Here is a 55,906-nt window from a genome sequence, read left to right on the forward strand (position 1 = left end):
ACGGCGGCGCGCTGTGCCTGGCGTGTGTAAGAGAGAGAAAGAGGAAGGGATAGAGTCAGAGGGGCCAGGTAGGAGGGATGATGAGGCTCTTGCGCGTAGCCTGAGAGAAATTGTCAGAAGCGCCGTGTCACTTCTCCGCGGTGAGTCGGCCCGTCGTGACCTGTTCTCATGGACCTTGCGCGTTCTTCTCCTGATTCTCTCTCCCCCTCTCGACGTCTCGCGTGTCTCTCCTTAGCGTACTCGTGATTGTACGAATTACACGCTCGTGTCCTCTCTCTCTCTGTGTGCAACGACGGAGAGTTGTCCTCTGACACTTGGTTCCTTTTTCTTCTCTCCCTCTCGAGCGACACGGAGGATCGTTCGGTCCTTGGACCGGTAGTTAGTTCGGTGTGACGTCACGAGACATACAAGGGGCAAGTGTGCGGGGATTTTTGAAAGAGAGACTGAAAAACAGTATCCACGTACGTGAACCGGAAACTGAGACACGATGGTGGTGTGAGACTTGGTGGAGTGTGGTGCCGGATGGAGGAACGATAGCTAAGCCACGGAGGCTGACTGTGGAGGACCTTTTTCGTGACGTTTCCTCGTCTCGAACGAGATCGATAACAACGGAGGAGGAACAATTTACTTTTCGCTCCTTTTTTTTTTCCTTTCCTTTCTTTTTCTCGTTCGATCGAGATTTGAAACGTGGATCAGCTTGGAAGTATTGTTTTGGTGACTGTAAAAAAGGAAAAGGAGTTTCACGGGATTCGCGTGTGTGGCCCCATGGCGGAGCAGCCGCGTGTTAAGTGCAACGTACAACGTTTGTTTGGATGTTAAGTGCCGGGACCGACCTTGGGACTCCATGAGTCGACCGCGACGCTGACGCTGAGGGAAGCATGGATTACTCGACGAAAGGTACGTCTCTTTAGCCCATCTTCCTCATTGCCCACGATCATGCTCTCGACGATAAGGGATTTTCTTACTTCCTCGTTTATCTCGAATCGCCTTGGATCTCCCTTTCGTACACTTAGCAAAGAGGGCAATCTTTATCATCTAGAGATTGCAAGACGCTTACCACACACGATTCCTCTGAATTCTGAAATATTATATAGATCGAACGTGTTCTATGTTAGAAAGGTTAAAAGAAAGAAGCAATAGTAGTAGAAGAATTTGGATTTTCTTCGATGGCGGCTCCAGCTAGAGGCGTCTATTGTTTTTTTGGCTCGAGCTAACGCGGCGTTAGCGGCGATTTATCAGAGGCCTGGGAATATTTCGGCTGAAAAGGCAACAGGATGCGGGGAAACGACCGAAATTCGATGGCTAATGAGCGAGCTGAGTGTACAACAAAAGAAGAGGAGCAATAGAGAGGGGGATATTATCGTTCGTGACCGTTGTCTCGCGCCTATCTCTCTCTCTCTCTTTCTCGCTCGCTCTATTCTCGATTAACACAGAAAATATCGATGCCTATCGGTGTCTCCATTAAGTCTGCGTGTAATGGGATTTTCGTTTCAAGAACGCGGCGCACGTTCTCCATTGAAATTCGCGTGTCAATGTTACCGGGGACTGCGTTTCGTCGCGAGTTGAAAATGGCTGATGCGGATGGTGGAGGAGAGCAGTGTTCCAATTCAGATTTCAGATGGTACTTCTCCTATTTTTCATCGATTCTCGCAATTCTTCTTCTAATAATCGTAATTCTAGTTAACAACGTCGCAGACTTAATCCGGTCTGGTCGATACGTGTCAGGCAGAGAAATGTTGTAAAGTTGTATTGTAATACATTGGACTAGATTGACTAATTGGTGCATCGTTAAGAATTCCATGCAAGTATTTTCAAAAGAAGGATTAGACTAATGACTTGGAAATTTCTAAGCTGGAATCTGTAAATTGAAGAGTTCTAGGACTCTCCCTTGGAGAAAACGCGACCCTTGGTTGTGTGTTGTATCATTCAACATCAAAAATGTTGCTTGCTCCACTTACCTCTATCTGAATCTCTGCTCACGTACGTATGCTAATTCTGATCTCTTCCAATCCGCATAGACCACTGCAATAACTCTCCAATCACAGAAATTCTGCGTCTAAATCTTCTCCGTGCGACTCGAGAATTATTCGAGGCTCTCTCGGTGTATTTATACTTTTCGGTAATAATAGTGATCGCAACGAGTGTAGAATAATCTCCGTTAACGTGAAAACAATCGTTGTTATTATTGCTGAAATTATTGTTTCGTCACAGAGGGAGTCTGGAATAATCCTTCAGTGCTCTGATTTAAAAAGAAACTTACTATTATCGAAAAATATACAGAGAGGCAGAGAAAACCTGAAGTAATCCTTCGGTATTCTAATTTTTTTCAAATTACTCTCGTTGTTGTTATTAAAAAATTAGATACACAGAGAGAATTTCAAGTCACTCTCGAGTATTCTAGTTTAAAGAGAAATTTTAGATACCTACACGGAGAGAATTTCAAATCAGTCTTGAGAGATCTAATTTTAAAAAATTATTACCATCAAAAACCATAGATACACAGAGGGAATCGGCGGTTCCAATTGGAGATAAAAAGAAAAGAAAATCATTCGTGGTCAGAAATCCCGTGTTTCCCGCGGCGTCCACGAAAGCAGAGTTCTAAAATTCGCGTCCGCGGAACGAAAGCTTACGAGATAACGAGATTACGCGGATCGCCGATGACGCAATCGCACCTTTGCCAGAACGACCAACGAGGTAAGCAAGCCCAGCCAGCCAGAGAGCAAGCCAGCCCAGTTTCCAGGAAGCTCGGTATCGATTTTTTTTCGGCGCCGCTCGATCTCCGCCGCGCGATTCGTCCGTGGAGAGAGGAGGAGACCAGAGGCGCGGAGGCGAATCTCGCGGCGACGCTGACGTGTCTGAATTCTCTAATCTATCGATGGCAGAGAGAGGAACGAAGCCAGTCCAAGTCCACTTAGATAAGGACCTCCTCAGACCGTTTTCTTATCTGAGAAATTATCTGTCGAACCGTTCCCATGGAAGGACTGACGATCTTCGAGGATCGGTTCGCCTAACCAGTCTACCTCGCCGAGCAATAAAATTGTCGTTTTTTTTTCTTATCCGGGAATTGAGGTATTCGACGACATAGAATGGAAGTACATATAGCGAACTCGTGAAAATGACCGATTTTGGTCCAAGTGGGATATAATAGCGACTTTTGCTGAAATAAAGATGTAATCCATTGATGTATAGGCTTGTCTAAATATAATTTGGCATGTTCGATTACGGTTGGTTCAGTGATACGCGCGATATGTTAGATGGAAATTTAGAGGTGTGTAGTTTAGACGAAGTGCGAGAAATCTATGCGGCGTGCAGTTTAGGAAGCAGTGAGATCGTAATTTGGGTGTTTTCGAGAAACTTGGCGATGATTCACAGCTGAACAAACTTTGAAGTTAGCGTAGTGTGAAATTTGGATTAGGTTCTGTCGTTTGATCCACATCGCTGCCTTCTTGGAATTGGAAGATTTTAGTTGAAGTTCTCTTTTTTATTTGTTCGCCATTTTTAATTTCAGACTGATTTTCGGGGGTTTCTTTCTTTGGCTTTGCATGAATTTTCTGCATTTCGTGAGCGATTAGTTCGTTGATTTATACTGAGACAGGAAGTGGAATGTTCTAGTTAGAATTCTCGTTAACGGAGATGTGAGAAAAGAAAGTGAAGGATTCTTGGAAAATTGATAAACATTTTTTCGCTAAATTAAGATCATCGTGCATCGGTATATCTGATAATTAACTGATTCGCAAATTAAATGAACTTGCAAATAGCTGAAAATCACGAAGACTGTAATTGGTCGGAGTAACGACACATTTTCTTAGCTCTGAAGATTTCGTTTAATCTCGATCAAGCGTCACTGATATGAAGAAAGTCCACCTGAGACACGAATCTTCTTTTTTTCGAGATAACTGTTGAACAATTGAATCGTACGATGTGATATTGGTACAGGTTCAAGGGTAGGACGCTGTTGGTGGGTAACAAGCGAGGAAAAGGACATTTTCACGGGGAAAGGGGAATTAGGGCGTGGCACGGAGAGCGAACCGCTCCCTTTTCTCACCCTCGAAAGCAAACGTTCCAATTAACGTTTCACGAGATGGTGGCCCCCCGGTCTGCCGCTTTACACACTTTACCAGCAACGAAATCACCGAATTTTACTTTTCTACGGAAGACTTGGATGCCGGAAGCTGGTTAACTCTGTTTTTGGCCATTTTTAAATTGCTGTTTACTGTTTAATGGCAGTAAGAGTTGAATACCAGAACTGTTATTGCATACGGCAAGAGAGAATTAATTTTCTAACTTTGGGAGAAGGCGTTTAGTTTACTTCTGTTGTGAGAAATTTGTGTTCCTGGAGATGACCGGTTTTTGCGTTGAAATCAGAGTGTCTATGGATCAATTTTCCATTTTTGCGGACGTTTCTTATTACATTTTTATTCTGGAAAATCTCGGTTTTGGGGGAAGTGTTTCTCATCTCCTAAAAATCTCCATTTCTGTAAATTACCAAATCTTCTATTATCCTAATATCTATGGATCAAATTTTTAGTGTAGTATTTCTCGTTTCATCTTTATTATAAAACGTCTCAATTTTTGGGCCAACATTTCTTATTCCATTTTTATTCCGAAAAGTCTCCATTTCTGTAAATTACCAAATCTCCCATTACCCATGAAAACAGTACTCCTCGTTTCCTTTTAATTACAAAACATCTGAATTTTTGGAAGAAGTGTCCCTTATTTCATTTTTATTCCGAAAAGTCTCCATTTCTGTAAATTACCAAATCTCCCATTACCCATGAAAACAGTACTCCTCGTTTCCTTTTAATTACAAAACATCTGAATTTTTGGAAGAAGTGTCCCTTATTTCATTTTTATTCCGAAAAGTCAGTAAATTACCAATTTCTCCATAAAAATCTCCCCTTACCCTTAACATCCATGGATCAAATTCCCGAGGTGACATTTCTCGCGTCGTTTTTTATCAGAGAACTCGTGATTTCTGGAGATGGCAATTCCCCGCGTGAAAATCTCGAGTTATTCGAGCTAGAAGAGAGTTGTCCATTGGTCACGTTGCTCGATCCCCGGTGCTCGAGTACATTTTCCCCCTGCGTTCTATGCTGTGTTCCGCTGGTAACGATCCATACACGCAGCGGGTTGTAGGTATGACAACCGCGTCTCTAGGTATATGCGGAAACACTCGGTTGGGCCACGTATACGAGGATTCTTTACGTGACATCCTTTGCGCTGGCTTACACACGTTGGTCAATATGATACGGTCGAGAAAAAGCACCCAATGGGTCGAACCGTTCACGTAGCCGTGTAATTTTCGTTCACGAACAACTCGAGGATCGATCATCCGACAATTTCCCTGAATTCGTGAGAAGATCGTTCTAGAGCAAGTGCCTCTAGAGATTTCTAGAAGTTGTTTGAAAATATTTTATTCACGGCTCTTATTCCCATTGATTCGAAAAATAATTTCAAGGGGCAATTTTTCTTCGCAATTTCATTTCTTTCGTTCTCTTATTTCGTCGATTTTTTTTCAATCACTTGTTTCTCTATTTTTCTGTAATCAGTCTTTTTACTTTTCTGTAATTATTAATTAGAGGGGATTTTTCCGTGAAATTCGATTAGAGAAGAATAATTTATAACAGTTCTTTAGATGGAAAGAATTTCACAGTTTTCTATATTTATCCCAGGCTTGGATTGTTAATAATTATTTCGATTGAAATACGAATATTTCGCGTTTGATCGTAGCTCGAAATCGTAAAAGTTTTTCGAAATTCCATCGACATGTGAGATTCGCGAAAGAGATTACCCGAGATCGAAGAAACTCGAGCGAGTCGCCGTCGCTGATAATGAATCATATTAAAACACGTGCTGTTTCCACGAAAAAAGTAATCTATCCGATACTGAACCGCGCGATTCCAGGAAGATCTAAAACTGTTGATTCAGTATCAAGATCAGAGATAATCTTTCTCAACCTGTATCGATAACTTTCCTCGCAATTTTCCACTCGCGAGATATTGAATTTTCCTTTGAAAAGCACGACCCAACGCGAAATCTTCCAGCTGATTTGTCGACAACGACCGCGTAAGAATTATCGTGTTAACAAACGCGTTGGGAATGGCTCGTTTAAGAGATTACGAAACGGGAAGAGCGCGAAAACAAATACAGAAGTATGGAAGAATTTTCCGATCGGTGAAAATGCTCTCGAAGAGTGGTAAGAGAAAGAGAGAGGGGGGGAAATTAGAATATCGCGATTAACGATTCGTTCTGGTTTCGCGTAGCCTGAGAAAAGAATTTTCCTCGCTTCGATCCATGCGTGAAACGTACGAAACGTCTGCCTTTCATTTTTCATGCGTTCGTTCCGCGATGGATCCGCACACGCGCCGCGTCGTCGCCTTGTTCCCAAGAAAATCCTGAAAACATCGTGAGAAACGTTTCTTCCCATTGCAAATCGCCGCGTTTTATTACTCTGTTAACATTTCGATCCGTGAAAATCGATCGATACGAAATTTTCTGGGAAAGTTCCCCTCGTTTGAGTAGTTTTCAAATTCCCGCCTTAAATTTTACCTGATTTCTGACGAATTGTGATCTATACGAAATCTGCAATTAGAAGATGTCTTAGGAAATTATTTTCCAAATTCCCGCCTTAAATTGTTCAGCGTAAACTTGGACGAACTGTGATTTACGTGAAATTTTCCCGCCTTAAATTATTTTACTTGATTTTTCACGAACTGTGATCTATACGAAATTTGTAATTAAACGGAGCCTTGGTACATTGTTTTCGAAATTCCCGCCTTAAATTATTTTACTTGATTTCTCACGAACTGTGATCTATACGAAATTTGCAATTGGAAGAAGTCTTGGTAAATTATCTTCGAAATTCCTGCTTTAAATTATTTTGCAATATCTGTGAGAAATCGTGATCCAGGAAAAATCGATCTGAAATTTCCAGCGTAAGAGCAGCTTGTGAATTATTCCGAAAGTTCGCGTTTTAAATTATTCAATGATCTGCACGGAGAGCTGTGATCTATGAAAATTCGATCGACGCGAAATTTACAATTGAAAGAAGCCTTGATGAATTATTTTAAAAATTTCCGCTTTAAATTATTCCACGTGCTCTGTGAAAATCGATCGGTGTGAAAATTTTCAATTGAAAGAAAGCATTCTACACGTTCTTCGACAACAGCGATCTATGAAAATCGATCGATCTGAGAATGCGGATTAAAATTCTGAATTATTTCCAAAATTCGCGCCGCAAATTATTCCACGCGCTCCATCGTAAACTGTGCTCCACAAAAGTCGACCAATCGAAAATCTCGAAATTAAACAAAGTCTTTACAAACAATTTTCAAAATTCCCGCCTTAATTCGTTGCAAACGAAACAGTAACAGCGAGACTTTAGCGGTGAAATAAAGTAACAGTATACTGAAATAAAAATGTGCTAAGAAGCATTAGGTACTGTTTCTCGGAAGTTAATCTGTCGGTGAAAGAAAAAGGAAACGTAAGAAACGTGTTGTGTAGGATACAAACAAACGATCCGCGTGGTGGTATATAGGTAGAGACGAGTTTTTCGTCTTCGAATTCTAAACGGATCCGAGCCTTGTTTGCTCCCGTGATCTAGAGGTCATTCCCGGTCTGTTTACACACCGACAGATCAGCGTTTTCGGAGAAAGCCTATCGATCATGCTCCGCGCGAGATAATGGCGCTCGCGCGTGTGTCGAAATCCTTGGACGGTTGGTGTTGTGCTACGGAGCTTGGTCTCGAAGGAGCCTCGTAGAATCGCGTATGATAATTACACAGACATCAAACTTGGATTCATGCGTGGTTATTCATCTTTTGTTCTCGCCGCTGGAAATTCGTCTGAATGTTAAATCAGCGTGGAATAGGAAATTCGATGGAATTATTGGTAATTGTAGGTTATACGTACACTGGTAAAGTAGGTTTGGAAGAATTGCACTTTTATCGTCGAGTACAGTGATAAATGATAGATAAAACACTGGGATAGTAATTTGGAAGAATTCTATTTCTCTTGGGAAATATAGCGATATAAATTCCGTAGAATTGGAGCGAAATTAATTCGAACGCTGGCGAAGTAATTTGGAAAAATCGCACTTTTCTTCTCGAGTGTAATAGTGAGAGGAAAATAGAGATTTAATGGAATTTTTGTGGAGTTATTTGTAAGGTGATTTTAGGTAACACCGTGAGAGGCAGAAGAGAATGTGAATTTAGCAGAATTTTTTGGTGAAATTATTCGAACATTGGCAAAGTAATTTGGAAAAATTGTAAAATGGTAAATGATAGATTGAATGAAATTGTAGGTACGATTTTGTAATGTTAGCATAGTAATTTCGACGAATTGTATTCTTCTTTGTAAAGGTAATGATAATTTTTGGAGGAGCAAGATACGAATCTCTGTGTTTGATACATGTATTAAGATTAATTGTGGAAACGGATGTCGGAGCTTATGATAAGTTGTAGCAGAGTGGTATCGATCTTTGCGAGTCGCGAAAATAAATCTTCCATTCGGTCGATAAAGAAGCGTTCTTCTTTCGCGGAGAATTATTATGTAACTTGAAACTTTTCTTTTTCTTGAAACAGGCGATAGCAATCTTCTCCAATATTCAATATCGCAATGAAGATGGATAGAATATATTCGAAAGATAGAAATCTTGTTCGGTAAAGCTGATCTTGCGATTCCTATTCAGACGATAGAAATTTTCTCCGGTATTCAATGTCACAGTTGAATAACAAAGTATCCGTGTCACATCTGATATTCAATATTTGTAATAATCTCTCTTTGGAAACTTCACGAAATTACAAAATCTAAAATGCGAAATAAATTCGGATCTTGTAGTTCCCACTTGGGAAAATTCCCTCTAAAATTCAATATCACCATAGTAAAAAAACACTTGAACAATAGAAATATCCATCTCGAACTTAATATTCAAGATGAAAATAATTTCTTTGTAAACTCCACAAAATTACAGACAAATTCGAATCATCTTGAAATCTTACAATTCCCACTTGGACCCCGAAAATTTGCCCTGATATTCAAATTAAGAACAATCTCTCCCTGAGAACTGCCCGAAATTACAAAATCTAAGATACTAAATAAATTCGAATCATCTAAATCTTACAAATCCCACTTGGACCCCGAAAATTTGCCCTGATATTCAAATTAACCCTTTAACCTACAATAACGCGTCAGACTCGTGGCAGAGATGCTGGTCAAGGTGTGACAAAAATGGATATATTAGTAAAAAAAATTCATTGTAATCCTAACTTTCGTTATAATTTGTAAAATGAAGGATTCCTAAATACAATTAACCTGCAACAGATTAGCATTTATTACTTGATACAGTATTAAAACATTAAATGGCTGACGCTTAGATGCATAGCCAGAAAAGAAATCATAGGTTAAGGGGTTAAGAACAGTCTCTCCCTGAGAACTGCCCAAAATTACAAAATCTGAGATACTAAATAAATTCGAATCATCTCCAAATCTTACAAATCCCACTTGGACCCCAAAAAGTTGCCCTGATGTCCAAATTAAGAACAGTCTCTCCCTGAGAACTGCCCAAAATTACAAAATCTGGGATACTAAATAAATTCGAATCATCTCCAAATCTTACAAATCCCACTTGGACCCCAAAAAGTTACCCTGATGTCCAAATTAAGAACAGTCTCTCCCTGAGAACTGCCCAAAATTACAAAATCTATGAAATACGAAATAAATTCAAGCGACATATTCCCCTCTCTCTCTCTCTCAGTGCACACCGGAAAGAGACTAAAAAAAAAAGAGGGAAAGGAAGGAGAGCGTGTGTCACCCAGGACACACCGTGAGTGTACAGAGGGTGGCAGGGTGTTACGGCTGGGTAAGTCCAAGGTTGTCAGGGCTACGACTCTCGAAACACACTAACCGACCGCCATCTTTGCTTCTCCTGCGTGCTGCGTGGGTGTATCCGAGCGTGGAGAGAGCGGGGCTGTGAGGTGGGGAGAGAAGGAAAGAGGAGAGATAGAGAAAGAGGGACCTGGACGACGACGACGACGACCACGGCGACGCGACGACGCGGTCGAAGAAACGAGACGAGAGGAGAGAGGATCGAGGGGAAGAGATGAGAGCACTGCGTGCTTGGGAAGAGGTGGAAATTGTGGATGAAACTGTGGTTCGATCGAAAGTTTTCGCGTTCTTTCTGCGATTCTGAGATAGACATTTTTTTTAACCCTTTGGAGTTCATGTTTAATCGCGCTCGTAATATGCACCATAACTGTGTACAAATTTTAATTGTATTTATGAGAGAAATGAAAATAATTTTTTTTTTCAAAATGACACTTTTGGGTTTGCAAAGTTTCATTAGAAAAGTGTGCTGGAGCTGCTCACTCCTGTTAAAAAATTCTCGAGTGTAAAGGGTTAGTGTTCTCCAAAATGGAGATTCTGGGAGTAATATAAAACGTCGTTTAGTTTGGTTTGGTCAAACTCCCTAATTTCGACTAAATTTTAAAACTACCCGAATAACACTCTAATTTTGGTACCAAGAAGCATTCACTTTGCATTAACAAGTAACCATAGAAAAACTAATAAGAAGAAAGGAAACTCTGGCGTTTATTGAAAAACTGAAGAAACCTGCAAAATCTCCATCTTTATTCTTTTACACAAATAATCCTCAGGAACACGGTATCTGTATCTCACGGAACATACCAAATCACACGATCAATATTCCCCTCTCGTTCAAACTCAAAAATTCCCGCCAAAACCAAAACTCGCCCCAAGTAAAACAAAAACCCTACACGTTAAAAAGCATTGAAAAATAAAGAAGTACCACAAAAACCACTCACACTTGTAAAGCTAACTACACGGAGTCGAGCGCGAGAAGAGGAGAGGCGGAGTAGGAGGCGAGGATCGAGCGCGACAGAGGAGTGGGGGTAGCGAGCGCGGCGAAGGAGGGGGAAACGAGATAAAAGCTCGGACAGATGAGAGGCGGCCAATGGCTGGCATCTCCCCCACCACTGGTTCAGCGCAGCATCCTATGATTCGTAGGAGGCGCCGGTTGGCGGAAGTGCGCATGTACGCCCTCGATGGACTGACACTGCTCCCTTTTCCGAGCGGCTCTCTGCGACACACCGACTCTCTCCCAGGGGTGCAATGCAGATACAGGGCGTGGCATTTGGCCCTTCGTCGTTTCTTCTCTCCGAGCCCTTTCTGCGCGAGAGTCACGCTCCTTACCGGAGATTTCCCGTCCGATGATGCGACGTGATTGGACGAAATTTTCTACGTCAGGGCTGGTTTATTTCGGGAATTTATGGTCGAAGGGTGGGTTATCCGGGGATCTTTCGTGCGCAGTGTGGTTCTTGCTGGATGTAATTAGTACGATTTTTCTTTCAGATTTTCTTGGTAAATTTTTCGGTTTTTCTTGCTTTTGTAGCTTTTTGGGAAATTTTTTGATTTTTCTTTACTTTGCATTCTTTTTGGAAATTTTTGGTAGAGTGAGTTTTACTTGTGGCTGATTTACAAGAGAATCTTTAGCGTGGAGTGTGTTCTGTTAGACACAGTTAGTATGATTTTTCTTTTATATTTTTTTGCAAGTTTTCCGATTTTTCTTTACTTTGCATTTTTTTGGAAATTTTTGGTAGAGCGAGTTTTATTTGTGGGTGAATGTTGGGGGATCTATTGTGTGGAGTGCGTTTGTTGGAAATAGTTAGTATGATTTTTCTTTTACATTTTTTTGCAAGTTTTCCGATTTTTCTTTCTTTCGCATTTTCTTTGGAAATTTTTGCTAGAGAGAGTTTTACTTGTGACTGGTTTACAAGAGAATCTTTAGCGTGGAGTGTGTTCTGTTGGAAATTTTCAATATTGATTTTACTTTGGGTTCTTTTTAGAAAGTTTTGGCAGAATGAGTCTCACTTGTGGAATTTATTTTCTTAATGGATTAAAGGGTGGTTTTCGTAGAATGTTTTATGTGCAGTGTTTTTTATTAGAAATTTTCCTTCCTTCAGATTTTTGTAGGTTTCATTGCAAATTCTGGGCAGAAAATGAGTTATACCTATTTGTGAAATTTATTTTCTTGATGAATTAAAGGATGGTTTCTCGTAGTGAAGCGATTTTTATTAACTGTTACAGTAAACTTCCACAGAAGACAGAATGATATTTCCTTTCGATTCGACAAATTACCAAAAGTCGCATCGATTGAATTTCACACGATTTGTGTACAATTGCCCGTTACTTCCGGTTTATCCTCGGATCGCGTTATCGAAGGCAGTTTTCGTGACCGATTGTCGATCATCGGTGAAAATTGTTAATGAAACGTGCTCAAGTATTCGTTACGTTCAGAAATCGGTTGAACAACATCAGTCAGCATTTTTCAGCCCACGCACGATTCCTCTTAGCGGAAAATGCGTGATCATTCGCGTGTTCTTAAAGAGAAACAATTTTTTCGAACCTCGAATTTCAAGCTTGAAAAGGAAGGAAAGGATTTCATCTTAAGAAAAAAAAACTTCAGTTTTTCTTTTTTTTTTTTAACTTATTTAATGGTAAATAAGATACATAGAGTGGTAGAATAAAAGATTGAAGTTGTAAGAATGAGTGTCTATGTTTTCGAAGAATCATGGAAAATAATGGAATCTTGGATGTGTGTAGAGAGAACTTTGCAGAAGTCTGGTTCGTGATAATCGTAGAAGCGTTGTCATCGTTTCTAACCGTGCTGTACGCTTCTCTGAACTCTGCTGAATCAACAATGGGAGTGTAATCGAAAAAATATTGTCATTCGATCGAAGCACAAGCGTAGAAGAGGAAATCGTATCGATCTTTCTCCCGCTTTTCTTCAAATTTTCTCTCCCACTTTTCTTCAATTCTTCTTTCTCACTTTTCTTCAAATTTTCTCTTTCAATTTTCTTCAAATTTTCTTTTCACTTGCTCTCATTTTTCTTCAAATTTTCCTTTCCCCCCTTCCACTTTTCTTCAGTTTTTCTCTCCCGCTTTTCTTCAAATTTTCTCTCCCACTTTTCTTCAATTCTTCTTTCTCACTTTTCTTCAAATTTTCTTTTCCCTTGCTCTCATTTTTCTTCAAATTTTCCTTTCCCCCCTTCCACTTTTCTTCAGTTTTTCTCTCCCGCTTTTCTTCAAATTTTCTCTCCCACTTTTCTTCAATTCTTCTTTCTCACTTTTCTTCAAATTTTCTTTTCCCTTGCTCCTCTCAAGTTGTTTCCTCCCTCTTCAAAAATTGACCAGCGTTCGTGATTATTCACCAAGTGAACCGAATCTTCTTCCCTTTCGATTAAACATATTTTCTTCAATTGCAAATCTTCTTTAACATTAATCGGTTTGTCACAGTCGAAAGTTCAGTGTGTTACAATGGAAGTCGAACGACGCTGGGCTGGAGAAAAAATAGAAATCGGTTTTCGTGGTTCACAGAGCCCCGTAACCATTGGTCTCCAGCGATCGGTGATCGTTAGAAATGGAAAGCAGCAGGATTTCCACTTGTCACGACAGAGGGATCTGTTCCGAATTTCACCGTAGTCGCTTGCTCCGAGTATCCTCGATTTCATGGCCGATATCGCTTCGACAATCGGCCATTTTAGTCGCAAAATTAAAATATCATTAATATCTTTAAAATCCAACTCGACGTTAAGTAATACAAAATTTCAGGCGAATTTTGTTATCCAAGAAAAGTGAAACTTCGTGATCTTTTCGTTTTCACTCAATTCTAAGCTTTAAATTTAGGTTCATGTGAGGATTTGATTACTTTAATGTTGAAATAATATTCAAATATTTGTCATTTCTTAAACTTCAACTCAATGCCAACTAATTCAGAGTTCTACAATCATTTTTTATCTCAGAAATCTCAAACTTCGTGAATGTTCAATATTCGATCAATTCCAAACTTTAAATTCTAATTTTTATGCAAATTTGATTACTTCAATTTTGAGATAATATCGAAATTTTGCGTTTAGAATATAAATCGACTTAGTTTGAAATTTTCAATTTAAGGATCCGTCATATTCAAATACCGAATGCTTTATATTTGCGCTTCGATCAATTGGATGCATCCTCATGATCAAGTCGATCGTACCATCTCAGATAATCTTTTAAAAACAAAATTTCTCGAATTCCAGATAAGCGGTTAGTCACGCTCGAGTGCAGATAAGTAGCTTTTTATCTGGTAACTAGATAAATGTTTATTTACCGTACGTTACGAAACTATCAGCCGGGGAACTTTAGCGAATTTCTCGGTATATTACTCGTTGAAGAGCTGTGCACCTAACGTCACCGGATAATCTCACTCGAACTTGAAATTCCTTTTAAATACAAACTTGGGACTGTGTCAAAATATAAAGTCAATTACAAATTCATATTAAAAAAATGCAAATTCACAATTCGACCATGAATTTAAATTTAAAAAATTCGTATTCACAATCGAACCACGAATGAAATTTAAAAAATCCATATTCAAATCTCAATCGCGAATTAAAATTGAAAAACACGAGCTCAAAATTTAACCATAAATTTAAATTTCAAAGTTCAGTCGTGAATTTACATTTAAACATTCACAATCCCAAAATTCTGCCATAAATTTAAATATAAAAATTCACTCGTGACTTTAAATTTGAAAAATTCAAACTCAACATCCAGCCATAAATTGAAATTAGAAAATTCACTCGTGAATTGAAATTTGAAAAATTCAAACTCAACATCCAGCCATAAATTGAAATTAGAAAATTCACTCGTGAGTTTAAATTTGAGAAATTCAAACTCAACATCCAGCCATAAATTGAAATTAGAAAATTCACTCGTGAATTGAAATTTGAAAAATTCAAACTCAACATCCAGCCATAAATTGAAATTAGAAAATTCACTCGTGAGTTTAAATTTGAGAAATACAAACTCAACATGCACCCATAAATTAAAATTTAAATATTGCAATTTAAAGTTCAGTCGCAAAGGTAAATTAAAAAATTCAGCCATAAATACAAATTGAAAATTGAATTTTAAAAATTCAAACGTACATTCATATCTCTACTTTCAAACTCAAACACCTGACACACAGAACAGCTCATCAACCTGTAATTCCTATCAAAACTTCAATCTCCAGGTAAAAACTTCAAACTCAGCGTTTCATTTCTCAAATGATCCTACCACCGCCACTATATACACGTATAATCGCGGGCCGTCAACCTTTCGTACACAAAACCCTCTCCGCCACTTGCCCGCTGAATTTCACGAAGCAAAGGTACCCCGGTTAGGAGCCACGTGACTCGTTAGTGTCACGAAGCGAAAAACGAGTCGAGGAGGAGGAGGAGGAGGAGGTCGGTCGGTGCGGTCGCGTTCGTAAATCATTCGTGTCGAATTTATTCGCGCGCTTAAGCGCGAACCGGCCACGCTAAACGTGGACGCAGACCGCAAGTTAAGTCGGAGTTAAACGGCCGAAAACCCGTTTCGTCCGCGTGATTTACGCGCATGAATCAAGTCACCTGGCTGGCGTTTGTCAGCGGCGAGCCACGCGTGAGACCGGCTTTTAATCGGCCTCGCACCTGTTCTCCTCTCATCTCTACCACACTCTCTACGCTTTCAACTTCGACGACCTGCCTTTATGCACGCAATTTGCCTCCTTCCTTCTCTTTTTGCTCTTTTGGGTTTGCTTTACACGTGTAAGATGGTTTTTCTTCATTTTATCGGGCGTGTGAGATTCTGGGAATTTTCTTTCCCACTTTTCACCGTTTTTCTCTATTTTCTATTTTGAATTTTCTCTTTCTTTTTGTCAGCACTTAATTTGTGTAAGATTTTGGGAATTTTCTTTCCCACTTTTCACCGTTTTTCTCTCTCTTCTTTTTCCCCCAATTTCTCATTTATCTTTTTGTCAATCTTTGGATTTTTATGTGCTTAATTTGTCTGTGATTTTGGGAATTTTCTTTTCGCTGTTTTTCTTCTCTTTTGAATCTTCTTTTTTCCAATTTCTCGTCTTTCTTTTTGTCAATCTTTGCGTTTATTTTACTTGCGAAATTTGCCGGAGATTTTGGGAATTTTCTTTCCCACTTTCCACTGTTTTTCTTCCTCCCTTTTTCACAATTTTCGTGACGAGAACGACGAGATCAGGCTTAATGGGATTTTATCGTTAAAAATTGTTATTACACGGTACGTTTTCGATGTCGTGTTTTCCCGATGATTTTTATCTTATCTACGTTCGTTTCATTCAGGAAAAAATTGAAGTTAAGATTGAACTTGGTATTTTTACCAGTGAATTTTTGAAGCTGCGACTCTTTTTTTCCACTGAATTCTTGGAACTGATATGAAATTCTGTCTCTCCTGATTTCTGTTCAATTGAATTTTTATCTTTTCTCAAATTTTCTTCCTCACTTCTTCCCAATTTGTATCTCTCATCTTTCACTCTTTTCTGTCTTTTCGAGTTCCCTTTGTTCTCCAATTTTGCTCCTTTCTTTTCCCTAATTTCTCATTTTTTAAATTTCTCTTCAATTTTCATCTCTTCTCAAATTTTCTTTCCCACTTTTCACACTCCATTTTGGTCACCTTCGTTCTCCAATATTTCTTCCCTCTTTTCCCTAATTTCTACGTTATCCCTTTCATCTCTCTCCAATTTTTAAAATTTCTCTTCAATTTTCATCTCTTCTCAAATTTTCTTTCCCACTTTTCACACTCCATTTTGGTCACCTTCGTTCTCCAATATTTCTTCCCTCTTGTCCCTAATTTCTACGTTGTCTCTTTCATCTCTCTCCAATTTTTACCTCTTCCCAAATTTTCTTTCTCCCTTTCCACTCTTTATCTCTCTCTGTTTTAACTCCCATTGTTCTTCCTCCTTACAAAAATCAACCAGAGGTCGTAGTCTCTTTCATCTCTCTCCAATTTTTACCTCTTCCCAAATTTTCTTTCTCCCTTTCCACTATTTATCTCTCTCTGTTTTAACTCCCATTGTTCTTCCTCCTTACAAAAATCAACCAGAGGTCGTAATTAAGGAGCGACACGAGGAAACGGCGTGGTTAAAAAAATGTTCGTTCGCGTGAGAGCTCCCGACAATGATCTTAAGGTCGACTGACCAGCGGATCGTCGATAACGGGCCAAGATGTTTTGTCTGCTTCCTGCTGCGCCTCGATAATGCGGATCGACGCAACCGCGACACTGTCAATACCGCTTAATCTAGCTTCTTGTAGGATGAAAAGAACGCTCGGCGCGGAGATAAAGCCGGACAAGCAAGATCACGTACGTTTGCACTGTGGCGATTTTTTTTTTCTTCTTTCCTCGAACGTTGCGATGTTTCATCACGTTTCATCCGTGTATCACAGTGTCACGAAGGTGTCGATTTTTTCCCCCGTGATCGCAATCTCGATCGATCGATCGGAACACCTGCGACATTCGTCCTCTTCCATTATCTTCGTTCTAAACCTGTAAAATCGATCGTTTTTTTAATTCCTTTCCATTCTTCATCTATTTTATCTTCCTTCGTTCTTTTAACTCTTCCGAAACAGACGTATTCTCTCTTAACTTTCTCATTTCAGAACGAATAATCTAGAATTATTTTACATTTTTATTTCGTGAAAATTAGAGGTGAAGTAAAATTGTCTGTGTCGTAGGATTAAAACGTTTTCAAAGGATAGATAAATTTTTCTACCGCGTTAAGAATCATTTGCTTTTGATATAAAAGAACAATACTATCCGAGAATTATCGTAAATCATGTTATTTTCGACGCGATATCGTTCTCGGAAGCTTGCTCCAGTGGTAGTAACCTCCAGCTGGATCGAAAATTCTCGTAAATAAGAACGACTGCGGTTCCTATCGTTGGTTGATAAAGTGTCATTGTCCCAGCTTCGAGGCGTTCCTTTGCGGTCGTCTATCAGCTTCCGGAAGACGCACGGATTTCTCGGTGACTCGATCGTGTCGCTGTGGCGTCGGTACAATTAAAAAAATTTACAAACAATAAGCCATTATTGGTAGCAGTGAGATCGACTGGTTGCTTACTTGCTGCTATTTTAACGACCTTTTACACCTATACACTCGATGCTTCCATAATAAAGGAGTATTTTTCAGGAAAGTACAAAGAAGAATGAAAAAGAAGTAGAATTATTATTAATTCTCTGTTCCTTATTTTGTGTCAAAGAGGAAAACTACATTTTTCTGTGCCTCCAAAATGAAGTTTATCTAACAAAATATTCCCCTTTTCTGTTTCAGTTACTGTTAAGAGTGGCCCTGATCAGGGACACGAGAACGAAGCGCAAGCCGATGCTGCATCGTCACCATCGAGTGTAAGTTTACAATTCTATTAAACTTTCTCACCAAAGAAATAATAATTCCCATCTCCTCTCCATTTTCTTCTTTACCAATCGTTATACCAAATATAAGCTACCCATACGCAAGGTGTATAATAAATCTGAAACAAAGAGAAAAAGAGTAACTAAAATAAAATAGCAGCCCATCAAACTACTTAATGCCACATTACGCTAAATACCAGGACACTTTTACATACGTCAAATATAGAACAAATTGCACGGTAATAGGCGATAAGGCTGCAATTAACTTTAACACCTCTTCTTCTTCCTCCAGGTCGAGTTACCGGAAAGCGCTCACCCCTGCCCTGCCTGCCCCACCGTTTTACCCACGTCCCGCGAGTTGACGAACCACCTGCGTGGCCATAACTCGCCCCGCAGCACCGACTGCAGCGGCGAGGATGACTACTGCTGCGGCGTGTGCAACAAGGTGCTCAGCTCCTCGAGTTCTCTGGACAGGCACGCGTTGGTGCACTCCGGGGAACGTCCGTTCAAGTGCAAATACTGCGAGATGACGTTCACCACCAACGGGAACATGAACAGGCATCTGAGAACCGCTCACAGAGGTGTCTCTCCTCACAGCTGCACCGACTCCGAGGGCAGCAGCGACTCGGAGAAACCGTCGAAGAGGCGGCACATCGAGGAGTACAACAACAACGACATCACCAAGAGGAACTCGCCGGACTTCATCGAGAGACGCGAGGAGAAATCACCGACGTTATCTGGAAAGAGAAAGTGTACAGATTATCTGAGCGATAACGAGGGTCAGAAGAGGCATAAGATACTGTTGAACAACTCGAGAACGGAGATCAAGTCCCGGCCGGACGACAGTCAGAACGTGTACAATTGTCCGGTCTGCGGGAGACAGGATTTCGCTACCAGTGCACTTCTCGAGGCTCATCTCGAACGTAGCCATCCGGAATTCCCGGCCAAGTGCGATGCCTGCAATTTGTCGTTCAAGAATCACAGAGTGTTGAACCTGCATAGATTCATGATACATTTCGCGGAACATTCGATAGGAAACACTGCTAGGAACCTGAGAAACTCGGTGGTAGGCTTCAACGACTTGACCTTCGTGGATTTCTCCTCGGACAAGTTCCCGGCGATAGCCAGAGCTGTTTGCGAGCAATCGTTGCACAGACCAGCCTCCGGCGAGGTAGCCAAGTTCCAGTGTTCCAAGTGTTTGAGAGCATTCCCGTGTAGATCAGCGTTGGACGCTCACGAGACCGACTGTGGAACGACGAGCTTGCAGACCAGGACCAGCGACGACAGTCAATCTAGAAGAGACGATTTCTTCGCTGGCCTGGATCTTCAGAACAAAGCTGCTCTCACGGAGGCGAAAGAAGGCAAGGATCTGGCTGACATTCAGAGCATCATATCCGTCACTTCTGGTCCGATATTGCAGAACTTCCCTCGGTCTGATGCTAGTACACCTGAAAACAACATCAAGTTCAATCCCAGCGTTAGTTCATCCGGTTCTTCAGGAACGTTCTCCTCCGAGTACCACGAAGAGGAAGCTCAAGACGCGTTCGCTGCTGAGTTCAGGAAGATGAAGCTGAAAGGGGAGTTCCCATGCAGACTGTGCTCCGCGATATTCCCCAATCTGAGAGCCTTGAAGGGCCACAACAGGGCGCACATGGGCGTAGGGCCTGGAATGCCTTATCCTTGCAACATGTGTCCTTACACCAGCACCGATAAAGCCACTTTGGTCAGGCATCTCAGATCACACAACGGAGACAGACCTTACGAGTGCTCCCTGTGCAATTACGCCTTCACCACTAAAGCAAACTGTGAACGTCACGTGAGAAACAGACATGGGAAATTGACGAGGGAAGATATCAAGAGTGTACTGATCTACCATCCTAACGAGGACTCCACAAACGAGAACGTGGAAAGGAGTTCTCCTAGAGTGGTGAAGGACGACGTGAGGAAGAGCCTGGTTTATCCGTCGGAGCGTGACGATCTTCAGCATCAGGCGCAGATGCACTATCCGTCTGTGCCTATGGAGGTTAGAGGCGAGATCAGGATAATCGAGGAGGCGAAGCTACACAATTCGGCGATGTCGATGCACAATGTGAGCCATTTCGAGAAGAGCGACTCGTTCTCGAGACCTGGCCAGCCTATGGAGCTTATGCAACGCGGTGGAGAGGAGGGTAAGGATACCAAGTCGGACTATTCGAAGCTGGACGAGGACCTGGAGTCGAGGTCGTCAGAGGGCAGCGTGTCTCTAGTCAGTGATACCAAATCAGATTCGCACCAAAGAATACAAGCTAGTCCGATGAACTTGAAGAAGGGGCTGGCCGTGTCTGAGAACATTACCGAGGACGGGCCATTGGATCTCTCTATGGACGTGTTGGATCTCAGCAAGAAGTCTAAGGAAAAGGAGGACAATGAGTTCTCCGCATCGCATGAACAGTTTGGAAAGAGTCAGAAGGATTTGTACAACACTACCAGCCAGTTGTTGTTGACCGAGGCTCTGTTGAAGGCTGGCCAGGGTAGCTCGCAAGCTACCTCACTGGAAGCTCTGTACGCTAATGCTATCTACAGGAACTTTGGCACGTTTCCAGGCAGCGTTGGAGCTGGGATCTTACCACCTTACATGTTCAATCCTCATGTATTCGGTCAGGACTTCTCCATGAAGGAAAGATTGCAGAAAGAGCTGGTTAGAGGTCTGCAGTTGACCAGCGGAGGGACTTTGGTAGAACCAACCATTGGTGGAACTGGATTCACCTTCTCCCAGGGTAGAGACTTGAATTCTCAGTCTGGGAACGAGCAGAACGATTACGCCAAGCTGATCTCGTCGAAAATGGCTAGTAAAGGTTTGTCTAGCCGTGACAAACAGGATACCTTGCCGTCCTCGAACTCTGTGAAGATGGTGATCAAGAATGGAGTACTGATGCCTAAGCAGAAGCAAAGGAGATACAGAACGGAGAGACCGTTCACCTGTGAGCATTGTTCGGCGAGATTCACCCTAAGGAGCAACATGGAGAGACATATTAAGCAGCAACATCCTCAGTATTGGAGTCAGAGGCCTAGAGGAGGGCATTCGACGAGAGGAAGACCACCTTCCAGTCATCCTACGTTGCTGCAGAACCTTGGACAGCCTGCTTCTCAAGTCTCTCAGTCGTACACTAACATTCTGCCAAAGGTTGAACAGTCGGTGAACTCCGAGTTCACTAAACACCCTATATCTGACCAAGTGAAGTACGCCATCTTGGCTCAACAGTTGAAAGCCAACAAAGTGGAAGATAATGATTCTGAAGAGGAGTTGGTGATCGACGAGGATCCACAGGAGAAAGAGAATCAGGAATCTCAGGAGCAGAAGGAGAAAAGTCTGTTGAGAGGGCAATTGGAGGGTACAGAATCTAGCAAAGAGAGTACTGTGAAAGAAGAAGCGAAAGAGTCCGCTAAAGAAGCTTCTGAGGAGGCCAATGCTGAGTCTGCGAAAGAGGAGGATGATCCAGCTGAAGAGGCAAAGTCATCTGACACAGAGAAGGCCGATGAATCAGAGAAGTCAATAGACAAGACTCCTAGCAGAGTGTTCAAGTCTGAACCTGATGATGTGAAGGATGAGAAGATGGAGGATGGAGCAACAGACTTGGCAAGTGTGTCAGAATTACTGGACAATGCTTCTCAGCAGTATCAGCAATTTCAGCCTCAGTATCTGAGTGATGAAGAAGGTTTAGTCGCCTCTCATAGTGACTGCAATAATTCCGGCAGCGACGAGAAGAGCGACTCTGTGAATTCTATAAACTCGGTGAACACCTCGTCGAAGAAGAAGAAGAAAAAGAAGAAGAAGAAGAAAAAGAAGTCTGCTTATTCGATGGCGCCTAACCGTGTGATCTGTCCCTACTGTCAACGGCCATTTCCTTGGACCTCCTCTCTCAGAAGACACATCCTCACGCACACAGGACAGAAACCCTACCAGTGTATCCATTGCTCCTTGCTGTTCACCACAAAGTCAAACTGCGACCGTCACTTGCTGAGGAAGCACAAGGCGAATCCAAATAAGATGCGTCGCGTGAGGAACTCTTCCTCTCCGGATTCTCAAGCAGTGATCAACAACAATAACTCCTTCTCCATGAGGAACGTTCCCGAGAGACCGTACAAGTGCAACCAATGCCCTAGTTCAACCTTCTCCACTCTGGGTAACCTGAAAAAGCATCGTTCCGTTAAACATCGTAAGATGAAGTCTAGATCGGACACTCCGTCCAGCGAGCCTCAGAACAGCCCTCAGGAGTGCTCGAAGCAGAATAACGAACAAAGTGATTACGACAGTCAGTCGTCTAGTGTGTCTGAAAGCATGGAAACCTCCTCGGTGGCGGGAATTCCGAAATCCAACTCGAACACCTCACCGTCGACAAATGACACACCAAGGTCGAGGAGACCCTCGCCGAGATCATCACCTGGACCCAGCGACGTGCCGTTCAAGTGTCATTTGTGCGACTGTGGGTTCGCGGAGAGACAGGATTGCTTGGAGCACATCAGGGTGAATCATAAAAGGTCCTATGAAATGTTGGTGACCAAAGGAGCGTTGGACATGGACATCGACACCGTGGAGGATCAGCAACAACCACCGCCACAACAGCATGCTAGCGACGGAGAGGAAAAGAGAGGTCGTTTTCCGGACTATAGTAACAGAAAGGTAAGAGGTGTTACGTTATTATTCTTTTTCGTATAGGGACATTTGCAGAATCTGTAAATGAGTTTTAGAACACAGTTGGTAGAATAAATGTAAGGAGATATGTCGCGAGAAATATATCTGTAGTTTCATTCACGCTGTTCGCGTTACCAAAAGTCTATCACGAACGGTGTTGTTCTGTAACAGATGAGTGATTAACGAAGCGAGTCCGAGCAGCAACTAAAACAGCCGACATTTCCAGGTGGTCTGTGCATTCTGCATGAGACGGTTCTGGTCCGCGGAGGATCTACGTCGTCACATGAGAACACACACAGGCGAACGGCCGTTTTCATGTGACATCTGCTGCCGGAGGTTCACACTGAAGCACAGCATGCTGCGGCATAGAAAGAAGCATGAATCCATTGACTCTACGATGTACGTTGGCACCAGTGGCGACGAGGAAAATTCACCTACCCAACCGCCTACGATCACGCCGCGAAGCCAACAACAACCGCCAGTCCTGGTGGCGGCGAACAGCGGTAATCCCCGTATGCAAGACAGAATCTCTTTACCGACCGTCGCTCCAGTCGCGACTGGTGACGCAGCGCCGAGTGTACTCATGAGATTCAATCCTTACGAGAAGTTAACCACGCTCACGGGGAAGCTCGCGAGTATTCCGCAGAACGTGAATCCAGACGTGAGCGAGAGCACGGATAACGACCTGATTTCTAACCTCTTGGGCATAAGGGACAAGAGCTTCATTGACCGAGTACTACAGGCATCCGCTGACGACGCTGCCAAGCTTCTAGGAGTGAAACGCAACCATGAGTGAAATAGATTCACGCTGTTGTTCTTGGACATTTCACGATCGTGCCTTAAGTTCCTCCCCTCTTTGTGTGTGTCGAGGTTAACCAAGTTGGGATGACGTTTTTATGATGAAAGGTAATATGTCTGTAAGTACTTGAAAGGGAACGAGTTGTGGTTTAGAATTGCTAGGTTTGATCTTGATTGGATCTTCGTGTCGATAGTCAAGTTTGTCGAAGAATTACTGTACAAGTTCATCAATGAATGTTCATTGTATAGAAATGATTACTATAGTAGCTTGTCATGAGTTGATTGTAGGTGAAAAATTATTGTAGTAACATTCTAACATTCTACATGTGAAGGTTCATTTGATGATGTAGTAGTATTTCATCTGCTAACTTCACTATGTATCTTGTTGTTGAAATTATTGAGACATTAGCAAAGGTTATTCTATGATGGAATACAGTGCAAGATAAAAATATCATTTTGACGAAAAATTCGTTGAATCTAAGGGGAAGAAATTTAAACAGCTGTTATTTGTAATTATCTTTAATCGAGCTAATTGTACAATTCGATGGTATTCGTTTTATCTTTCTCCTCCTGCGAAGGAAGCATCTTTTGATGATATTTTTAATCCAACGCCCCATGGCAACAGAATTAATTTATAAATTAAGTCTAAGTGTCAATAATTGAACAATGTGATCAATCGTCAAGATCTCATCAAGTTTTCATGCCGCTGTTCGAGTCGGGAGGAACACGATATATCGATTACGAAAGCGCAGCGCCACTTTTGCTTTTACAGCCAACGATGACGATCGTAGCATCGCCGTACGTTTTTTCTCCGTCGGTTACGTGCCTACTTTCCTCGTTTTCTTTTTTTTTTTTTTTTTCTCCTTTCTATCGGAACGTGTTATATCTTGCGTGTATCTCTTTGTATTATGTACATACGTATAGCCACGTGTACGTGTGAATGACACGTGTGAAGTAAGCTTAAGGGTCGGCGTCGTACACTTCGAAGGACACGATTAAAAGCCTTGCCAATATACAAGGATGAATGAAAACGATGGAAGAGGATTAACGATAGTGTGCCTGTCGAGGAAAGAAGGAGAGCGTCACGAAGCATTTAAGTAATCGCGTTATTTGGACAACGACGCTCCCCCGTTGATCGACCGGGCCGTACTGAAACCCAAAGATACATTTTACACAACGAATTAAGTTAGCCATATAATACGTACTTCTATTTATTGTTTGTCACGTACTTAGTGCCGGGATTCGCGACGTGTAACGAGAAAAGTTTTCCTGTCGAAGCATACATTTTGGCGGGAAAGAAAGTCTCGAAACGTGAATCGAAGCGACCGAGAGAGTCGAAAAGCGGCGTCGAGTTATCGATTGAACACCTTGCACAGAGGGGATCGGTCGGTAAATGTGGTCGCGTTCGTTCTGTCGGTTATTTGTCGTGCAAGTCGAAGAAAATACGATCGATGATACGTAAAGTAGAGCAATATAGGAAAAAAGTTTATCATGATTCTATAAATATATATATGTAATAATCATTTCTATTCCGTCGCGTAAATGATTACTGTATATAGGTAGCCTAATTAAACACTCTGGTAGGTCTATGTTTCGCGTTGCATCGTGCATAGTCCCACGTTAACGAGTTCTCTATGAGGAAGGAAACGATATTTAAAAGAAAAATGCAATTATACCAAATAGTCGGCTCGGTTCTCTCGGCAAACCGGATCGCAACAATGAACACCGGAAACGCGAATCGAACCGACCGATAAAAATTTGTATCTCCTAATCGTCATACTTTTCTTTCTCTTTTTTCCCCTATCTTCTTCCCCACGTTCTTCTTCTTATTCTAATTCTGATTCTTCTTCTTCGTCGTACTCTTTTCTGTTCCTGTTTTTCGTCTTTCACCGTAAACTCCCTGTTGCATCACATGCATACACACACATACTACACGTACAACAGGCGTACACTTCTTTTATCTTTCATCTTCTTTATACCTCTCTCTTTCTCTCTCTATCTCTCCCTTTTGTGTCTCTCTTTTTAAGCTCACTGTATTTATTCTGTACACTTCCTTTATCTTTCATCTTTATACCTCTCTCTCTTTCTCTCTCTATCTCTCCCTTTTGTGTCTCTCTTTTTAAGCTCACTGTATTTATTCTTTTATAGCGTGAAAGGCTGCGTGCGAATCGACGTGCGCTCGTCGAATGTCGAGCTTGAAAACTTGCTCGGGGTGCTTTCCGTTTCGTCCTAAGTGCCGTCGATAGTATTTAGGTTTCTCTTCGATTACGCGATTATACATGTACTGTGCGAAATACACATTTAATTCGAATAAATTACACGCGTATACGTTTCATTACGATCGAAGTGTTGTCAGGATCCATGGATTATTTTCGTTGCACAGTACATGTATATATAAGCGAGATATTTCTATGCTTCGACTATCGATACGTAGGGATGCGTCGATCTTGGAGGACGAATCCATTTTGCGACTAAACGAGCGGATTGATCGCCCTCGTAATTTTAAGGTTAAGAATGTTCGTCGTTTCGATGGGAATAAAACGAACGTGTCCAATGGAAATTGACATTATAGTATGCGAACCAATATGTAAACCCTGCGCGTGTAAATATAGAAGATACTGGAAACATAAGTTAGTGATTATGCTCGAAGCTTAAGATTATCGATAAAAAGAAAACATGCGAAAATTTGTACATTTTTTCTCTTCGGTTGTCGCGTCGACGGTGTATTTATTACTGAATATCGAAATTATTCTTTAAGGCGACATTTAATATTACGAAAAATCAAAATATACGTTAGCTTTTGTTTCTTTTGTAAGATTCACGGAAGACACCCCCAGTAATTTTTGTGCTCTGAATCGGTGTTTCTTTGTTGAGTGAGAAGGTGGATACGAATATCCATGGAAAATAATCATTTCTTAAACAATAAATTCCTTTTTTCGTAATTTTCTGATGAAGAGTTAGTCGTTTGTTTGATTCGAGAGTATCCATGGTCTTGGAATAACTTGATCCGGATTAATTTCACCATTGTTTGAGAAGTGTTTTCAAAAATAGAAGAGTATCTGATGAATCGTCGTAACGATCTTCGACGTTCGAGATATGAAATAAGAAAATAAAGAAATAAAACGGGAAACGCTGTTTCAGATCTTGTTCAAAACGTTTCCACGTCGATGTAGCGCAACGTGTCGGTGAAGTCTGCGTATAAAAAAAAAGTATAAAGTATGTAAACGATAAAGATCTATTTATTAAAGAGGCGAAATATGTTTGAATCTTTGGAGTGACGTTTTTTCTTGATTCGTTTAAGAGAATTTAAGCTATGAAGTAATTATTGTAGCGCACGTGTACATGATTATGTTGTATCTTTGTTTAAACTTTGCCTATGAATAAGAATATACCATATCAAAATGAGATATCAATGATTCCAATTTTTTTTTTTATTCGATTATTCCTGGAATATCTTTAGAAAAGGAAAACGGAACAGGAAATAACAAATACATATGTGAAGCCCTTTCCACAATTTTATTTCCCGTCAAATGCTATAGTATTTCACTAATAGTAACGTCCAGTAAATAATATCAATTAAAGTAATAAATTATTAGGGGCAACCAAGCATATATCGCTATGTACATATAAATATTACACATTTCACTAATCTGCGTTCTACCATAAAACGCTATCGACAAAATAGCGTTCAGAATGCCGATATAAGAAAGACTTGCTTTGCATTTCCATTATATTTCTTTTTTTTTTTTTCTTTCATTTTTCCTCTAAAATCTTTGCACTTTCCGCTGTCCAAGCCGCTCAGGTGATATATATTTTCCTGAGAGTAACTTTCGCGGCCCCGTTTACAACGTTTACCTACAAAACGTTCTCAGTAGCTCTGCCACGATTATACAAACGTGTGTGTGCGTTTAACAAGAGACACTTAACTATTAGATCGATCAAACAACACCGACGCTCGTATGGAGCTTTCTATTAAAAGATTTCAATCTTAAACGTTCAAAGTAGCAACGAGTATTCACTATTTCCGGTGCATCTTAAAACATCCTTACATCTTCCGTTAAATCGTCCCTAGGTGAATTACAAACAGCCGTATGGAAGATATTTTTTGGTCACGATTCCTTCTGTTTCTTTACTGCGGATAACACCAACACAGTATATATCTATGTATATATACATATACAGATATATAGATAGATAGATACCAATTAAACGCATTCGAATGTTAACAAGTTAACTGCGCTTCTTCTTTTCACGATCATTCTAAAAGATCCGTCTAAAGGGATCATTCCATGACCGACTGTACTACAAAATCTCTGTTCAACACGTTACAAACGATCCTAAATAAATCATCTTAAGTACTTAACGTGTAATGTATCGTAATGGAGAAAAACATGTTGTGTGATGTGCATGCATATACGTGTTATATCAGTAGAGTATGATACACATTAGATCGCTGTAAATCTCTTGACTTCCTTTGTCTGGTTAAGTCGACTACGAGCAATGAAAAAGCGGACAGAACATGGAAGCGATTACGAAAGTACTACTACACATATGTACACGTATTGCAGCGCTTTCTGACTCCACGATTAAAAGCGGTTTGCCGATTGATAAACTTATATACTTCTTTTACTTCTCGTTACGTTTCATAATTATTTTTTTTTGTGTTTTCTTTTCCCGTTTTCGTATAAACAAATCAATAGCACTTTTTAGGCATTCTTTCACATACAGATATAACATCCATTCTATATGCACTCGTAAGTAATAATTTTAACGAAGACTGAATATTAATAGGAGAGTATTAGGTCGCTGGATCACCAACCGCCGAAATCATGCTACAGTATGTCGTTCACTTGTAACCCAGGATCCGGCTGGATCATGTTGTCAGTAGAGAAGTCGAACGGTTCCACATCCTTCATCTCGTCCTCGATTTTCACCACGCTACTGCTTATATCCCCCGTGACAACCGCGTTGTTGCAAACTTGATTCGCCGTGTTCAACGTGTCCTCCTCTTTCATATCTTGCTTCATCATAAACGCCTGCTTCTTCGTCTTCGTCTCCCGTTTCGTGTCCGTCCTCTCCCTCTCGTACATGAACGTCTTTCGTTTCCTTCGCATAGGTTTGCATACCTTCTTGTACAGCACGTTCATTTCTTTTATTCTGCTGGTCGGTATCGTCCAGTCCATCTCCTTGGACGTTGTGTCGGAATTGCGTGTGGGATCCATCGTGCTCTCATACTCAGGGATCTCTAGCCCTAATTTTTTCATCACGCTGATCATTATCTCGTCGACGTTACCGTTGATTATTAAGTCTGCCTTTTTGTCCTAAAATGGTATCTTTTGTTTTTCAACTGTATCGATTTTTATACAGATAAATCTACTGACCACAGAATGCCATAATAATTTATACAAATATTACCCTTAAATTATTAATATATCTTTAATTAATGTTTTACTGTTATATCTTTTTTTGTGTTAATTTGTTTAAAGATAAACAAGAAATTGTCTTACATGTTTCGTAGGTTGTAGATTACATATAACAAGTCGACCTCCATACTTTTTGGTGTACAGAGGTAAATTACCGCTCGGGATAATTTGAAGCGTCGTCCCAAGGCATATACTCAAATCAGCCACACTGTAAACGTATTTTTACGTATAATACTTTTTCACAGTAAAACAACTGTCGAAGGAAATAATTGTCAACTAAAACCTGAGATATCAACATAGGATTTTCAGATCAACGAATCGTTTTCCAAAACTTTTTAATATGTACATCAACAACCGTTAGGCACTCTTCCTTTCATCTGTTCGCAAAAAATACCAAATTTTCAATGTTAAAATATATCATAACGTGTGATTTTTTTGTAAACAATATTTTTATGAATTTCTCTTTGTAAAATCTTGCACAGTGCCCCAAGATTTCCGTCATCTTTTACGCGTCTTAACATGAAAAAAATTCATTTGTTCAAGTGAACTAAAATTGTATACTGTTTGTACACGCGTTCATCAAGTTACCTAGAATGTAAGTCAGATAGTGTCAGATCACTATCTGGCAAGTTGTGTTCCCAATCAAGGATAGTGTCGTGCATGCGTCCACGGCATGGACGACCACCAATTTGTTCAGATCTACACACGGTGTCGAGAGATTTTTTGCCCACGCTTTTAGTCGCGAAGTTCCGAATAAATTGCCTAAATGAACAATCGATATTACAGGAAATTATTATAGAAATTCATGTCTACAGAATTGATTTTTTTTTCTTGTAAAAGGGATACCAACCTTCCACACTTGTCACATTGTTCAGTAAACATATTTCCATGCAACTCTGCAAGGTACTGTCTCTGCACTCCAGACCGAAGATGCAAGCCATCAATGTTCTGGCTTATAATAAATTTAATTTTTTCTAAAGAAAATATAATATAGATGAAATTTTGCTCATTCTTAATGGATTACTGCATTGTAATACCAGAATTGTACTCACTACCATCTACCAATCTTTTCAATGCCATGTGTGTTTTTGTAGGAATTGCTTCATCAAAGGAAATGTTCATTGTAGGCTTTAAACCTTTCTGTTCTAAGGTCCATACTCCATTTGTACCTCTAACAAAGCATACATGGTGTGTGCAAATTATTACCAAAAAAAAAGAAAAAATGGAATAATTCCTAAAAATAAATAACAACACAAGAAAGATACATGCAAAACGTCGCTTCCTAATTAAATTGCAATTATTTAAAAAATATTTCATATTTCCCAATATTATGCAAAATGGTAGAAAGAAGTTTTTTTCAAATCCCGCTTATTTTCCCCGCCTGTGTCATAAAATCCCTGCTAATTTCATTCTGTCCATTCAATTTCGTATATTAATCCGTCAGCGTCCCAGGATAGATCACGGTCACCATTGTCGCGCGCAACAATGGTGGACGCGTCGATCAAATGGAATTTCGCCCGTTCCTTCGCGGCACCGTTGTTCCCGCTCGATTAATTTAAAAGAATTGGCCGGTGGCGCTTTCGAACGCATAACAGATCGGAATTGCAGGGCGATCGGGGCGGCCGGGGAGAGGGGATGGAAGTACATAGAAGTAGGGTGGGGATTCGAGCGAAAAATTACAAATGATAATCACCGAAAATCCGGAATGCCCGCAGCAGTGCTGATGCCGGCGCCGGTGTGAACGACGACGTGCCGTGCTGCCTTTATCCAATCGGCGAGAAGGCCGCATTTCAGTCGTAACGCCTCGACGCTGTCGTATCTCTAAAGAAACAAAAAAACAAAAAAGGAGGAAAAGAAGAACGAAAGATTAAACACATCAGACGGGTGAACGATTAAAAATCGTCGTGGATGGCCGACTCCCGCCAAACCGACGATCGTGTACGACGCTTTTTACCTCCTCCAGGCCTAGCACTCCTTTGTTTTCGTACTGCGAGAGCCCATCCGCGTAGCTGCATGACATTTTGCTCGCGCGACCGTTCGAAAATTTCCACCCGAAATCCGTCTACGACGCTAACAATGGCCCGATCGTGTTTTTTACAGCGCGGAAACTGGCATTTCCTGCACGATATTACCGGGTTCCCATGTGTCGGACGGCACGTAAACAATTTGTAAGTTAATGACCGCGTGCTGTTATGTTTATACGCTACGAATGACGATAAGTGATAGGAAACTCGAGATCCACCGAGAACGCATTCTGTTTTATAGACTGCACTGCATGCAATGAAATGGCACTTGAACAGAAAGAAGATAATAAACGTGCCGCGCATGCGCAGTGCGCGCCCCCTGGGAGAGGTGGCTATAGCGCTGCAGACGCTTGAGTTTCTCGCGTCCATTCAATTCATGCCGCGAACACTCAGCGCCACCCGCAGCTTCTCTCCGCGACTAAACACCATTCGCGGTAACATACGAAACGATTATCATTTGTTGACTAACTGTCCTCTAAAGCGCGCGTTTTCATTCTTCTCGCCGTTTTCTATAGATTCGTCGGTATAAACTTTTGAACGGTACTTTGCATCCCGTTTTTCTACACACCTCTCTCCACTTAAGGCGTTTTCTCATGAATTTAAATTCCCACGAAAAATCGAATTTTCGTTGTGTAAGTTTCAACGAGGTTTTCAGAAAAATTTGGTCCATTTCGATGATCTATTTTAAGTACTCAACGTTAACATTGAAAACCTTGACGTTTCCAATATCAAAACTTATAAGAAATTAGGTAGAAACTTATACAAATATTGAACGAAATATCGTGACACTATTTATTCTTTAAATAATATTATTTAAAGTATCCTAAAGGTAAGGTAAAAGATTAAATGACACAGTGTAACGTTCATCATTCGATTTATTCATAGATCGTAAAAAATACAAATACACGTGTCTGTGATTTTACAAAGTTTCAATCTTAACAGAGACACGTTCATCGCCATTATTCCTCTTCTCAATGTTTTCACACAACTCTAACTTAAACTTTCTTTCTACAAATCTACGATCGATGGATCGAGATACAATTAATAACAACTCACATGTATATAAAAAGAAAATATCTATAGAAACAAAAATTGTATTTCTACGTTTAAATGTACCGGCCTAGTGACGTTACGTATCGACGACTAAAGAGGGTACAACTGATGGGTAGCATTTGACCAACAGGGTTGGAACATCAGGTAAATCCTGGATTCAAGGATCAAACGGACTTCGCCCTTCGGCCACAGCTTTCACTAGTTGTTTCGCCTCCTAACGAATTTTTGTACACATGGTTCGATCGATCTTGGTCGCGTAAAGAAGGCGTAGGATTAAATAAACAAATAGAAGGGGAAAAATGAGGGGTGTGAGGAAAAAAAGGAATAGAATTGCTGAATATCGCGAAACATCTACGTCGCGTTGACATTTGCGTCGTTGGTTTATCGAAGACGCGCGTTTTCGTTTCTCGGTCAGAACCCAATATTATGCCAGCCGTTGGACGTGACAGCAATCATCAACAATCCCTTCGTCTGACATAACCTCAAACACTTCCTGTGATTACACTACGCTTCAACGGCGTCGGAGCATTAATGTCAGCCGTATCGAATATGCGAAACAACATTTCACTGCCGCGACGGATAGTTAGAAGTCTTCAAAGCTTTTGCCACGCGTATGCTGTAAGTACGCTGTTCTCGTGGTATTTATTTATTTTTTTTTTATATCTACACATAATTGCGTGCGTTGGACGCTCGACTGTTTTAACATAATTCTGTTTGGCGATTTTACAGTAAGTATATAACACAGTATTTATGTTTGCATCCGTCGATCAAAACGTTTGGGCGGCGGGATCGTGACAGAAGCCGATAAGAATCTTGCACGCTTGTCGTTAGCTTTTTTTTTTATTTCTTTTTTACTTCGTGCACGTTCTTATGAAAAATTCGGTTGGCAATCTGGAAGTGATTATTTCCAGAACGATTGTTTTAGCGTGGATTAGAATTTTGGTAGGTTCAAGGAGAGGATTGCTGTTGAAAATAATGAAACTTGTACAATTGACGAAAGAGGAGATTGTATACACTGTTCCGATTAATTATTTACCGAGTTGTTAAAGTTTAAAAACGTGTAACACCTCTCTCTGTGACTTATTAATGAAACATGTAGAGCAATCAGTCGGGTTTACAATGTTTTCTTTGTTTCGAGCGAACACAGAACAAACTTGATCACATGGTTGAAATATAGTTGAATTTTTTACATTAATGTTTAAGATACAGTTAGTGTATGGTGTTTTGGAAATGCCAAAGGTGAAAGTTCTGGAATGTTAGTTTTTCTAGTCGCTTTCTAAATGCTGTACAATTTGATGCAGTTCAATGCAATACTGTGTAATATCGAAGTGTGTGTGTGTGTGTGTTTTTTTTATTTCTATTCGATTTAATAGTATACAAGTATTTTAATAAACAAGTATTTTAAACGAGTGCACAGTACTTTTTTTGTTTTAAATGGTCAAGTTAAAAGTACTATAAAAATGTAACAAATATATGTAAAAAATATAACCTATTTTAAATCTCAATACTTATTTATTTATTGTAATAACAAAAGTATGGATCAATGTTAGAATTAAAAACTATATAAAAAATTGATAAAATTGACGCTATCAGTTATACACCATTAATAGTTACCAAAGTTTTATTCAAATTATCGTTGCACTTATTAATATCATTAAAGTTAAATGTTTATTACATGACGCAAGAGAAATTTAACTTTATGCAATCTTAAACCTGTAAATATGATTATATTATAGTATATGTATATATCTCAAAGAAACTGCTACACTTACAATACGAAATGGATCACTCCTTTCTAGGTATTTCTCTTCCACGAATTCCAGAAATACGTTCGAAGTATATTCTCCTTAAGGGGTCATTCTACTTTATAACTTTGAAAAAAATCGAAAATTTTTTTATTCCTTTTTTCGAAAGTATATATATATATTCAACAGTATTTTCCATAATTTTGATGATGAAATTCGAAATACTTCAGTGCTTTATAGGTAGTACAAATAATAACACTCGAATCACCTGTGTTGTTAGTCACCTCTGTACTTATTGTTTAGTATATTCTTCTCTTTGTTTTTTTCTTTTATTGTTTAGCATATCTCTATGCCTGATTATATTATTTAATTGTATGACGTTGGGTAGAATTACATGTCAGTTGAGACCCAAGAGTCAGTAAAGTGTCTGAATTTCAGAGTTGCAAGAACAGTAGGCTTTCTAATTTCGGAATTTATAAATTTGAACATGAATAGAAAGTAGTCAAACAAATGAAAGTTTCGCGGGAATCAGTATTCTGATGAACAGTGTTCAAGTTTCGTGAGTACTTTATCATACCTTTACGTTAAAAAATTTACCGGAAAAAGGGTGTTTTACTAAACTTTTTCTGAATATCGTAGCCATTTTGAAAAAGAAAACATTTAAAACTATTAAAAAGATTATTTAAAAATTTTTTTTGTATTGTGTAAGAAATTTATTAAAATACCGAAAAACTTAATTTCATTATATGTTGTACTTACTTAGAAAAAAATTGTTCAAAATAGCATAAGTTTTCATTCGTCTATGTAGAATAACCCCTTAAGCAGTTTACAAATTTTGTTGACGCGTCTAACGGTTACCACACAATGAAAGCAAAGAAATCGTATCAATTGTTATTTCTGATGGATGCACTCATATTTTTACGAAAAATACAACGAAATCGAGCAAAATGGTGTTTCAGCTTCTAACCACAATCAAGTACTGCCACATCGACCGAATACCGATACTCGAATCCGATAACGGGTGTACACGTAGTTTTGCGATAAGCGGCTATTCCTTATTTTTTCATATACTGCAAATTCTAATGCGATAACAGACAGATGTATGGGAATGGGAGAAAAAGTTTGAGATGAATTTCGAACATTTTTAAATAAATAAAAATGACAGGAGAGTGCAATTTTTGTATGATCGTGATATTATTATTTCTCGCAAGAGTCAATGATTTAGATTAATTCAGCAAAATAAAGTCATTGCCCTGCTTATCAGATATCTGAAGAAAAGCATTGCTCAAGATGTTTAACGAATAATAAAGAATACGACTAATATTCTCGCTACTGATAAAAATTAAAAAATAACGTGTTCGTTTAATAAAATGAACTTTAATCAATGACTTTCAAACTGTTCAAGGTTTACAGAAACGTGGAAATTATTTACATAGATAATAACTACGCTGTCTATATACCTTTCTATACCCTACTCGTGGAATAAATTCAAAGTACATAGTAGTTTATAATTGAGATTATATTTAACGAACGGAAATTCTATACCCTTGAGCACTCTTGAAGTTATTGCATTATTTTGCAGTATTGTAATACTAACGAATAATCTAAATGCATTCTTTGAAAAAATGAATGTAATGATAAATAAAGCAAAGAGGTGGCTTCAGGTGGGACTTAGGGTCAAGAAAAAACATTGAGAGAATTGTGAAGATATACTCTCACAATCGTACGATATGCAAACTGATTAATAACATGCAATAGAAGAGAGCATATGCACTTTAATCGCCCGACTGTGAATATCTAAACATACATTTTCAATTAATCGCGTTGTAGTTTCGCTTTTTCGTGGTATTAAACGGCTCGTTAGGTTCTTTCACCACTTATCAACGAATGGTAATGTACATATCTCTAACAACTTAATTCAAGGTATACACTTATCGACGATAATCGACTATCGTTAGGACAAACTTTCACCGAGCCGGACGCCAACTTGAAAATCGTCGCGTTATAAATTTAGCGGCAAATAGTAGTACTAAGAAACGTGAACCTTGATCGGTTACTTTACCGCTTGACATCTTGAACCAATTGAATTACCCGAGCTTTAACATTATTATTCCAAATTACCACCACCTACTGATGTCCAGAAATCACTGTCCGCCAAAGTACAGACACGCGAAGACAACAGATGAGACGGTGTCGGATTACAGTAACGACTAGACGCACGTCACACACGTGTTCTTCACATTCGAAGTCCACAGCTGGCATTCTTCGATCCCGCGACCTTGCGCGTTGTCAACGGTTTTTTTCCTACTATTGTCTGCACAGAAAACATACGGGTAATCCATGGAAGGCGTTGCATATAGGTAGAAATAAGTATATATGTATATATATCCAAGAATAGAACATAACGTAAATAACGAACGCTGCCTTGCGCGTGCATGTGTTAGAGTTTTTCAGCCGGACTGAGACGTGTATGATGTAAGGGACTCGTTAGTATGCTGGATAAGCGGCGGCTCCATGCCTCCGGTACGTCGCCATGCACTATGATTTTCTTGGTCGCCTTGGCATTGACTGGATGCTTATCGTTGTGGCTGCACATCGACGGCTCTGGATCCCCAACGTCGTCGTACAGCAGCGGCGCCTCGGCGCCGGGATACCTACTGATCCTTCCTGACAACGTCACGCCCTCCCCACAGCCGTACTTACTACACGAACTACCGTTCGGTGACAGGTCCACCCTGATCAACATAAAGGATTTTCGATTCACGATCAATCATGAGCCGTGCAATCGAAGCCACCCGTTGCTGCTGATGCTGGTCCATTCAGCGCCCGAGAATTACGTGAAGAGAAACGTGGTCAGAGAGACATGGGGCCAGCAATCTCCGGACGTGGCGCTCCTCTTCCTTGTCGGCTCCTCAGACGAGCACCAGGCGAGGCTCGAAGAGGAAAATAGGAAATACAAAGACTTGATACAGGGCAACTTCCTCGATGCCTATAGAAACATGACTTACAAGCATGCGATGGCATTGAAATGGGCTACGTATCATTGTCCAAGTAAGGTTACCTTTTTTTTTCTATGCTAGACGCTTGAAACAGGCCATATGTTAAATTTTTTATTATCGCGAGGAAGAGAGGGAGGAGTGTTTGAATTTGAATATGACAGAATCTTTCGATAGCATTCTTCGTTTGTCAGTGAAACATGTGAGTCTTGATTGTAAATAGCGAATTGTTGAATTTGAGGAGAATCTATTGTTTGCTTTTCTCTTCTCTTCTCTTCTCTTCTTTTCTTTCTCCACCTTCCGTCTGGAAAAAATAGAGAACTATCGGGCTTGTTTTTAAGCGTCGTTTAAGTACATTCGTCTCTATACAGATTTTCTAAAAACATTTCTCTCGTCTGTTGTTCCAGGTGCCAAATATATACTAAAATTAGACGACGATGTTTTTGTTCATATACCCGCCATGTTGGATTTCTTGACGCGCGATCTATCGCCATGGGGAGCAAGACGGTTAATCCTGTGTGATCTCCTTTCTGTGAGCACCGTGAAGAGATCATGGCGTTCCAAGTGGAGAGTATCCCCTCAAGAATATCCTGGAAGACATTATCCTGCGTACTGTGCCGGATGGGCGATACTCTATTCGCCCGATAGTGTGTTTCTTTTGTATCGCGAGGCTCAGAAAGAACCGTACTTCTGGATCGACGATGTTCATATTACCGGAACGTTAGCTAAGAAAGTAAATTTAACACAAACCCCTATGCATTATCTGGTGCTAACCAACGAGAACATGCAGGACCTTCTGTCGAACCCAAGTTCTCGCAGGGAGTTTTTGTTTGGACCTCCGAATCTCACGGAAAACGAAATAAGAGCCTTACAGAATCTGGTCACTAAACCACGGCCTAGCAGTGAAAGCCTATTCAATTGAAACATTTTGAGCAGGTGAAAGAGATTTGTGTATCGGTGATTTGTTTTTTTTCTTCCTTGAACCGATTTCTCGAAAATTTTGTATCATAAAAGAGCTTTAAAGTTAAATTTCCTTGCAGTTGTTTCAACTTTGAACAAAAGTGCAATAAGTTCTTGTATCCTGCAAAATGTGAAAAAGGGAAAATTTGTCTCGAAAGATCTGACTTCAGATGAATAAATATAATTCTCATTTAACGCAATATAAGAAATATTCTGATATTATATTTGATATTTTTTCGCTCTGTTCGCACATTTTAATTTTGTACAGATGCGAATATCTTCGTCATGAGCTTTCAATTTTTTGCTCAGTATTTTTACAGTATTATACTAACACGTGATGAAGGTTTCTTTTTTAATATATCGAATCGGATATTCTGTTAATAACATTTTTCTTCTTTTAACATAGTGGCAGATTTTATTCTAATCATGATATTATTATACTGTTTTTCTAACGACATATACTCTTATGGCAACTGTTTTAATTGTAATTATTGTATGGTTTCGTTTCTAAGTATAGTTCGGTTTCTAATTTAAGCAATGTTTACTTAAGCGTGTCCAAATTTACAAAGCGAATCTCAGTCGTCGACGCACCATAATTTTTGTACTTCTCGTTTATCTGTGTATTTGCGGCTAATTTGGCTATTAATTAAGCAACTCTTTTTCGCGAATTTATCGATGTAAGGCACACGATAAGCTCATGCGATAACAGCATTATGTAGCAATAGATCTTTTTTTACGTATTGATTGGCACGCGACGAAAGTAAACGTATAATTCGAGAATTATAAACGCGATCGAGTGCGACGAGGGATAAAGATTTATATATATATAGAATATTATATCAAAATTTATGATGACAGATTGTTATATGAAAATTTCGACGTAAATTAACATTGTTATGTAACAATAAAAGTACAACCCCAAATCAAGGGTCCATTCGCAAGTTAGAAGATATAAAAAAAAAAAAATGAAGCGGAAATTCTTGTTCTAGTACCGCGAATCGTTAATCTCCGACGATTCGACGAAACATTCTAATTCTCTAAGTTCCTTGAACAACATGGATCTATATGCACCTTTACTTTTTTATCTATTTTCAAAAACTTCTCGATGCAATATACCTCAGTATACGTGTGCAATATATACTCGTGTATGTGTAATAATATATTTATCTCTCTCGTTTTTTTTTTTTAAATCTAGAATACAACGAATACAATTTGCAAAAGAAGCGCACGAATTTCTCTGGAAACAGAGTGTACGAGAGAGAGGGAAAGAAAAAAAAATGGGAGAGAGAATGAGAGAATATGTTTTAAATGGAACGATTTTTTCTCTTCTAACGTAAACGATTTAACACGCTTCACCATTGCTTTAATGGAGACCTGTAAATTCTGAATTGGAATCAGTATACACCTATAGTATAATATACGTACAAAACGTTGGTGACTATTAGTTAGCAAAGTGTCTTCTAATTATTACCTGACGTGGAATGAACGGTTTTTACTTATTTATTTAATTTATACTAACTATAGCTGTATTCTCGTCAACGTCGTGTATAGAAATGGAACGTTTCCATTATGTATTATCGAACGTGTCCGTATAGTGATGGAGTAAAGTACTTATAATTTCAATAAATCACAGACTGTTTCAATTATACGTTATCTATGACCCTATCAACAGTTTCAAATAATACCACATAATTTATGGATCGATGTATCGATTTTCTGCCTATATCTATAGGTGTAAGATTCATAAAGAAGAAAAAAAAGGAGAGAAAAAAAGATTTCGAAAGATGTAAGAAGCGTCGTGCTTGACAGATCCTCGGTAGATGTCACTCTCGGTCGGCCGCTATATTGATCAAGTTAGATTTTCTAAGGACGCACGTTGATAAGATCTCTGGTATTTGTCGATTACATGAGAAATTCGTCGCGGTATCAACAACCGTCGGTAGGATTTTTCATCGGACTCGTAGCGCGCCATACGTGGGAACGTAATTTTTCGCCTATGACGTCATTTGTGAATTACACAAGCGTCACCGCTCAGTCTGTTGTGGAAAATTTCATCGGATCCATGGCAGCGCCGAGTGGAGTCTGTTTTTCCTAATAAAAATCGAAATAACGGACCCCGGAGCACATCGTGTCAACTAACAGACGCTCCTGACAGTGGTTTTATTCCATTTGGAAATCTCGTTCGAACGAAGTGAGCAATCCCGCTTGCCCGTCTTTTTTTTCCGCGATTCTCTCACCGTGCAATTCTATATTTATTGCGCGTGGAAGCGATTGTAACCGTACTGTTGAATGGTTTATCGTTTGTTTTCACGACGTAAAAAACAGGATACAATGTGTTGCAATGATCACACGAGCGGTTTCCGCGTTTTTCGAAAATGACAACTCGCCTGACGGCGATATGAGTTCACGAATTCGATCCGCGTTTTTGTCGTCATCGAGTGACTTGTTGGAGTTTAATCATATTCGAATGACGATAGCGGTCAAATTATGTGTTTCAGTGGAAATTATTCGGAAGATTTGTGCTTCTAGAATGAAACTCTTTGATGTTTACAATCGCTGCCACGATCTTTCGTACCATCGATAATTTTATTTATCGTGACATACTCGTTTTTTTTATTTTTATTCTTATGTCGTAAGGTGAACGTGTGAAATTCATACAAAATAATTCGACTTGTTTGAGAATCTTGTGAGATGGATTTAGAAATATGTCGTGATTTTTTTATTCACATTGAAGGGACCATTAATAGGTACTTAAGTGAACAATGGTTTTACAGGTGTTGTTACAGTACTGGATAGTAACTTAAAAGTTTATTGCAATGTCGATGCAGCAGTTCTGTTTGCGGTGGAACAATCATCAACCGAATTTTATTTCGGTCTTCTCAAATTTGTTAAACAATGAGACTTTGGTGGATGTGACATTGGCTGCCGAAGGCAGGCACCTTCAGGCACACAAAGTTGTACTGTCTGCATGCAGTACATACTTTCAGTCATTGTTTACTGTAAACCCATGCCAACATCCAATTGTCATACTGAAGGATGTAAAATTTTCAGACTTGAAAATCATGGTTGACTTTATGTATTATGGTGAAGTAAACATATCACAGGATCAGTTACCATCTATTATAAAGGTATATTTGAATTTATGAAAAGTTCATTGTGTTAATTTTCCTGTTTAGTGAAGCAATATTACATAATTTTCCTCCTGCTCTTTTATGTAGACTGCAGAGAGTTTAAAAATAAAAGGACTTGCAGAAATGCATACTGCTTCTTTAACCAAGTGGCCAAGTGGTAGTAGTGAACCTGGAGGAGGAGACCGTGGGGAGTCCTGTTCACCTAGTCCATCTCCATTGTCACCAAATTTTCGTAGAAAGAGATTAAGGAAATCATCCACTGGGTCAACATCTGGATCTGGTGATAAACCAGAAGAAATGAATGAAATCACTTTAGTTGCCACCAATATTGTAAAACCAGAACCACTGATAGTTTCACAAGAAGGCAGTGAAAACCTAAGAAGACCTGTTAATACCAGTACAGAATCTCAAGGAAGCATTGATGAGGATCAAATATCAATTGTAAGTATATTTATTAAAATGTTAATATTTACAAAGAAAAATTAATGCACAAGAAGTATGCAGTTCAATTTAAACAATTTATCTTGCATCTAGTATTAAGATGCTGAAAAAAGCATTGTGGTATCGTTCATTTCAGATGAGTAACATGGAGAACAGTTCAGCAGCAACACCAGCACAAAGTGATGGCTCTATACAAGATGTAAGTCAACAGTCAGGAGGAAATGTGGCACAGAGTTCAGTTTCTTCACAACCACCTTCACATCAAGGTAAGTAACTTTCCATAATGTGTGCAATTAACCCCTTAACGCGCACACTCGAATTAATTCGAGGGAACGATAGTGGTAGAAATGTGTACACTCTCGAATTTAACTCGAACAGACTCGGCGAGTCTTATTGAGAGGTTGATACAAAATTATCATAATGATAAACTCGTAAAAAAATCAGGTCGGCCAAAAAGTACTGGGATATTACGGATAACAGAAAGACATTTTCCCAATTTTATTCCGCCAACTGCAAAAAAACAAGCGCCAACAAGATACTGCGCGGTATGCTGCGCACAGCGAGACAGTAAAGGAAAAAGAAGAAGAAAAGAATCTCGTTACTGTTGTATTTCTTGTAATGTTGGATTATGTGCTGCACCTTGCTTTGAAATTTATCACACGAAAGAACATTTTTGATTTTTTTTCTTTTTGTTGCTTAGAACTATTGTAGTTATTGTGCCTACATTTTACGCATATACAATAAATTGAAGAAATAAAATTCATGCTTCTGATTAAATATTTTATTTTCGTCCCAACAAGTGTGTAAGTATTATACAAAAGTATGTTCGTAATAAAGATTTCCACGGATAAAAAAAAAATTATCTTTTCAGACGATTTTTGTTTTTTTTTTTTCAAAGTGCACGTTAAGGGGTTAATCTGAGATTATTCTAGAATGTTTAATATAGGTTTGTACATTGAAATACAGCGAAGTATTTATAACACATATTTGTAAAATGACACCAGAAAAAGTTTGACATTTTTAAATATATGTAACGGAATCATAAACAAGATACTGTTTTCAAAGTTTATGTTTCTTTCATAAGCAATAATTTAAGAAGAGAAAAAAAGTAAAGATGTTTTGAAATCGAAATTATTGCTAAATACTCTGTATACTGTTTCAATCTTTACCAAATAAATTTGGTAATTCTGTTCTTTATTTAATGCACAAGCGGCAATAATTCAAATTTAAATATGCATGGTGTATCTGTCTCCCACCCAAATACCTTCGTAGTTTCGTAGTGAAGCGCGATCTGTAGTGACTGTGTGGTGGGTATTGAAACTGCATGTGAACAAATGAAACTTACACACATTATATGCTGGCACAGATGCGTTTAAATGTACTGCACAAGGAAAAGCAACAGACGTTTGACATGAAAATAGAGCGAAAGTTAAGAGGGGAAAAAAAAATTTTTTAAAATGGAAATTAGTAGTGCAAATCTTTTAAGGCTAGTCTCATTCATGAAATTCACCATGGTACACAGATACATAGCACACAATGTATAAATGTTCTTTGAGAGGACAGTAAAATTGGGCCTTTAACATTGTTGGGTGTGTATGTGTGCCTTACTCTGTCCTATAATTCAATAATCAAGGTTTTACACAATTTTCCTATACTGAAGATGAATGATAATGTGCTTTAAAATGTATCTGTGCCATGCCACAATATTCTACTCTTAATATTCCCATATGTATACCATTACTTTTTCACACAAACTTTTACAAATATTTTTCCATTCTTTTCTGCTTACAGCTTAGCATTCGTTTCTTTATTATTATTTTTTTTTTTTTGTACACACAGTAGCAACAAAGCATTACATTTCATTTCAATTAGATATTTTTTTCTTCCAATTCTATAGTTTAATTCTACAGATAAAGCAAATTATTGCCGAATTGTCTTTTTCGTTTATCAAAAAAAAATATTGAATTTCATTTTAAAATACCTTCCATCGATCTGTTTTTTTTTTTTTTTTAAAGAATATTTTATTCAAGGGACACATCTCATAAGTAATACAATACAATATACACCTAATTAGCATTTATTTAATGTAAAAGAATACATACATACACACGCAACCGTTATATCAAAATAATTCCTGTGCTCTGACCAAAGTATGAACCGGTCTGTTTCACAGGATTGCAATGGACTATTATGGAGCATACATATCCACGTTTCGCTCTGTCCTCGTGTCAAACGAATCTGTCGATCCAAGCGTCATCAGCTTTTACCACGCCCGAAATAACAGCTTCTTCGACCATCAGCGATCAGTACTCCGGTACCAGCACGACTGGTTCTAGTTGCGCCCTGACGAATTATTCGAACTCCTCGCACGGGACGTTGCAACACGCTTCGTCGAGCGGCCCATCACCTTCGACACAGTGCCCGAGTAACTGCCAGAGCCCGTGCGCCAGTCCGCAGACCGCAATTAAGAGGAAACGATCGACAAATCCCCAAGCGGACGAGAATTTTATAAGGGCGTTAGATGCCGTTAGATACGGCGGCATAGGGTTCTGTAAAGCGGCCAGGATGTTCGGTGTGAATAATCGAACGCTTTGGTTGGAGTATAAAAAGCGCGGTTACCCGAACAATCGACCGAGTTTGAAATCGAGGGTCAAGCAAGAAGTAAATTCCTCGCCGCCGCCAGCGCCCTCGGCGCAGCCGGTCAATTCGCAGAGTCCTACGCCGATGGGCCCCCCCACCACTCCGCACAGTACACACAATACCCACAGCACGCATACCATGCTGACCACTCATAGTCCTCATACGATGTTAAGCGGTTACATCGATAGCAGGCATACGGATTACGCGTTGCCCAGCACCACAATGCCAATCAATTTACACGGTGTCAACTATAACGCGATGTGAACCGGTGACCACGACGTGCCACCACCGCAGCCGCCGATGATGGCCACTTGTATAGACGAGCTTGAAAAGTATTAGGATCTCCGTGTCACGTGGAATCAAGTTTTGAACTTTCCGGCGATACTCGTAACCGATGAATAACGGAAGATGGATTGTATACTGTTGAGCTGTCGAACAAAGAATGGCAGATACGCGATTTTAGATACCCTTTTTTGCATAGTTTGTACGTATCTATAAGAACCTTCTGGAGTAACAGAGACCAACGGCGAGGTGCTCTAGGCCCTTTCTGCGTTATCACGGCCGTTGTGAGATAAAAATGCTGCCATTGGGTCTCTTAAGGAAAGCTGCTCCTGTGCCACAGTGTCCCGTGAACGCTGCCTCCTCCATATGCTCTTTTCTAATATGCACATACACACACGCGAGGTGTTGCTACGAAATTTGAGGGATTGGAAACAAGAAAGTACTTTTCTTAATTCGTATTAAGTGTTCAGGTTAGTGAATAATATATTACTACGTCTTTGATATTCACGTGATGCATCAATTACGTTTTAAATCAACCGAACGAAGGAATACATTTTTATAAATACTAAAGGGCGTATAAATTGAAAAATTGGTAATCGAAAAAATGCAGGTACATTTTGCTTTTTAAAATTCGTCGTTGCACCTGGTTCACGCACGTTATTCGAATCCCTCGAATTTTTGAGTAACACTTCGTAAGCATGCCAAATCGGCGTATTCACACTGTCGCATTATAGGGCATGTAATCGTATACACGACAAGCCCTTGAGAATGTGATAAAATTGATCACAATTCCGGTATACGGTGAGGTGTACAGTGTCAAATTAGTTGCAAGCAGAGATGTCGGAGTAAAACGAGGACTTCAAGTAACACACGAGACACTTCATATATCACAGATGCAATTTTTTTATATTAGAGTACACGTACGCAACCGCAGATGTCGTTGCTGTACCGGTGGAGCTCGTTGACTTGCGATTCTAATTAACGATCATCGGTAAACAAAATTCGTCTCGTTTTATGCCGCTTTTTTCTTGAGAAGAAAACAAGAAGCTGGAGTGAAATCGTTGTTCTAAAAGAATGATCAAGTGTACGGTGTACACTGTGCGATTTGTTTTTTGAACGATGAAATATTTATCGAAACCGGCTGAAATTTTAATAAATTACAAGTGAACGAGTTCAGAGTGTACCACGACTGACGCATTTCCGTTAACAGCGTCGTCCACCATCGGAATTTCTGGCGGAAGGTAAAGCAAGTTTCTTGACACACAGGTTCCTTTAGTTTAAATCATGTATCGTTTGAAATCTGAATTATAGGCGATGTGATAGAGCGAGAGCTGCCATATGTGGGAACGCATATATTTGCTTGTTTGTGATTTTCAGATATTTATAGACAAAAAACTATCGAACATTTTTTAATTTTATGGTTTTATCGTCCTATGGGCGCACGATCGATCGTCACGAGGAGTAACGATATAACCTAAGGTTGGTGGAGTAATCGCGTGCGTGCGCACGCGCGATACGTCGCGTGCACAACTATTTTGCTTTCTTACCAACTTTAGCCTATAACATGCCGTATGAATTTTTGTACATAGTGAATAAAGTAGCGATACGAAATATAGTTAGAGAATATGTCATGTGTATTTATACACATACACGTACACACATGCAGTTAATACATCTTACACAATTAAGAACCTATCTACGAAAGAGAAGGTGAAACCGCTATGCGTCGTCAATACATGTATTACGATTAATTCGAATGAAAAAACCTTCCATATCGAATGGTAGTCGTTCGAAGGGAAAGATTTTAATCTCGTGCGTACGTTTTGTAACGAGTACGTCAGCTTTCGTGAGAGTTATATTGTTTGAAAGGATTTGTTCGAAATTTTCTACGATAATTCTATTCCACTTGATGCATTGCTAACCGTTGGGAGACATCTACTGTTCAGATTGAGTACTTTTTTATTTGAATGTTTTTTTCGATGTATTTTACGAATTTTTATCGTACAAATCAGGATTCTTTACGAATTTTAAGAATTCTCGTTTCAACGTAACTGGTTGGCAGTGTGTTAAGAAATTCTATTATACAGGATGTTTCATAAAATACGAAGTAAAAATTCATTTATATTATAGTAGCTCGTTTGATTAGACTAGTTTACCCATCATTTTTTTGAGTCTAGCAGTTCTATCGTCTCGAAAATTACATCAAAACTTTGTGACACATCCTGTACATAGAAGCAACAGGCTACAGGGTATAGTAAAGTGACTGTTAACGCGCAGGTTCACGTTAGTACAAATTGCGGAGTTCTGTTTTCATTCTAACCAATCGAACGAATTTTTTCCACAGTGAATTCGAATTGTTTTTTGATGTTTGTGTGCGGTGTTTGAATTTTTCCAATTTCATTAACCAACTCGCTAAACTATTCTTTCCTAACATCGACGCGTGAATTAATTTATACAATTTTAATCGGTTTAAAGTGTCGTAGTTTGTAAGTGCTAATTTGTACAAAAGTATTTTTCTATTTTTACGCGGTAAGAAGTAACGTGTGCTTGCTTCGTACAGTGCAATACTCGCGGGAACAAACGTTTTTCTGATTTACTCGTCGATTTGTTACATGTACAATTATACAACTTACGATAAGAGAGAAAGAGAGAGAGAGGTAAGAAGAGGAAGAAATACAATAAAGTAATGCATGTATTGAGAAATAGGTTCATGATACGATAACCTATCATTGATCATCGGAGAAATTAGAGAAATATTTTCCTTTTTCTTTTATCGATTGCTTCGATCGTTTTTTAACGAAGTTATATCATTCAGTTTTTCATAGTTCGCAGACAAAAATTTATTTCTTTATTTTGAAAGTGTGAAGCGATAACGATCGATAAGTGTTCCATCGAAGCGCGAAATTCAAATATATCATTACGACGTTAGAATTAAAAGCGAATGTATCTTCTTGTTTAGCAAATAGGCGCATTGTAAATATCATCAGTGATTAATTTTCTCTTTTATTCGCGCGAACGAGTACCATTTCCTCCCCTCCCTTCTTTTTTTTCTTTTAATTCAGTTGCATTTAACATTTCGAAAAATTGCGATCGCTAATTCGTACTCGACGAAAGCGTCGATCTATAATTAACATTTTCGTGTCCATGAATTTTAATTTCGATTTCTTTTCACTATCTTCGATGACATGTATTGATTTAAAAATGAAACTTTATCAGGACGCAATTATTTTAACGAAACGTTACGAATGGAACTCGTCGTTATTTTCCTTTCGTTTCGATCTTTTTCATTGAAACTTTGTACAAATCGATAGATAAAACTATAGAATGTTAAAAATGTTGATCGTAATGTACACTATAGCAAACATTGATACTTCGTGAAGAATAAAAAGAAAAAAAAAGAAAAAGAAAGAAAAAACGAGAGATAGAGGGGAACTAGTTTAAAAAGGAAAAAATAAATAAATAAATAACGGTACCGAATTTTATATCGCAGAGGGTCGAGTTTAATGTGTCAGTGTTATTGTATAACGCCTTTAATAAATCACGTGAAGGAAAAGGACGAATTGAAAATGTTGTTTCTGGCCAGACACGACTCTGTTCACGTGATATCCGTCTTTTTAGAACTTTATTTATGTAGCGATTTTCTGTATAAAGAATAAAATTTTATTTACCAAGATATAAGAATCTGTGCCCGCATATTGTGACTTGTGTATGTACAACAACGCGACAATTTCAACCTTTCACTTGTTATATCAAGTATTTAACAGTTTAATTACAGAAAGGTCTACTATAGCCTGCGAAGAATCTGTTGCTTGCTCAAGGTCACTCCCTGGGGTTCCCCCACTCCTTTCACAAGATGGCTACGAAAGCTTCGAATTTTCACTTGAGTCTTCAAAAGTACAACTTATGTTAACCTAAAACAAATATATTTTGACTGTATGCTAAAAAAAAAAAATACGCTCAAATAAAGATCAAAGTGTAAAGAATTAATTTTCTACGATTAAATATTTTAGGGTAAATTTTCACCTTCGTTTCAGGGTTCTCTTGAAATTTCTAAAAAAAAATTTCTCTCGATGAAAAATCGTCCTTATATCCCACCTTCTTTCTCTCCGCATCGATTAAGCACCTCCTTTCCGTTCCAGTAGTTTGCAAGCAGCTAGGTTCGAAGAGGTGTCGCCTGTTGATGCGTCAGCCACGAGTGAAGAAGGAACCGAACCACTTGTCGCCAGACAGCGAGACATCTTCACCCCACATCGTCTCTTCCTCCATCTACGTGACGACACCGTCGCTGAATCTGCCACAGACGTCGAAAACCTGGGAGGAAACGAGAATCGCGTCACCGCCGCAATCGATCCTTGTGAATCAACCGAGTCTGTTGACGGTGACCACCTCGACGAACCTGTTGACCGTACCCCAGCCGTCCTACTTGATGAAACAGCACTCTCACCCGTTGTTGTCTAGTCAGCAACACACCAGCGGCGGGAATTATTGGATACACAGGCAACACTCGAACCCGGAGTTCCCCAGGAGAACCACCAGTCCGTCTATCGTCGTGGAACCAGCGCCTGTCGTTAAAACAGAGGAGGAAAGTATGGAGGAACCGATACCAGCTACCACCATGGACATCGCAGGATCTACTTCAGGGCTGAGGGTGAAAACAACGGAGCTTAGAAGGAGCTCCTCGTCTCCTCAAGTAAGGGAGAGATGGAGAGAATCTTTGTATATCATATTGCAGTTTCGTTTGTTCTTGTTAAATTAATTCAATCAATTCTCTGTTGCAGACGACGAGCAGGGAGTCTAGAGAAAGCACAGGTGGAGATCTGCGACTTGGTCACTGTCCAGTGTTGCGTCCAGGTCCGGCATTAGGCTGCAATCACTGTTGGAACACTATAGATGCTCACGGGAGGACGCTTCGAAGGAAGACGAAGTATCATTGTCCAGAGTGTCAGGCTAATCTTTGTATCGTACCCTGTTTCCAAGAGTACCACGAGCAACGACGAGAGTTGAAGTTGAAGCCTCTACCGAAAACCAGCTCTGTCTAATGCGTTTTCATTTGTACCATTTACTTTTCGAATTGTACACGTGTGCTTTAATTGGAAGCCGCGTGAAGGATGAATCTTTTAATTTTGGTAGCTGATGATTATTATTGTCGAATCAGCTTTCGTCCTCTCGTCGAGGCTTGATTTTCTCACGGTGTCTATTGGTACATACGCTTTTTGTGCGGTGCTTGTGAGCCTCGACGACGGGGAAATTTTGTGAGAATATTGTAATCATTGGAGTTTGAAACATGGAGAGGGGGAGATAAGTGTCTTTGGATTGTAATTGTTTTTTCGTCAGTTGTTTTCTGGATTGTATCGTTCGCCTTACCAGATGATATTTTCGGGAGGAAAAATTGAAAACGAAAGTTCCTAAGGATATTTGTAGAGCGACACTGGCGACGATTTGTGAATTAATTAGGCACGGAAGGCTTGTGATCGGGAATTCTGACGATTTGGTCTTTTATAGGTATTAAAAGGACCTGGATGTTGTTTAAAAATTCGTTGGATTTATTTTGGAAATTATTTTAAATAGGAAATAACGCTGTTTTCAATTCTTATTTATTTCTTGTTGTGATTGGCTTAAAATTGTTTTGTACTTCTTTAACAACTTCGGAATTTTAAGTGCGATCGTGGACTGAGAAATACGTGCATTAACAGCTTTAATATAATCACGAGACAATTTTTATTTTTAGACATAAGCTTTCTGCAGTTTCTAAAAACAGAATTCATACTTTGTTTCGCAATTATTTAAAACAGCGAAATTAATTTAATTTTCCTAGGCAAGAAGATGCAACGGAAGGCTTCTATAGCATGGCGTAAAACTATTCATCAATTTTCGTGGCTTGCAACGTCCAAGGAACGTACAAGAAAAGAATCAGAAACGTATTATTCATACTCGTTTAACTGAAGTTCATTCTGTTATTTTTACAGTTACAACTTTTAATTCCCACTATCCTCAGATCCATCAATAGTGGTTTGAGGCTTCAAAAAAGTTACAAATAGAAAATCAAAATTATAAATTCTGAAAATGTCAGAAAAATTCATCAAAAATTTTCTTTTTTTTTTTTTTCAAATTTTCTACGTGACTTTGCCCTCTGGAAACGTTTGTCCACAGGTTTCTTAATTAAAAACCGTATCGTCGGTTTCACGACGTGCGTCTAAGAATTTCCTAAGGGAGTAAACACGGCCTGTTTGAGGGTAGACGTCGCGAGGAGCAGCGGGATACGGTCCTTTGAGAACGTCGAGCGTTGCAAATATTAACACGAAGAGAGACCGGTGGAAGCTGTTTTACGTCTCAGAATTGAAACGAAGCCACGGTAGGATCTCGTTAGAGGAGCGTCCTTCTCTTCCTCCAGCAAGAATCCAGGTATTTTCCCATCCTTTTTCTCTCCTCTAACACGGAAAAGCCTTCTCAGATTTCGTTGTATTTTCTTTTCTATTCGAAGGGAAAAATAAGTGTAATTAATCGAAGACTCCATGGATAACAATTGTTGACAAACTTAATTGTGCATTGATTGTCGAAGAACACAGTTTGTTTCGTGCAAATTCTACTTACACGAAACACTCTGTATTTCTTACAGTCTGTGTGAAATCGATTTAATTAAAATTGGTCAACACGTTGACTGTCACTGTGATCATTCACATTTTTAAACATTTTTAAACATTTCTGAATAATACAAATGACCAGATGAACAAAAATGTCGAATAAAACGTGTGCTGCTCAATAAATTTCACTGTACAGTCGACGTGTTAAGAAATATTTAAAAAAAAACTAGCCACTGCAGTAAAATTCACAGATTTCACTCAGACTATATCTTCATCGTTTCTACGAGAAAAACAAACGATTAATTTATTCGTGTAAATAGCTCGATGGTTTTTGGCTGTATATACCTTAACAAATCGACTTCCTGTCTGAAAAAGGGGAAGCACTTGTACATTGATATTCGTGAAACAGAAGGATCTGATCGTTTTTTTTTTTTTCTTTTTGATATTGTATCGTATGTAGATCTCTGACAAGCCTTCTCTAATCGTTCGTTTCCTGTGAAACGTCTATGATCTGCATTTATTTGAAGAATTAATAAAACGAGAACGAGTCGTAGTAATCGACCGGTGACGGTTGCTAGGGTATTTTAGAAAAAAAAAAACGAGAACGCTCCGGTGTTTTCTCGATGAAAAATGCGAGAGAAAGAGTTATAGTTTTGTACGAGGGGAAGTAGAGAGAAGAAGAGCGTGTGTCTTTGATCTTTTTGAACTTTGCTGAAGATGAGATATTTTGCGGCCCGTTTGCGAAGTTTTATTAAAAGAGACGAAGTATATATATATATAGATATACACATAGAGGAATATATTTGTTACAGAAATGGAAGGGGAAAAGAAGAAGAAAACGTAACTTTGTTTCGTCGAAGAACGTGTTTTAAAACGAGAGTGTATGACTGTACGTGTGTGAGTGTGAGAATATTGTTGTATTTGATTTCGGCACGAGAAATGGATATTTTTTGATTCGACGTGATGAACAAGTGTGCGATTCAATTGATTTCAGAAGAAGATACATATATACATTGAAAGAAGAAATTGTGTCTTTCGTTCGAAGGACTTTGTATAATTGGACGTCTGTCTTTTTTCCGTGGAGACAGTGAGAGCTTAGTATTACCGCCAGAAAATATGTATTTTTCTCCCTGTTTGAGAATGTGTTACGATGTTCTACCGTTTTATGCAGTCACAAAAGATGTCTCGCGCACTACGAGTAAAAAGAAGAAAAGAGGCGAAGAAAAAAAAATTAAATAAAACGAGGATGTAGCGTACGTGCAATATATTTTTCTTGACATTACGAGCATACTACACGCAGCTGTATCGATTAAGTATATTTTATGTAAATCTAGCGACGTAAGTCCGTAAGTTAAAATAAAAGAATGTGATCCAACATGGCTGAAGCTGCGGAGAGGAATTATTTGGAGGATTGTTTAATTGGAAATTTTGATTTTACTATCGTGAGATTGGATAGTAATTTTGGAAGAATTTTGGAGGGAATATGGAAATATGGAAAACCAACGTTAAATTTTAGAGAGGATCGCTCAAGGAGTGTTTTTCTTTATTTATTGAAATTTTCAATACTCGTCTGAGAATTTTTCTAAAGAAAATTCTGGATTACTCAAATGTTCTTCATCCAAGCTTTTTCGTACTTAAATTATGGCAAACTGAGGACTGTCAAATTTTGAAGAGGCCATTCAAGAGGCATCTTTCCTCGTTCACTGAAGTTTTCATTTCTCATCTCAGAATTTCTGGATTACTAAAATTTCCTCCAGCCAAGCTTTCACCAAAATTATGGCAAACCAAGGACACTCAAATTTCGAAGAGATCACTCAAGAATCATCCACCAAAATTTTCATTACTCTACAACTTTCCCAAAGAATACCATGGATTACTCAAACTTTCTCCAGCCAAGCTTTCACCAAAATTATGGCAAACCAACGACAGTCAAATTTCAAAGAGATCACTGAAGACGCATCTTCCTTCACCCACCAAAATTTTCATTACTCCACAACTTTCCCAAAGAATACCATGGATTACTCAAACTTTCTCCAGCCAATTTTTACCCAAAATTATGGCAAACCAACGACACTCAAATTTCGAAGAGATCACTCAAGAATCATCCTCCACCCACCAAAATTTTCATTACTCCACAACTTTCCCAAAGAATACCATGGATTACTCAAACTTTCTCCAGCCAATTTTTACCCAAAATTATGGCAAACCACCGACAGTCAAATTTCGAAGAGATCACTGAAGAATCATCTTCTCCACTTCTCGTCTGACAATTTTCCCAAAGAATATCTCGAATTACTCAAATTTTCTCCATCGAAGCTTTCACACGAAAGTTCATCTCAGCGTACTTCGCTGATACATCAATAACCCTTCGAAGGGACAGTTTTTCCATGGTCTGGTCCGCAGGGTCAGCCGTTCCTTTCTTCCCTTGCAAGCTGACGCCAGCTAGACGTTCTGCAACTCTCTCTCTCTCTCTCTCTCTCTCCACCCCTGCAAAGCGTAACGTGGCGACGGAAGAGGACCGTCATCTTGGATCCCCCAAAAGCCACGGTGATATTGTACATGCAGCCGCTGCCCCGTCGACAGCTGGCTCCCTCGTCTCGTTTCCTAGCCAAGGATATCACGCTTTCGATCCCGGACTAAAAGTCACGGATTAATCGTTCCTCTACACCCTTCGCGATCGTCAACCTTGCAACCATAGGGCGGCTGATCTCGTTAGGGTGACGTTTAAATCACATTATGCAGACTGATCGGTTTACTTGTCGGTGGAACGGCTGATACCATCGACAACATGTTTTTCTATCGCGTTTTAGATCAGGCGATTTGTTATTTACTTGCTGCGTTTTGGATGATAGTCAGGTGACCGGTTTGTTGGACTCTTTTTTAAGTTTTTGGGTTGGTTCTTGGAAAATTGGTGGGTTTGCATTTGGTGCAGTGGATTGGGTTTTGTTGAGAGGAGATTGATCTTTGTGTCCTTTATAGGCAATTTAAAATTCCAACTGGAAATTGGAATTTTTTAATTTGAATTTGGACTTGTTTTTAAATTTCAATTTAAACTGCAATTTTAAATTTTAATTTAGACTGCAATTTTTATTTGAATGTGAACTTGAATTATTTAATTTAAATCTGAACTTCAGTTTTTAAATTTGTATTGGAAATTGGAATTTTTTAATTTGAACTTGGACTTGTTTTTAAATTTCAATTTGAACTGCTATTTTAAATTTGAATTTAGACTTCAGGTTTAATTTATAATAAATAAGAACTTGAAGTTTTTAATTCGAATCTGAACTTCAGTATTTAAATTCGATTATAAACTCGACTTTTCAAATATAAATCTGAATTTGTATTTTTTAATTTGTTATTGAATTTCAAATTTGCATTCCAAATTTAATTTGAACATGAATTTCCAAATTTGAATTTATTTCAGAACTTCTATTCGAACTTAATTCATCTTCCAATCTTAAAAAACAAATACCATAATTTTTCACCGTTCAATGTTTCCATTCAACATTCGAACAGATCCTACCACTCCCCTCACACATTCCACATACACTACCGGCAAAAGTTTGGGATCACTGTGCGTTGCAAGTTACATAAAAATTTCCAAGTAAGCAATTTTAAGAACTTTTTACAATTAATACCAATCGAAATGGGGTAAATTGCTATTGATCTCTACAACGTCGTTTCAAATCTATAAAAAATTAACAGCAGATTCAATATTTGTGTAAATTGGCCGGTAGCGTATTTCAATATGCCACAATCAGACCAAAAACATTACCTATTCCCACAACCATTGAATTCCCACGAATCAAAAGTGTACATCCACAAACGATCACCGCAAACTCTCTCCTCTTACCACCTCGTTCCTTTTCTCCACCGCAAACGACGTCCCATATTCGGCGTAGCGATGAATATAAACGGTGGCTCGTTAATCGAGGCGCGCGAAACGTTCAAGTCGAATGAACTTTAGCCGCATCTGCAAGTTCGGCGGAACTTAACAGTCGACCGGGATAAGGTTAAAGGTTATCGTTCGAAGAACGACGAAAAGAGGGAAAACTCGTAGCCATGAGGCTCGTCTATACGACTCCGCCTCCCGGAAGCCTGATATTCCACCCCTTTGTGGGGTAACAGACATGCGCTATACAGACACCTTACGGCGGTTCTCAAACTGTTCCCCATGAAAACTGGTCCCCGCGACCTTCTCTCGGAATATAATCCAGGATTATTGAACGACCGATTTTTTTTTTCCAGGCTAATCGCGAATTAATCGACGATCATGGTGGACAGAGAAAAATTCGGACTTGTTGAACCATTCGAGGACTCGCGCATGATAGATGAAGAAGTTTTTGGTTACTTGTAGGTTTTCTGTGGATTTTCTTGTGATTTTGGTAATCTGTGTTATTACTAACCCTATTTTTGTTTAATTTTAGCTACTTTTGTAATCTGCTTTATCAGAATATCAGTTGAATCGAATCGAACTCCGTTTGATTTAGTCGAAGGTGAATCATTGGGAAGATTTAGACATGGAGTTTTAGTTGTACGTTAATTTTCAGCAATTTTTGTGAATTTTTGTTATCAGTGTTAGTGAAATTATTCATATTGAAGTCGTGAATGACACTGTTATTTTCGTGTGAGAAGTGCACGCGTGTTTCTGATTTTCAGAAATCACACGTGGCTAGTTTGGAAATTTACTTAAGGGGAGGTTCCGGTCTAGATCTTTGAAAAAATCGAGCATTTTTGTTTCAGATTTTTCACTTCTTCGAGGTTTAAAGAATATGTAGTTAAAAGGAAATTTCGAAATTTTAGAAATTACCAAAGTAGTAGGCTTTCAAGGAAAGATATGAAGGAAATTAAATTAAGTTTGGAAAGAAATTAGAAATGAGAGAAAGTTAGGTTCGCGTCTTTCAGAAATTTCATTTTTTCATTC

General features: G+C 39.2%; 4 protein-coding genes across 4 annotated transcripts; 3 read left to right on the plus strand and 1 right to left on the minus strand.

The window, feature by feature from the left end:
* Positions 1 to 794: 794 nt before the first annotated feature.
* On the plus strand, positions 795 to 23,704 carry LOC108570696 (ras-responsive element-binding protein 1). The gene is made up of 4 exons (XM_017932592.1): positions 795 to 897; positions 18,157 to 18,230; positions 18,529 to 22,896; positions 23,135 to 23,704. The coding sequence occupies exons 1-4, from the start codon at positions 879 to 881 to the stop codon at positions 23,702 to 23,704; spliced, it is 5,031 nt and encodes a 1,676-aa protein (XP_017788081.1). The 5' UTR covers positions 795 to 878.
* A 4,404-nt stretch (positions 23,705 to 28,108) lies between these two features.
* LOC108570718 (NAD-dependent protein deacetylase Sirt6) lies at positions 28,109 to 31,390 on the minus strand. Its single transcript, XM_017932617.1, has 7 exons — positions 31,084 to 31,390; positions 30,823 to 30,950; positions 30,182 to 30,300; positions 29,980 to 30,103; positions 29,718 to 29,891; positions 29,214 to 29,337; positions 28,109 to 29,027 (listed from the first exon to the last, which is right to left on the minus strand). The coding sequence occupies exons 1-7, from the start codon at positions 31,147 to 31,149 to the stop codon at positions 28,539 to 28,541; spliced, it is 1,224 nt and encodes a 407-aa protein (XP_017788106.1). The 5' UTR covers positions 31,150 to 31,390; the 3' UTR covers positions 28,109 to 28,538.
* A 1,063-nt stretch (positions 31,391 to 32,453) lies between these two features.
* Positions 32,454 to 37,869, plus strand: LOC108570666 (beta-1,3-galactosyltransferase 1-like). The gene is made up of 3 exons (XM_017932558.1): positions 32,454 to 32,824; positions 36,396 to 37,002; positions 37,355 to 37,869. The coding sequence occupies exons 2-3, from the start codon at positions 36,444 to 36,446 to the stop codon at positions 37,867 to 37,869; spliced, it is 1,074 nt and encodes a 357-aa protein (XP_017788047.1). The 5' UTR covers positions 32,454 to 32,824; positions 36,396 to 36,443.
* A 2,208-nt stretch (positions 37,870 to 40,077) lies between these two features.
* On the plus strand, positions 40,078 to 49,440 carry LOC108570685. Its single transcript, XM_017932577.1, has 7 exons — positions 40,078 to 40,098; positions 40,682 to 41,035; positions 41,126 to 41,479; positions 41,616 to 41,745; positions 43,653 to 44,333; positions 48,541 to 49,091; positions 49,180 to 49,440. Exons 2-7 carry the CDS (start codon positions 40,724 to 40,726, stop codon positions 49,438 to 49,440), a joined length of 2,289 nt encoding a protein of 762 aa, XP_017788066.1. The 5' UTR covers positions 40,078 to 40,098; positions 40,682 to 40,723.
* Positions 49,441 to 55,906: the final 6,466 nt, after the last annotated feature.

Source organism: Habropoda laboriosa, unplaced genomic scaffold (genome assembly GCF_001263275.1).
Source record: "Habropoda laboriosa isolate 0110345459 unplaced genomic scaffold, ASM126327v1 scaffold87, whole genome shotgun sequence".
Lineage (NCBI taxonomy): Eukaryota > Metazoa > Arthropoda > Insecta > Hymenoptera > Apidae > Habropoda > Habropoda laboriosa.

Bases quoted from the DNA above. Each gene is read 5' to 3' on its own strand.
- LOC108570696 (XM_017932592.1), top strand. The intron at 18,231-18,528 runs GTAAGTTTACAA...TTCTTCCTCCAG, and splicing joins CTGCATCGTCACCATCGAGT to GTCGAGTTACCGGAAAGCGC. The intron at 22,897-23,134 runs GTAAGAGGTGTT...CGACATTTCCAG, and splicing joins CGGACTATAGTAACAGAAAG to GTGGTCTGTGCATTCTGCAT.
- LOC108570718 (XM_017932617.1), bottom strand. From the start codon at position 31,149: ATGTCATGCAGCTACGCGGATGGGCTCTCGCAGTACGAAAACAAAGGA. The intron at 30,301-30,822 runs GTGATTATCATT...ATGCTTTGTTAG, and splicing joins GCGGGCATTCCGGATTTTCG to AGGTACAAATGGAGTATGGA. The intron at 29,338-29,717 runs GTAACTTGATGA...ATACGTTTACAG, and splicing joins CTATCTGACTTACATTCTAG to TGTGGCTGATTTGAGTATAT.
- LOC108570666 (XM_017932558.1), top strand. From the start codon at position 36,444: ATGCTGGATAAGCGGCGGCTCCATGCCTCCGGTACGTCGCCATGCACT. The intron at 37,003-37,354 runs GTAAGGTTACCT...CTGTTGTTCCAG, and splicing joins GGCTACGTATCATTGTCCAA to GTGCCAAATATATACTAAAA.
- LOC108570685 (XM_017932577.1), top strand. From the start codon at position 40,724: ATGTCGATGCAGCAGTTCTGTTTGCGGTGGAACAATCATCAACCGAAT. The intron at 41,036-41,125 runs GTATATTTGAAT...TCTTTTATGTAG, and splicing joins AGTTACCATCTATTATAAAG to ACTGCAGAGAGTTTAAAAAT. The intron at 49,092-49,179 runs GTAAGGGAGAGA...TCTCTGTTGCAG, and splicing joins GGAGCTCCTCGTCTCCTCAA to ACGACGAGCAGGGAGTCTAG.